Source organism: Rhinolophus hipposideros, assembly GCF_964194185.1.
Source record: "Rhinolophus hipposideros genome assembly, chromosome: 2".
NCBI classification, from domain to species: Eukaryota; Metazoa; Chordata; class Mammalia; order Chiroptera; family Rhinolophidae; genus Rhinolophus; species Rhinolophus hipposideros.
In genome coordinates this window covers 51,541,929-51,597,763 of record NC_138048.1, presented here as the reverse complement: position 1 = coordinate 51,597,763, position 55,835 = coordinate 51,541,929, and the positions used below count along the sequence as shown (strand labels likewise).

Below are 55,835 nucleotides of genomic sequence, written 5' to 3'. Positions count from 1 at the left end.
AAAGCCCAAACCATAAAACTCCTAGAATAAAACATAGGGGAAACCTTCATGACATTGGATTTGGCAAGGATTTCTTATATATGACACCAAAAGCACAGAAAACAAAGTAAAAAGAAAAAAAAGTAAATTGGACCTCATTAAAAATAAAAGCATTATAGTACATTATGAAGAGTGAAAAGACAACCAATAGAAGAAAAAATTGTAAATCATATATTTGATAATATGTAGAATATACAAAGAACAAAAAACAGCCCAATTTAAAAATGGGCAAAAGATTTGAACGGACATTTTTCCAAAGGAGATATACAAATAATCAATAACCACATGAGAAGATGCTCAACATCTTTAGTCGTTAAAGAAATGCATGAAAACCACCACGAGATACCACTTCACACCCTTTATACTTCATAAATTAAGGTTATTATTTTTTTAAAAAGGAAAATAAGAAGTGTTGCCAAGAATGTGGAGAAATTGAAACCCTCATGCATTGTTAATAGGAATGTAAAATGGCACAACTGCTGTGGAAAACAGTTTGGTGGTTCTTCAGAAAGTTAAACATAGAATTACGATATAATCCAATAATTCTACTCCTGGTATACCAATGTTCATTGTAGCATTATTCACAAGCGTCCAAAGGCAGAGACAACCTGAGTGTCCATCAACAGATGAATGGATAAACTACATATGGTATATACATAGAATATTCTTTAGCCATAAAAAAAATTAAATTTTAATACATGGTACCTTGAAAACCCTGTGCTAAGTGAAAGAAGTCATTCACAAAAAAACCCCACATAAGATATGAATCCATTTATATGAGATGTTCAGAACAGACAAATCTATAGAGACAGAAAATAGATTAGTGATTGCCAGAGGCTAGGTGAAGAGGGAATACCAAGTGACTTCTTGGGTATGGGGTTTCTACTTGCAGTGATAAAAGTGTTCTAAAATTATGTCTGGGTGATGGTTGCAGAACTATGTGAATATATTAAAAATCATTGAATTGTACACTTTTAAAGAGTGAATTTTATAGTATGTACAGTATATATCAATAAAGTTGTTATTAAAAAATAATCAGGGAATTCATCATATTAACAGAATGAAGGAGAAAACCCATATAATTACACCACAGATGCAAAAAAAGCTTCTGGAAAGATTCGCACCATTTCATGATTCATAAATTCTCAGAAAATTAGACATAGTAGGGAACTTCCTCATACTAATAAAAAGGCATTTATGAAAAACTTACAGCTAATATTCATATTTTATGGTGAAAGACTGAATTGCTCACCTATAAGATTATGGACAAGGAAATGATGTCCATTTTCACTGCTTCTATTTAACATTGTACTGGAGACCCTAGCCAGTGCAACAAGGCAAAAAAAAAAAAAAAAAAAGAAAAGAAAAAGAAAAGAAAAGGCATATAGAATAGAAAGAAATTGCCCTTATTTGCAGAGTATATGGTTGTTTAGACAGAAAATCCCAGATAGTCTACAAAACAACTTCTAGAACTAATAAGTGAATTTATCAAAGTCACAGGATACAAGGTCAATATACTAAAATCAATTGCATTCTTATGTACTAGCAGCAAACAATTTAAAAAAAAATAAAATCAATTTACAATAGCACCAAAAAACAGAATACTTAGGAAAGAAATCTAACAAAAGATACCCACAATTTCAATGCTTAAAACTACAAAATGTTGCTGAGAGATATTAAAGAAGATTTAAATTAATGCAGAAATATACCATGTTTATGGATTGTAAGACTCAATATTGTCAAGACGTCAATTGTCCCCAAATTGAACTATAGAGTCAACACAACCCTGATAAAAATTCTAAGGGGCGTTGCATTTGTATATACCAATAATTAAATATCAGAAGGAGAAATTAAGAAAACAATCCCATTTACAATTGCTTCAAAGACTATAAAATACCTAGGAATACATTTAATCAAAGAAGTAAAAGATCTGTACTCAGAAAATTATAAAACACTGAAGAGAGAAATTAAAGAAGATATAAATAGATGGAAACACATACCATGCTCATGGTTAGGAAGAATTAATATCGTTAAAATGTCCATACTGCCTAAGGCAATATACAGGTTCAACGCAATTCCTATCAAGCTATCAAGGACATTTTTCATAGAAATAGAATGTATAATCCTAAAATTTTTATGGAACCATAAAAGACCCCAGATAGCCTCGGCATTCTTCAGAAATAAGAACAAAGTGGGAGGTATAACAATACCTGACATCAAATTATATTACAAGGCTACAGTAATCAAAACAGCATGGTACTGGCATAAAAATAGACACATAGCTCAATGGAACAGAATAGTGAGCCCAGAAATAAATCCAGGCCTATATGGTCATTAAATCTACGACAATGGAAGCAACAATTTACAGGGGGTAAAGACAGTCATTCAATAAATGGTGCTGGGAAACCTGGACAGACACTTGCAAAAAAATGAAGCTGGACCACCTCCTTACAACCATGTACAAGAATAAATTCAAAATGGATTAAAGACTTAAATGTAAGATCTGAAAACATAAAACTCCTAGAAGAAAATATAGGAAGAAAGTTTATAGACATTACCTGGAATAAGAGTTTTACTGATATATCCCCTTGGACAAGGGAAGTAAGAGAAAAAATAATCATGTGGGATTACATCAAACTTAAAAAGTTTTTTCACAGCAAAGGAAACCATCAAGAAAACAAAAAGGGATCCTACTGAGTGGGAGAACATATCTGCCAATGATATATCCGATAACGGGTTAATATCCAAAATTTATAAAAAACTCAACTCCAAAAAAAAACAACCCAATTAAAAAATGGGCAGAGGACATGAAGAGACATTTTTCTAGAGGACATACAGATGGCAAACAGACATGAAAAAATGTTCAACCTCATTAATCTTTAGAGAAATGCAAATAACCACAATGAGACACCACTTCACCCCAGTCAGAATGGCTATCATCAATAAATCAACAAACAAGTGCTGGCGAGGATGTGGAGAAAAGGGAACCCTCGTGCACCGTTGGTAGGATTGCAGATCGGTGCAGCCACTATGGAAAACAGTATGGAGGTATCTTAAAAAACTGAAATGGAACTAACTACCTTACGACCTAGCAAGTCCACTCCTCGGTATCTATCCAGAGAAATCCAAAACTCTAATTAGAAAAAATGTATGCATCCCGATGTTTATGGCAGCACTATACACAATAGCCAACATATGGAAACAACTGAAATGCCCATTGGTAGACGACTGGATTAAGAAACTGTGGTACATTTATACACTGGAAAATTACGCAGCCATAAAGAAGAATGAGGGCCGGCCCGGTGGCTCAGGCAGTTGGAGCTCCGTGCTCCTAATGTTGAAGGCTGCTGGTTTGATTCCCACATGGGCCAGTGAGCTCTCAACCACAAGGTTGCAGGTTCGATTCCTCAACTCACGCACGGGATGGTGGGCTCTCCCCTGCAACTAAGATTGGACACAGCACCTTGAGCTGAGCTGCTGCTGAGCTCCCGGATGGCTCAGTTGGTTGGAGCATGTCCTCTCAACCACAAGGTTGCCGGTTTGACTCCCACAAGGGATAGTGGGCTGTGCCCCCTGAAACTAACAACGGCAACTGGACCTGGAGCTGAGTTGCGCCTCCACAACTAAGATTGATAGGACAAAAACTTGACTTCGAAAAAATCCTGGAAGTACACACTGTTCCCCAATAAAGTCCTGTTCCCCTTCCCCCCCAAAAAAATCTAAAGTGAAATCTTACCATTTGCAACAACATGGATGGACCTAGAGAACATTATGCTAAGTGAAATAAGTCAGACAGAGAAAGATAAGTACCATATGATTTCACTTATATGTGGAATCTAAAGAAAAGAATAAATGAATGAACTAATCAGAAACAGCCTCAGAGACATAGAGGAAAAACAGGGTTGCTAGATGGGAAGAGGGGGTGGTGATAAGGGGGAAGGCGAGGGGATTAGAAAGCACAATCGGTAACCACAAGATTGCCATGGAGATATGAAAGTCAATTTGGGGAATGTAATCAATAATGTTGTAAAGACTTTGTGGGGTATCTGATGGACACGTCTCATTAGGGAGACCACCTCAGGGATGATGTAGATGCCTGATCACTGCACTGTACACCTGAAGCTGAAGCTGAACAATAATGAATGTCAACTACAATTATATATATGTTTACAAGAAGTGGAGTACAGCATTAGGAATAGAGACAGTGGAAATGTAATGGCTGTGTGCGATGTCAGAGGGGTAGTAGATGGGGGGAGAGGGGTTGTCACTGTGTGAGGGATATAAATGATAAATGTCTAACTATTGCATTGTTTTGTACACCTGAAACTAATAAAACAAATTCTAAGGGGCTTTTTTTTGGCATACATTGACAAGCTGATAATAAAATTTATATGGAGATGCAGAAGACCCAGTGAAGCAATTTTTAAAAAGAAGAATCACTTCTTGGTCTTTGGCTAAGGTCAAGTATAGTATCTGCTATTATCTAATATGTCCTCTACCGAGGATAATATAGTAAATGGGTTTTTGGAACAGGGAGACAGAATAGGAGCTTGTTCCATCTGCTTCACTCCTTGATTTGGTATTGTAGTATTTCCAGGAACGATGCACAGAGAAAGAGGATAAAGAAGAACAATACAAACAAAGTCAGAGATATTACCCTACCTGAGTTCAAGACTTACTGTACACCTATAGGAATCAAGACAGTTTGGTACAGGGTAAAGGGTAGATATACAGAATACAATAGAGTTCAGATAAAAACCATCCATATATGGTCGATTGATTTTTTTACAAAATGCCAAGGCAATTTAATAAGAGAAACACAAGTCTTTCTAGCAAACAGTGCTTGATCAACTGGATATCCACAGGGAGGAAAAAAATGAACTCTTGACTCTTACCTCATAGCATAAACAAAAATCAACTCAACATACTCATAGATCATAGACTTACGTGTGAAAATCTAAAATAAAATTTCTAGAAAAACACATACAGGAGAAAGTCTTTGGGGTAGGCAATGGAGATAGAATTCAAAAAGACTGACACAGTGAGAGGTTGATCAATTAAACTTCATCTAAATTCAAAAATTTTGCTTTTCAAAAGATACTATTTGAAAAATAAAAAGGCAAACCACATACTGGAAGAAAATATTTGCAAATCATATTATATATTTGATAAAGGGCTTATACCCAGAAGATGCAAAGAACTCTTACAACTCAATAATAAGACAATCCAAATTTTTTGAGTGGGAAAGATTTGAATAGGTCTTCACAAAATAAAGTGTACAAGAAGGAGCACATGAAAAGATGCTCAGCATCACCAGTCATCAGGGGAATGCAAATGAAAACCAACAGCGAGATATCTACACATTCATTAAAATGGCTAAAATTAAAAAGACTGACTATACCATTTGTTGGTGAGGGTGTTGAGCAACTAGAACTTTTATATTCTACTAATGGAATGTAAAATATTACTACTACTTTGGAAAACAGCTTGGCAGTTTCTTTAACAGTTAAAATATACACACTGTGTGACTCAGCCATTCTAGGTCTAACCCAAGAGAAATGAGAACATGTAACTACACAAAGGCTGGTACTCAAAGGTTCATGGAAGTTTTACTTGTAATAGCTCAAAATGGAAACAACCCAAATAGCTATTAAAATGCATTATCGTTATATAATGGATATCTACTTAGCTCTGAAAAGAAACAGGATTCCATTTATATAAAATTCTAGAAAATGCAAACTAACCTATAGTGACAGAAGGAAAATCACTGGTTGCCTGGAGATGGGGGGGAGAGATTAGAGCAAGTGGGGAGGAATGGTAGGGAGGGATTACCAAGGGGCATAAAGAAACTTTTGAGGATGATGGAAATGTGATTGTGGGGATGGTTTCACCATGTATGTATACTTAAGTCAAACTCATCAGGTTATACAAATTTAAATTGTGCAATGAATTGTATATGAGTTATACCTTAATAAAGTGGTAAAATAAAAATGCACATACACATTACAGTATCGTGCTTTGTTCACATTAATTATAAACCTCAAATGAGTCACAGCTATACAAATAAACATACTTTATGCTTTAAAGTACAATTAAAAATGCTGTATATTATACATTATTCAGATATGTCATAACCTTGTTTTAGCAGTCCCATTTTAAGGAACATCTAAGCTAGTTCCATTTTGTTACTGCATGTTATATTTAACTGAACATCTATCTGTATCTATCTATCTATCTATCTATTATTCATCTTTGTGCACAAGCAGAGGCTTATCTGTAGAATAAATACCTAGAAAACTGTGGGCTTTCCTGGGATGGTCATCATCTGAGCAGAAGGAAGAAGACAGTCAGCTAAGGATGTGCTGTGTCTACACTACAAATGGGGAGATTTAAACAAAGGAGAGAGAAACAGCAGGAAGGTATAGACGTGAAAAAATACCTCACCATTTAAGCGGAAGACCTGACTGCTCCTCATTTCTGAACTCAGTACACTAAGTTCCAGGGGAAGCCAGATTTCATGGACATAAAGGAGCCGGTCAAGAATAAAAGAGCCAGTCCTTCATATGTTTAGTCTTGTCTCCCCCATAGCAATTTCTTGATTATGCATATTGGGCCATGTCTTATATGATTGTGCCAAACGCTGACGGCACTTACATAGATAAGTACCTGTAGCCACTGGTCCATTTACTGATTATTAACTTCAACTCTAGGTGTCCGCCAGGGGGCATTAGAACCCAGGACTATGGCTCTCCTTTCCGAATAGCCCCTGTAGATCCAGGGTTTGTATCTCGGCTCATTTGGCCCTTTCTGTAGCTGGGCAGCGGCAGCAGCTGGCGGCGCCTCCTTCCAATGCCCTAGTGAGGTTTTGAAATTGAATTGCTTGAGTACATGTGAGCCCGGCCCCTTGAGCACCTCCGGGGAGCTCTGACTTGCTCCATAGGGAGAGGGCACGGTCTGTTCTTGGTCCTGGGACCACATGGCCTGGGTTAGCAAATAGCCCCATGCCTAAGAATTCTTTCAGATATCCCTCCCTTCGCTTCAAGGCAAATGGTCCCTTCCTAAGAACTCTGCGTCAAATCAGATTGCCTGTTCACATACCAGTCCTGATCCCACACCTCACTTCCCTCCTGCCTCAGCTCAGGCATTTTCTAGGCACTGTGGGGAACTCTAGGGAACTAAGCACCTACCATTTCTGGTTGCATATTGGAATCACCTGCAGAGCTTTTACAAACTATGGATGCTGAGCCACTCCTCAGAGGTTCCAATTTAATCGTTCTGGGCACCAGTGTCTTTAAAAACCTCCCATATGATTCTTACCGTGTTTCCCTGAAAATAAGACCTATCTGGACAATCAGCTTTAACGTGTCTTTTGGAGCAAAAATTAATATAAGACCAGGTATTATATTATATTATATTGTACTGTATTATATTATATTATATTGTACTATATTATATTATATTATATTGTACTGTATTATATTACATTACATTACATTACATTATATTATACCCGGTCTGGGTCTTATTTTAATTTTTGCTACAAAAGACGCATTAGAATTGATGGTCCGGTTAGGTCTTATTTTCGGGGAAACACAGTATATGCAGCATTATTGAGAATCTCTGGGCCCAAGGCCTTGCTCTATCAAAGTGTAGATAGAAATGCAGAATCTCAGTACCCTATTCCCAAGGTGCTGAATCAGAATCTGCATTTCAACAAGATCCCGAGATTATTCTGTCGCACCCTGAATTTTGAGAAGCAGAGATCTATTTAGCATATCACTCTGCTTCACTCATGCTCAGTGCCCTGGCCTGACTCACAGCCTCCACAACTTTCTCAACCTGGAGCAGTGGCTTTCAGAAGTTTTGGTCTGTAACCTACAGAAAGAAATAGATTTCCTATCAAGAGGTAGAGCACATATATGTGTATATATAATGAAACAAAAATGTCACCAAACAAGACCTTTACTACCTGTGATGCACTCTCATTCATTCAATAAATACTGTGGGCACCTCCTGCCTGCTAGGCATTGTTCTAGGTACCTGTGCCAGTCTATTCCCAGACAAAAATACTTGTGATTGTGGAGTTTACATTCTGTGTGTGTGGGGACGTGGAGGGGGGGGATTGTCAGAAAGTTAAAAATAAATTTTGAGTATGAAGGGCATGCTAAGAAAATTCAGAGCCCCTCCTTCCAGTAATAGGGTAGCCTGTGGACCCAGATCCTAGCCCAATTGGAGGCAGCCTTGGGCTGTGAAGTTTAGAACCCAAAGACTTAGAGCTTGAGGGCCGGTTGGCCCTGTAACTGACTGCATCTCATTTATAAAATGGGTGTAATAACAAAACAACTCCAGACAGAATTGTCCTAAAATTCAGACATCAGGGAACTATGTAAGAATGGCTCTTTCTGCACCCCCATTGTCTGGTATTGGACCCAAGGGCCCTGGCCAGAGGACAGTAGAGCAATTTTCTTTTGCACCTCTCCGGATGTACTTCAATAAAAAAATTGAAAAAATTACATTCTGATATTTTCTACTCTATTATTGTCCTCTTTTATTAAAAAAAAAAAAAGCCAGTCAAAACCCACTAAATTCAGTTCACCGCCTCTAATAGGCTGTGACAGTAGTTTAATAAACATTATTTTAGAAAACAAAACAGAACAACAACCAAATATCTTCAGCTCAATCACTCGGCAGCATCCGCCACTCTTGGCTGAGCACGTGCTTGCAGGTATAAGCTAGGCTATCTGTCACCACCCCACAGGTGCCTTCCTTGCCCTCCTGCTTCCCCCACAGTGCAATCATCTCACAGTGGAGATTCTTTACGGGCACCACCACAAGCCACGCTCAGGCAGCTTGGTCCACCTCCACTTAGAAATAGACCTGACAAGCCCTTCTCCCTGCAGAGTCATTCTGCTGTGGGCAACTCTCCTCAAGTTCCAGATCTAGGAAGAGATTGGCACAGGCATGTTAAAGGGTTAGGGTTATCCTTGTAGCTACCTCCTGAATCTTCTGAGCCTTATGCTTCAGACTGTATCTCATTTCCTCTGTAATGCTGTCAGCTCTCTGGGGGCAGGGCAGTCTCCCTAGCTACTAGTACTGGAGTCACAAAACAGTGCAGAGAAGAAGAACGCCTCAAAGACATCTCCCAGCACAGTCCGTGCTCAAAGTGGTTTGTGGAGACAGTCCAGGAGCTGGGACTACCGTGTTTCCCTGAAAATAATACCGGGCCTTATATTAACGTTTGCTCCAGAAGACGCATCAGGGCTTATGTTCAGGGGATGTCATCCTGAAAAATCATGCTAGGGCTTATTTTCTGCTTAGGTCTTATTTTCGGGGAAACACGGTAGGTGGATGGGGGAAAGAAGCAGGAGGTCTCTTTTCTGTGAGACTAAAGCTCCAGATAACCCCGCACTATAAGGATGTAAGAGGCATGGATCTGGCTTTTGAGGGCAACTGGAGGAGAAATAGGAAAATGGGGAGCTGGGCTCCCCTAAGAGAATCACCTATCAGTACTATGGATACAGGTACTTTGACTCCTTGCTGTTTTTGATTTGGAGCTTGATTTACCAGCAGAGAAGCTTGCTCCAAATCAGTTGTTTGCATCTATTGATTCCCTCCCACTATTCCCCCCCAAAATCTACTCAGAACTAATGCCCCCCAAAGAAAGGCTCTTGGGTTTGGCGTTGGTTTGTTGTGCCTTAGTGATTCAGAGCAGACTTTGGAGTCAGAAAACTGAATTTGAAGTCCGGCTTCACCACCAGCTGTATGATCCTGAGCAAGGTACTTTAACCATGTACGTAGAGCCTCAGTTCTGCCGTCTGTAAAATGGGGGTGATAATGTGTACTTCATTGGGTTGTGGTGGGGGTTGGATGAGAATAAATGACATGTGCAGGGCCTTACCCATTGGAAGTCTCCAAAAACCTTAGCAATTGTCATTCCTGAGGTTGGGGAGAGGATGCCCCTCAGATTCCTTTCCCCTGACTTTCTCCCCTGAGAAACAAGAGGAAGACCTTAGCCTAGAGTCCTGCCTGCCCTGGATGCTCTCTTGGACCTGGTAGGGTATATTTACCTCCTGCTCAGCAGCCCTGGCTCCATGGGGAAGGGCAGCTGTTACACACACTGTTATCAAATGATTTAGTAGAAAGTTGCCCTGCCCACCTCACAGGGCAAGATGCCATGATCCAAATCCACGCAGTCCAGCCCCCGCATTGGTGTCTGGAAACACCCTCTTCTCATTGCCCTACTCTGGCCAAGGCCCTTGGGCCCAATCCCAGACAATGGGGGTGCAGAGAGAGCCATCCTTAACACAGTTCCCTGATGTCTGATTTTTGGGACAATTCTGCCTGGAGTTGTTTTATTATTACACCCATTTAATAGACTAGATACAGTCAGTAACAGGGCCAACTGGCCCTAAGCCTTTGGGTTCTAAACTTCACAGCCCAAGACTGCCTCCAACTGGGCTAGGAGCTGGGTCTGCAGGCTGCCCTATCTGTAGGAAGAGGGGCTCTGAATTTTCTCCTTCAGGGTTGGGGGAGATGAGGGCCTAAGAGGGAGCAGTGCAGGGCAAAGCAAGGTTCCCCCACCCCCACCCCCTGGCCTGGGATGCTTTCTGCCTGTGCTCCTGGCAGGAAGTACCACAGGCCTCAGACCAGCTCTCTTTCAAGTATCCTTCCAGTACCCTCTGCCTCCAGCTGGCCTCAGGGAAAAGGTGGATGTGGAGCAGGTTCCTATGCCACTGGACTGCGGTTTAGAGATTAAGACTAGAAGCCCTCTCTGCAAACACTCATGGATTGTAACCTTGTAAACTTTCCAATCCAACCTCCTCATTTTAGAAACGAAGCAACTGAGGTCAGATGGAAATGACCTTTCACACTGTCACATGGTAAATCAACAGCAGCTGAAGTGCTCCTTAGAATTCGAGACTCCTATTTCAGTGCTCCTCCATTGAGTGTGGTTGACTGCACCTTCGCCTTGTGAACTCCCTACCTTCTACTTCACCTCTCCTTCCTTTTTTGGCATCACAGGAAGGCGCAAGCTGGGCCTGGGGTGGAGACAAGGATGAAAGGAAGACAGCCAGAGATAGGGGGACTGAAGAGAGGAGGCGGGGGGAGCAGCGAGCGGTACCTGACCCTTTAAGAGGGCGGGCCGGACCCCGCCCCCTCGAGGCAGCGCAGGCGCACGCGGGCTCCAGGAACTCCGGCGGGAGGGCGGGCGCTCCTGGCTCGCGGGCCGGCGCGCGGGGCCGCAGCACCTGCGGGGGCCGGCGCAGGGCGCGGCGCCCGGTGGGCGGACGTGGACGCCCGGAGGCGAGGGCGGGGAGGCGTGACGGGGACGTCGGGCTGACTGCAGAGCGGAGGGGACGCGACCCCGCAGCCCCCTTCCCCGGGGGACGGGGCGGAAGGAGCGGGCGGGGGGCGGTGTGAGCGGGCGCCGAGGGCAGCACCATCTGGAGAGGCGGGACCGCGCGGCCTCTGGGGGGCAAGCGAGTGCGCTGGGCGGTGCGGGCGGGGGACCCCCGGCGGGGCGCGCAGGAGGAGCGCGGTGGGCTCAGCCCAGCGCTGCCGGAGCAGCAGCCGCAGCGGGTCGGGGTTCTCAGCTGGGGCCCGCAGCACCTCCGCGGGCTGAAGCTCGGCGTGGAGGAGCAGGGGGGCGTGGGTCCGGCCGTGCAGGAGGAAGGCGGGGTGGGTCCGGGGGTGCAGGAGCGGGGCGGCCGCGGCCACGAGCCCAGCCTGGGGGTGGTGTGGGGGCCGCCAGACGGCGCGGACTGGAGGCGCCCGCCGCTGTGGACGGGCTCCGCGAGCTGGCCTGTGGTGCAGGAGGAGGGGCTGGGGCCCCACAAGCAGTACCAGGAGAAGGGAGGCGGCATCCCCGCAGTGCAGGAGCGGGGGGAGGCCCGCGCCGGGGTGCAGGAGCGGGGGGAGGGGAGCTCACGCAGGCCACTGCAGCTGTCCGAGTTCGGGGACCGCTCCTGGGAGCGCGGGGAGGGGCTCGAAAGTTCCGGGGAGCAGGGGGAGCAGTATTGGGAGAGCTGCGGGCACCACAGACGGGAGGCGGTGGTTCTAGGAGAGGTCCCTACTCGCCGGGGGAGACTCGAGGTGGTGGGGAGGGCGCGGCCTGTGGGGCCCCAGGGGCCTGAGGGGGAGGGACGCCTGGGGGTGCAGGAAGCAAATTGGCTGCCCGGGGTGCAGGAGGGACAGGTGGTGCTGGCTGTCCAAGAAACATACCTGGACGGGAAGAGGTCCCAGGAGGGAGAGGCGCCCCCTGAGGGGCACAGGATCCGGAGGCGCAGGCGGAGGAGGAGGTGGTAACCTACAGGCTGGCTGTGGAGCCAGGATCGCTCTAGGGCCAAACCGAGGGCAAAATGTAGGAGTTTGGGGAGTGGGGAGCAGAAGAGCGCTGTGAACCTGAGAGCGTCGGGAGCCACTGCCCGAGTGCAGGCAGCGTCCTGCTGATCGTCTTCTGCCACTTCAGCCTGGACATCATCGAAGCTGTGTCTACAGGGAGGCAACAGAAGGCAGCAGGTAAGGAAGCCCCGTTTCTGTTCTCAGCTGGGATTGGTGTGTTTGGAAGCAGGGGGGCTGCAGTTACCTCAGGAGAGAGTGGTCTCTAAACTGCCTTTGCTGGTTCCCCTGTGTTTAAGTCTGGGGAGGGAGGAAGCAGTGCAGTTTTCACAACAGCCAGGCAGGAACCCTCCCTCCAGTGCTGCATATGCCAGCCAGAGTGATGGGGCATTTCCGTAGAGTCTAGACTAGAGGTGAGACTGCCTGGGTGGCTGCCAGGCCTGGGCAGAAGGAAGAGAGGGGTAGCCCCCGGCTGAGGTTGCAGAGGAAGTAGTCACCCCTCCACCTGTTTATCTGTGGAATTAGGGGTGCCTCCTGCCATAGCTGGGATGGTGCGATCAGCATAGGTTGTTGCCTTAAGTCCTCAAAACCACATTCTGAAAAAGGGAAGAGGGCAGCATTGCGCCAACAGGGCCTTATCTTGTAGCCCTGTTGGCCACGTGAGCTGAGGTGTGAGTATGGCAGCCAGTGCCTTGGGCACGAGCCTGACCTGCTCCCGCCACACCTTCTTGTCACAGTTGATGAATACTGAGGGCCCAGAGCCAAGGATGACTAGTGGGTGGGAGGGTGGAGCGCTACTGGGGAGGGAGTCTGTCTCCTTATGGGCTCGCGGGACCCCGGCCTGAAAGGGATGGGAGAGAAGGAGGTATTTGCACCGCTGGACTCTGGGCATCCTCTGTGTTCCAGACCTCAGCCGCACCCACTCGAGGTGGACAGATGGGCAGCTGTGGCATCATGGGTTCTGTACCAGCTGGGGCCAGCTCCTCGCCCAGCCTAGAGGTGGTATTTACGGGGTGCGGGCTAGATTTGGCTTCCTGTTGACTGCCTCATGGCCTGGGTGCCAGGCCTACACATTCCTGGCCTAGAGGGGCTTGGTTGGCCAGCTTCTGGGCCTCCTCCGACTAGGGCTGTTCCCCTCTTATCTGGTACTATCTGGGCTTTTGCTTCGCTCGCCCTTGGGGGCTGGGGGAAGGTGTGCAGAATTGCTGCCTGCCTCAGGGCCTTACATGGGACCCATCTCTGCCCCAGCCCAAAGTGTGGCTCTGAGTCACATGGTCCCCAAACCCCTGTGTGAAGCAGACTGGGTGGAGATAGTCCTCTCCTGTAGAGACAGAGCGAGTGGTGGTGACGTTCTTGGCAGGCAGCCAGGCAGCTGCTGGGACTGTGCTAGAGCAGCCGGTTAGCCTGCTCCTCCCTCACTCAGACTCAAACCCAAACCCGTTTGTCAGCTTCATCCCACGCTTGCCTGTCTCACTGCCACCCCAAACACTCATGCACCAGAAGTTCAGGTGCTGTGTCCACGGCGCCTGGCTCTTCTGGAATGACCAGACCGGGTCTGGCGCTCTGGCTTCAATGCAGAGAGAATTGCCTGTTTAAACACACACGCAGCACACATCATCACCCTATTTCAGGTGGACTTTTCTGAATTTGAGGTGGATGAAGATGAGCAGGACTCTGACAGGTCTGGATTTAGACTGCTTACCTGCTGTGTAATGTCTAGAGGCAAGAGAACATGTCTGGGCTTGTCTGTGCTGTGCCCCGTGCCTTCCCCTGCAGTGTCCCGAGTGCAAAGGGCTCAGACCCTTCTTTGCCAGCATGGTACCCATTTCCCCAGGAGCCCTAGCTGGCAGATGTAGGGGAGGAGGGACCAGTGCTCCCAGATGTTTCGCTCTGGCCCTTACATCCATGATTATCCCCTACCTTGTCCTTTATTCTGGAAGATGAAGTGCTTTTTTTGTTTTGGTTTTTAATAATAGTTTTATTGAGGTATAATGACGTAAGGTAAATGGAACATATTTAAAATATAACTTAATGTTTTAACATATGTATATATCCATGAAACCACCACCACAATCCAGATAATGAACATATTCATTATGTCAAAACCCTCAAAAGTTTTTTGGGCCCCTTTGTAATCCCTCCATCCCACCCCTCCGTTGCCATCCCCGTTCCCCAGATAATAGATTGGTTTGCTTTCTGTCACTATTCATTAGTTCACATAACCTAGAATTTTATGTATATGGAATTATACAGCATGTGCTCTTTTTTTGGTCTGGGTTTTTTCACTCACCATAATTATTTTGAGATTCATCCATGTTGTGAATATCAATAGCTCATTTCTTTGTATTTCTGAGTAGTAGTCCATTATCTGTAGGTAGCATACTCTGTTTATCCATTTACCTGTTGATGGGTTGTTTTCAGTTTTTGGTTATTACAAATGAAACTACTAATATTTGTGTAAGTCTTGGTATGAACAAAGGCTTTTTATTTCTCTTGGGTAAATCCTTAGGACTAGAGTGGATCTATGGTAGGTGTACGTTTAACTTTTAAGAAACTGCCAGGCTGTTTTCCAAAGTAGTTGTTCCATTTTACATACACCAGCTGTGTATGAAAGTTCTAGTTTGTTCACTTCTTTGTCAGCACTTGGTGTGATTGGTCTCTTTAATTTTAGACATTCTAATAGGTACGTAGTGGCATCGCATTGTGCTTTTAATTTGCATTTCCCTGATGACTAATGTTGTTGAGCATCTTTTCATGTCCTTACACCATCTGTATATCTTTAGTCATGTGTGTATTCAAATTGTTTGCCCATTTTTTAATTGCATGGGTTTGTTTTTCTCACAATTTTGAAAGTTCTTTGTATATTCTGGATATAAGCTTTTTATTGGGTATATGATTTGCAAATATTTTCTTCTAGGCTTTGGCTTGCATTTTAATTCTCTGAACAGTGTTTTTTGAAGAGCAGAAGTTTTAAATTTTAATGAAGTCCAATTTACCAACTTATTTTTTTATAGATTGTGTTTTTGGTGTCATGTCTAAGACATCTTTGCCTAACCCAAAGCACAGTGGTTTTCTCCTATGTTTCTTCTAGAAGTTTTACAGTTATGGGTTCTCCATTTTGGGTTAATTCTTGTGTATGGTGTAAGGTATGAATTGAAGTTCAGTATTTTTGCATGTGGAGATCCAGTTGTTCCAGCACCATTTGTTGAAAAGACTGCTCTCTGGAATTGCCTTTGCACCTTTGTCGAAAATCAGTTGTCTGTATATGTGTAGACCTAATTCTGGACTCTGTTTTGTTCCATTGATCTATTTGTCTTTATCTTTACAAGATAGTACTACACTATCTTGATCATTGTAGATTTATAGTTAAGTCTTGAAATCAGAGTCAGATCTGATTTGTTCTTCCCTTTCAAAATTGCTTTAGTTATTTTAGGTTCTTTGCATTTCTATATGCATTTTAGAAGCAATTTGTTAATTTCTACAAAAAACCTGGGATTTTGATTGAGATTGCATTGAATCTATAGATCAATTTGGGGAGGATTGATATCTTCACAGTATTGAACCTTCTGACCTATGAACAAAATAGATCTCTATTATTTATTTAGATTTTTAAGAATTTTACCAATGTTTTGTAGTTTACAGTGTATAGATGTTTCACATCTTTTGTCAGATAGATCCTTAAGTATTGCATATTTTTAGTATTTGTTGTAAATGGTATTTTTATGATATTTCAGTTATTTATTTTTAATTTTTTTCATCTTGTCATAAAATATACATAACATAAAATTTACCATTTTAACCATTTTTAAGTGTACAGTTCAGTAGTGTTAGGTACATTCATATTGTTGTGCAACAATCATCACTATCCATTTTCAGAACTTTTTTTATCTTGCAAAACTGAAACTCTATACTTATGAAATAATAACTCTCCATTCCTCCCTCCACCCCAGCGCCTGGCAACCACACTGTACTCTCTGTCTCTATGAATTTGATTATTCTAAATACCTCATAGGAGTAGAATCATACAGTATTTGTCCTTTTGTAACTGGCTTTTTTCACTTACCATAACGTATTCAGTGTTCACCCATGTTGTGTAAGAATTTCCTTTTTTAAGGTTGAATAATAATCCATTGTATGAATATTTCACATTTTGGTTATTTTTCAGTAGATGGTTGCTCCTGCCTTTTGGTTATTGTCGGTAATGCTGCTATAAGATGGTATTATTTTTTCAAATTTCAATTTCCGATTGTTTGTTTATATATATAAATACAAAGTATGATTTTTACATATTGACCTTGAATCTTGCCACCTTGCTAAACTGACTTATTCTAGTAGCTTTTTTGTAGCTTCCATTGGATTTTATATATAGACTCATGTCATCTGCTAGTAAAGATAGTTTTACTTCTTTTCTGATCTTTATGCCTGTTATTTCTTTTTCATGCCTGATTGCACTGTCTGTATCCTCTAGATGTTGAACAGAACATTAGGTTCCTTGTTCCTCATCTTCAGGAGAAAGCATTTAATCTTTCACCCTTACATGTGATATTACTGGCTGGAGGTTTTTCATATATGATCTTGATCAGGTTGAAGAAGCTCCTTTCTATTCTTACTTCACTGAGATTTTTGATAGGAATGGGTGTTGGATTTTGTCAAATGCTTTTTCTGTATTTATCAAAATGATCGTAGGATTTCCTTTTTTGAAAGGTTTTTAATATGTTGAATTACATTGATTGATTTTCAAATGTTAAAGCTACCTTACATTCCTAAGACAAACAGTACTTGGTCATGATATACTATTCTTTATATATATTGTTGGATTCTGTTTGTTAAAGAATTTGTTAAGAATTTTTGTATCTATGTTTATGAGGATAGTTTTCTTTTTTGTATTGTCTACAGGATTCATAATATACATCTTTAACTTATCATAGTCTATATTCAAGTGATATTAGTATAAGAGCCTTAAAATAGGATATTTTCATTTCTCTCCTCCTTTTATGCTGTTAGTATAAAAAATTACCGTGTTTCCCAGAAAATAAGACTTAGCCAGACAGTCAGCTCTAATGCGTCTTTTGGAGCAAAAATTAATATAAAACCCGGTCTTATTTTACTATAATGTAAGACCGGGTCTTATATTAATTTTTGCTTCAAAAGACGCATTAGAGCTGACTGTCTGGCTAGGTCTTATTTTCTGGGAAACACGGTATACATGTTATAAACCCCACACTACGGTGGTATTATTTTTGTTTAAACAGTCAATTTACCTTTTAAAGTAATTTAAATAAAAAGAAAACTATCTTAACTATTTAGCCATGTAGTTGCCATTTCCAGTGCTGCTCATTTCTTTGCATAGACCAAAATTTCTATATGATCTTGTTTTTCCTTCTGTCTGAAGAACTTCTTTAACATTTATTGTAGTGTAGGTCTACCTGCTGATGGTGAATTATTTCAGCTTTTGTATGTTTAAAAAGTTTATTTAGCCTTTATTTTAAAAAGATGTTTCCACTTTTCCACTGTCTTCAAGTTCACCAAGTTTTTCTTTAGCAGTGTCTAATCTGCCTTTAATTCCATTCAATTTATTTTTTCCATCTCCTACAGTATGTTTTTTATACTAGAAGTTCAATTATAGTCTTTAAAAATATAGTTATAATTGTTTGTTTTTGTCTACTAAGTCTAATGTGTGTTGCTTCTAGGTTGGTTTTGATTGATTGCTTTATCTCCTCACTGTGGAGCTAAAGCTTCATTGCATGCCTAGTAATTTCTCATTGGATACCAGACAGTGTAAATTTTACCTTGTTGGTTGCTGTGCATTTTTCTATTCCTATAAATATTCTTGAGCTTTGTTCTGGGATGTAGTTACTTGGAAACAGTATGAACCTCTTGGGTCTTCATTAGGTGGGACCAGAGCTGTGCTCAGTCTAGGGTTAATGATTCCCCACTGCTGAGGCAAGACCCATTTGTGTGTTCTGCCCATTGCCTAGTTTTTCCAGTCTGGCTGTTAGAAATAGGCACTTTTCCCAGCCTTGTGAGCACCAGGCACTGTTACTTATAATCCTGTTGGGGTTATTTTTTTCCCCCAAACCTTAGGTAGTTTCATTCATGTGATGATCAGTACTCAGCTGAATATTCAAGGGGACCCTTTACAGATCTCTGTGGTGCTCTCTTTTCTCTGATTCTCTGTTCTGTGGATCTGGCCACCTGAGTCTCCCCAGACTCTCAGTTTCTTCTCCTCAGTTCAGGGAGTCTTTTGGGATCTGACTGGTTTCCTTCTCTGTGGTGTAGCTTGGAAACCCAACTGTAGAGCTGAGCTCCTTGGTTCTCTGTCTCACAGGTATCACTGTCCTTTGTTTCATGATATGATGTCTGGTGTCTTGAAAACCATTTTGTATGTTTTGTCCTTTTTGTTGTTATTTCAGTCAGGAGGTTCAATCTGATCTGTTATTCCATCTTGGTCACAGATGAGGATTTGACTTTAATTCCCTCATTCCCACCCTTCCACCCTTTAACCCTTCCCATCTTTCAGTCCATCCACTCTAGATTTATCTCATTTTTTTCCGTCAATCTACTGTCCATGTTTATGTTGTTATGGTCTAGTAAACTGTGATGACTTTTCCTTTCCTACACAACTTTTTGTTCTCTCTGGAGTTGCTTTTTTTTGTTTGCCAAACTCTCCAGTAGCTGTTGAAATTTCTCAAGATGTCATTTCAATCAGGTATTCTATCAAATTCACCTTTCAGAAAAAGTCTCAGAGCCATGTGTCCTGCAGCAGCGTGCGTGGACTGATTGCTTTCTTTCCCTGATGCTGAGCTGTTCTCCTGGGATCTCCCGTCAGCAGCCTGGGCATTTCCTTCACAGCCCTTCTGGGTTGTAGTTCCTGCTTTCCTGTATCCTGTGTCTTCTCCTTTGTTGGTTTACGCTCTAGTTTTCAGAGACCACATCCTCTCGGTTGTCACTGGCCCATCTGCTTTCCAGCTTCCAAAGTTTTGCAGGGATGGTCTCTACTGTTCTTTCCATCCTTAGGGACTTCTGCCATTCAAAACATTTTTCTTTTTAAGTTATAGTATTGGTGGGGTTTTGGGAAGGAGTAAAATTATGTGCATGTTTGCACGTTACTGTCTTTCCATGGAACCTCTGCCCCGTCTTTTAAACTTCCTCACCAAATCCACGAATTCATTCAGTATCGGTATATTTAACAAATAAGACTCCAGCTTTGCCCTCCATCGTCCTGCTTCCTTGAGCCAAGCAATGCCGTGCACAGTTGTATATGGACTGAATCCTGGCTTCATATCTTCCTTTCTGGGTGCCCCTGCTCACTTCTCCAGAGCCACAATTTCCTTATCTGTAAAATGGGGCTAGTGTAGGGTAGTAAGGGGTGGGGGTTAATTGGTCAATGAAGACAAAACTTTTAGTAAAGAACTTGCACCTAGCGTCTTTTTGAGGACCCGGACCATGACTTCTCCTGCTTTATATGGCCCCCAAAGCCTAGCACATCATAGGAGCATGGTGAGCGACTAAGGAGGGGTATGGGTGAAATGTTTGGTCTGGTCTCTCCCTGCAGCAGCTGTACATCCTGGGAGCACTGGAGCCAAGGGCCAGCCGGGTGTGGAGAACACTGGCTTCTTGTCTCTGCCTGTCCTCTGTCTGCTGGGTCTCCTGCTGGGGCAGCTGACCTTTACTAGGCGCTGACTTTGGCAGGGCTCCCCTCCGTGGCCAGAAGAGAATTGCCACCACTCTGGACTGTTGACAGCCCCTAGCTCCTGGAGATCCATTCCTCATGACAGGTTCTTAATGCTGTGGACCAGGCAAGTCTCTTCCTCTTTTAGGGTCTCAGTTTCTCTGTCGCTAAAATGGGTGGGCAGGATATTGTAGAATGTAAGGTGTCTGAAATACAGTAAAGTGCCTGCCATTTCTCTTACTCCCAGGTTTAGACTCCTCTCTGGGCCCTGCAACCTGCCCTACCCTGGACATTCCTAGGTCCTGGGGTGGTTGTGGTCCCCAAGGGATGAGCAGTCCTTCTTGCAGAGTAAATGCTGTACAATTCTCAGCTCTGGCTTCTTTCCCCCACCCCACCTTCAGGGCCCAACAATAGGCCCCTTCAGCTCTAGGCTGTGGATGTGGGGGTGGGGGTGGGGTGAGGCCCGAGCCAGCAGGCTGGGTAACCAGCTGGGCAGCTCTGGGAGTGGCTGGCTGCGGGGACTACATCCTTTTCCCTTCCTGAGCTTTGGTGCGTGATGCTGCCTGGGCCAGAGGAGTGGCGAGTGGAAGTGTCCTGCAGCAGCCTGCATCCCAGCCCTGGCACCGCAGCATGCGTGGTGCGCCTGTGCAAAGGCCCAGCCAGCTGTAGGAATTTATTCTCTGTCACACTCGCGTGGGGTGTGTGTGCGGGGGAGAGGGGTGCTCCAGGAATGTGTGAGGGCGTCCGTGTCCTGTCTCTGGGTGTCAGCGTGGGCGTGCCAGTCGCTAGCTGGTAGAGCATGAGATAGCTACAGAATCCTCTCACCACCAAGCTGGTACAGTGGGATTCAGTGTGGGACTCTGTGTCATGGTGTTTAATCAGATCCTTTCCTCTCAGGTCTGAAAGTTACACCTGTTTCCTTTGGAATCAAAGGAGATGAGGCATAGGAGGGTCCCGATATCTGTGTGTCTTTCCTGCTTCCGTGTCCCGCCTTCCCACTCTGTCACTCCCTTGTGCCCCCCTCTTTCTCTCCTTAGGGCTGGTATGCCTGACGAACCAGACTTCCTTCAGACTTCCTTCCCGTCAATCATGTGGTATCCTGTACCTCAGCCCTCCCTCCAGAGCTGGAGAGGGCAGCCTTCGTGGAGACGGCTGGTTCATGGCTCCTGCTGCCTGAGTGACCGGGCGTGCTGTCCTAGGGCTGAAATGGCTTTGTGGGAGCAAGGTAGCTTAGTGGGTCTGGGACAGGAGTGGCTATGATGAGATTGGCAGCCTCTCCTCTCATGAAGGTGTTTGCTTTACTGGCTTTGAAGTAATGGTGGAGGGCGGGGGAAGTGCAGGGAGTAAAGCCAGGGCCGGGCAAGGCAACAGGCCAATTCCTGGTGTCCACTGGAGGTGAGCTGGTACCAGCTCACTGGAGAAGTCAGTGTCCTTTCCTCAATGTCCATCACGAAGGCTGGAAATCCTTTTCAGCAAACTCTTGATCAGATGCCACGACAGATTCTGCCTTCAAGGTGACAGATCTAAACAGATGGTTATTTTACAATGTCCAGACCACAATAGAGTTGTGTGCGGAGGGCTCCCTCAGTAGAATTGTGTATTAACACAGTGTTACAGGAACAGTGAGCCTCCAAGGATCAGAGCATGACGAATAATTTACAATTTTTAATTATTTTGGCTGTTTTCCACATGTACTATTATGTGTTTATACCACTATTGTTTTCAGACATTATATTAACAAAGTAACCTGAGAAGCATGGCAGAAATAACCATTTGGGGGTAGGATAGGGGAATTTACAGAGGAAATGACATTTGATTTGGGTCTTGGGTGTGTAGGAGTTCATGTAGACAAAGAGAAGAAGTATTACAAAGAGAATAGCACAGAGATGTTAAAATGAAAGAAGAGAGGGTCAAGGGAAGGGCAAGTATTGGACGATTTGAACACGGAGGCATTTGAAGGGAATGGTGAGAGACGGAATTGGACAAATAGGCGAGGAGTGGATCCTGAATGGCCTTGGGTTTGGCTCAGTGAGCAGTCACAGAAGGCTGGACGCAGGGGAGGGACTCCAGATCTGTATTCAGATGACAGTAATAGCAATAGGCAACTGTGTGCGAGGTGCTGTGCTGAGTGTGCTATTATCTTATTCAGTCTGCACTCTCTAAAGGAGGTAAGATCCCCTTTTACAGATGAGGAAATTGAGGCTTAGAGATTAAGTCATTTGCCCCAAAATTGCCCAACTAGAAAGTGACAGAGCCAGGATTTCAGCTCAGGCCTGTCTTGAGTCTTTGATCCCAGTGGTATTGATGGGAGGAATAATGAGGCAGAAACAAGATTTTGTGGCCTGCCCAGTGGGGAAGGTAGGATGATGGACGCAGGAGGGGGCAGAGGTGAGGTTTTTAGCCGGGGTGGCTGGTATTTCTTTGGGATGTTTTCAATCGGGGTCCAGGAGCACCCACTGGCTAGCTTTAAGTGCGTGATGATGAGCTCAGTTTGGATATGCAGAATTTGTGGTCCTATGCAGCCTCCTGGTGAGGCTGTCCTGTAAATGTCTGCAAAAGTGGGTCTAGAGCTTCAGGGGCTCAGAAATGGAGACAGCGAATGGAGGTAATGGGAGTCGGGGCCTGAGAGGAGATGACCTCCAGGAGCACCCACTGAGAAAGGAAGGGCAAGTTCAGAAGTCTCAAGAAGTACTGTTACAGTAGTTAAGGAGATGGCTGAAGAGGCTTTAGGGCTGGACTCGTGGCCAGTAGGCCCAGCACTGCTGGCAAATATGCCTCAGCCTTGCCTGGCCTCAGGACCTCAGCTGCCGAGCTCCCCTGGGAGGGAGTGGGGCCCCCGTGTCCTGGTGATGGAGAGGGTGTGGACAGTTATGGTATGTGTCTGAATCATCTCCTTCTCTCCCTGGGCCCCTGGCCAGCCTGCTCCCGAGACCAGTGCGCTGTCAGACCTGGATGACCCCAAGGTGTGGGGTTGCCTGGTGCAGCTCCCTCTGGGATGAGGTACTGAGGGGAGCCAGTCTGGACCTGGTCCACAAGCTTTGGCCTTGCTCACAGAGGTGAGTTGAGGCTGAGTGGGCTCGGTGGGGCTGACATGTAGAGGCAAGATAATCTTCTGGCCAGGAGAGGAGCTGTAGCACCCTCCCTTTCCCCAATTGTTGTGTTCCTTCTAGGGCTGCGAGAAAAGGGAGGGCAGAGGTGGGAGAGGGCTGGCTTGGAAGGGGGATTGGCATGTATTCCCGAGAATACGGTAGATTGTTTTGGAAAAATCCTCTTGGCCGGAAATTACATGTCACGTCTGCTCCTCAGGGTGGATTTGTCACTTCACTAGTGCTGTTTGAGAGGCTGTGGGAGGGGAGCGGACAGCAGAGGCAGGCTGGTACCTGGCTGCTCCCGGCTTCCTTTAGAGATGAGGGGCCACATTACAGAGCAGGGAGGTGTGCGTGCGTGCTGGATTCCCCAAATCCTAGCGGCAGTTTGGATCGTGTGGCTCTTACACTAGGGTGGCATTAGGAGGCAGGGGACTCACGAGGGAGGCGGAAGGGAGAACTCAGGAAGGAGGAACTGTTTGGATCAGACCCTTCACGTGACGAGGGGAAGGAGTGGACCTGGCGTTTCCAGTCTTTCTCCACAGCCTCCTGACTTTGGGTTCTTACAGCTGCTTCCAAAACTAGTTCTGCCGTAGCTGCAGTAAGATGCAGGGGAGCTTCTGCCTAGAATAGACCTGCTGCCTGGCAGGGTCACCCCCATCCCAGCATGCTTCAGGGTGGAAAAAAAGCTTGTGAGGCGAGTGAGCCTATGGGAACTCACGTAATACCCTCCTGGGGTCTCTTTCTTCGGTCTAGAGGTAGAGCGAGAGAGACAGACAGACACACAGCATTTCCCTCCTCCTTGCCCCAACTCCGGAAGGGGTAAAGGTGCACGGAGCTCAGCGCTGAATACCTGGTACTGTGGAGTCAGTGGGTGCTTCAGACGCCAGTGCGCAGGGGGCCTCTAGGCCTCCCGAGCTGGGGAGAGAGGAGGGACCCTGCAGCCGGACTTCCTCCGCCAGCAGTGGTCTCACCTGAGTGGTGGTGACAGTTCTGCATGGGCTGGTGTTGGAGCAGCTCCTTCAGCAGGGAGTGTGGGCACCCTTCTGAGGCCAGAAATGTCAGCCCCAGTCCTCGGCCCTGCCCGAGCTCCCAGTGCTGTGTTGGGGTGGGGGGAGGCAGATAGCAAGGCCTGGCTGAGTAGAGGCCTGGGGCTGGGGTGGGTGCCGGAGGCGTGGCTCGCTGGGCGGGGCAGGTTCGCGGTGCGGGGAGTGCGGAGCGGAGCAGCAGGGAGCCTGGCGGGGCTCATTCTTGGAACCCAGTGGGAGCTGGGCAGGAGCTGGGATAGGCTTCCGCCCCGATGTCTAGAGGGAGGGGTCTCAGGTCTAATTAAGACGGGGAGGGCTTCTCTTCTGTGACCTTTTTGGATGGACCCCCTCCCCCCTTATCATGGGATATGGGGACCCTTGAATCCCCAGGACCAAACTGGTGGCTGTGGAGCTCTGGGGTCCTGGAGGCGGCCAAGGGGCTGAGGGGAGCTCTGGTCTGTGATCAGTGAAGGCGGGGCTCAGCACTTGGCTTTCTGGGGTCTGCCTGTGGCTCAGTGGAGAGGTGACGCCTCGTTAATGGAGACGGGGGGCAGGGTTGGGGGAGGGGCCAGCCACCGCTGGGGCTCTGGGCAGCCGGTGGTGGTAGGGAGGCTGTGGGGTATGGCGAGGACGGGCGGGGGGAGGGGGCAAGGAGTGGAGCCTCCCCTGGCTGAGACGTTTACAGCCCTGCCCTCCTCTAGAGGATGCCCGAGGCCCAGCCTCCCTGGACGCAGGGCAGTGACGCTGCTGGTGCCGCTGCGGGGGCGGGGGCTGCGGGAGGGCTCTGCCCCCCTCCCGGGCCCTAAGGCGCGGAGTTTGGGTTCCATGGGGGAGAGAGCTGCATATCAGCGCCTGACTGGGGGCGAGGAGGGACAGAAGGTAATGGGAGGCGCCAGGGGAGCAGTGAGGTACCTGAGCCGTAGCCCCCATCATCTGCTGGTGAGCTAAGTGCCCAGCCCTGCTTTCTGCAGCCTCCTCTCGAGAGTGAGGGGTGTCTACGCTCCTGGGCCCCAGGACGGATCCTGGGGGCTGCTGGGTAAAGAAGAATGGGTGTGGTGGGGGGGTTGAGAGGGTGGGGGAGTCAGTGGTGGTGAATTACTGATGCTGACATTTGCCTTGGTGTTTCTGGGTCCCAACTAAACTGCCCTTTGGGCTTTCTTTAGTGCCCCATGAGAGCCCCGGAAGCACTGCTAGGATTTGGGTTTAGTCTTTTATGGGCACTGAGTCCCTGTGCCTTGGACATTCCCACTTTACTGGCTTTTCAAATATGCATATCAAGCCAAATGTTTGCTTTAGAAAATATGATCACCGGATTTATGACGGGGCCGTTTCCCTTCCCCTTGGAGATCAAGCACTTTCTCTCTTGGCCGGCAGAGGGCAGTACCTGACAGGACATAGCCGGGCAGAACCGTGGCGGCTGTTTTCCAGGGCCGGGAGAAGGGGTCCAAGAGCTGGCCGGAGCGCCCACCCCTGACCGTGCTTTCCTTTTCTCACCGCCTCCCACAGCTGGATTCCTGAGCAAGCTGCGGAGCCTTGTTCTTAGCCGGCATCCGAGGGACAGTCAGGCATGGGGGTTCTGGTGGATTTGGGGCACATCTTTCAGGAGGTGGCTAGAATTTTTAATTGGGCCATTCTGATCCAGCAGCCCCCATCTTGCAGAAGAGGGATTACTCCTGCTTAAACTGTCCCATGAGGCCAGGTCCCTGGGTCTTCAGGGTGGTGTCTGATGGGAGATAGATAGTAGTCTTTCCTGTCTGAGATGTGGGCATTGTCTGCCAGAGTTTAGGGGGAAAGTTAGCGCCAGCATGACCTCGGCCTGACCTTATCATGTGACCCCAGCTTCAGACTGGTGACTCCCTGGGACCGAGGGGAGGCTGCACCTGGCTGGCTCTACAAACTGGGTGGTGGATGACTGACAGGGAAGAGGGATGGATTGCTGGAGTGTGTCCTCCCTCCCCTCACCGGGGTCCGAGGAGGAATAGCTGACTCTTTGGGTACCTCCTTGCAAGGGAGGTCAGGCAGGTCAGGCACTGAGAGAGGGTCTGGAAAGAGAGCCCGAGGAGCTGACTCCCCAAAACTCTCTTACCCCATCTGCCTGCCCCACCAGCCAGCTGGGGCTCCCAGAGCTGGTGGCCAGCTGGATAGGGACAAGAGAGCAGTGTGCAAGAAACAGGGGCTCCCTGGGCATGGCTGGGGTGTGGGGGGGGGGTGCTGAGGGAGCCTGAGAGAACTTCCTGCAGCTGTCAGGTGTGTCTGGGGGCTGTAGTGAGGGGGGTGTAAGTGCAGCTGGTGCCCTTGAGGAGGGGCAGAGGGATCATTTGTCAGCTCCAGGAACGTGGGGGGCCCACGGGGGCTTGATGGAGTGTCTCCAGTTTTTCGCTGGGGCTGTTGTCTGTGTGTGCGGGTGCTGGACAAGGGACATCCTACAGCCTGGAATCCTGCAGATTTGGGGTGAGGGCATTCCCAGCAGGGTCTAGGGGCATATTTGTTTTGAGGGGGCCTTGGGATTTTGGCTGGCTGGTCTGGGGAGGAGACACCCTGGGCATTGTGGGCAGAAGACAAGGCAACCCCAGGGGAGGGGGTGGAGATTCCTTATCCGCCCCCCCTCACTCTCTTGGCTGGACTGCCCCACTCTGGCAGGCTGCCGGCCTCCTATTTCCGTCGGGCACCAGGGTAACAGGGCCACATTAGGGCCTGAGCCAGGAGTCGCCTAGCCAAGGCTGGCCTGGGAGCTGGGGGTGGGTCTCTGAAGGGTCTGCCTGCAATGTCCTGAATGACGCTGGGGTCCTAGACCCCACCTCACTCTGTGTACTAACCTCCAAGTCCCAGATAAGCCATCTGGGTGTCTGTAACCTCTCTTTGTATATTGCAGTTTGATTCACATAGCCCCCACCCTAAAATCCCGAGAGTTGTCTGCAACTATGGGGGCTGGGGTGGAAGCCAGAGACAGGGGGCCTTGTGTATGGGGAGGCAGGGGGGCCAGCACGGGTGGCTGGGAGGAAGAGTCCCCCCATTCCCGCCGCCCTCTTGGCAGTGATTCAGAAAGGTCCTTTTTCAGCCAGTGTCAGAGCTGCTCAGCTGGAGAGGGAGGGAGGAGGGAAAGAGGGAGGGCAGTCGGGTGGGGGAGCCAGGGAGTAGGGCTGGAGCTGTGACCACTGCACTGGAGAGAAGACAGAGAACCGGGACAGAGGACCCCGCTGCAGCTCCCCGAGAGAGGAGCGAACCTGCTCCCTGCAGACTGGCCAGCTGTAGAAATAGCTGTGCAGCAGAGAAAAGGGTCCACCCTATTCTTCTGCCCCACTTCCCACCCCTGGTGTGAGATTTTGGGGACGCCTGGGGCAGACAGACCTCTGGCCAACTTCCCTTCTGGGCAGAACCTGAAATTCAGGAGGTGAGGTCCCTGCTCCCCCACTTCTCAGGCCAGAGTCCCAGTGAGCCAGTCAGGGGGTCCAGCTCTGTGGAGATGCCACCAGCTCGTCGGTTCCCTGGCCTCGAGCTCTCCTTCCCTCTCCTGGCCAGACTACGGCGAAGACTCTACACAGTGAGTTGGGGGGGGTTGAGGGCTGGGGCAGCCTGGCTGGGGACTGGATCAGCCTCTCAGAGCCAGTATTTATTTCACTGAGGGGCAGAGAGCAGGAATGGGAATGGCTGAGGGACACCTCCTGTGAGGGTGTGACAGTGGGGGAGAGGTCTGGGCCTAGGGACCTCTTCCCTTGGGCTGGTGCTGCTCTTGCATTCTTGTTGGCTCCTGGTAGGGAAGCGTCTGCAGGAAGTGTGCATACAGCCACGAGCTGCATGTGTCAGACACAGGAGTGCAGCCACGAGCGCTGCATGTGTCGGACAGGTGTGCAGGCCCAGGCACACGCAGGATTCGTGACTGAGCAGGGGACGCTGCAGCCATGCTCTGTGCTCCCAGAGAAACGGGCTGGAGGGGGAGGGCGGGGGGTGGGGGGGCAGGGACTTACCCAGGGTCATCCTGGACTTGGGGGACTCGGCCTGCTTCTCCCCAGTCTTCTCCTCAGTCTTCCCACACACGCCCCACGCAGAGCGGCCCTGTTGCCTGGGGTTGGGGAGCAGCGGGGAGAGATTGGTTAGCTGGTGTTTCAGGGAACCGGAACAGGCTGGACTGGGCTTTTCAGGCGAGGGGCCTCAGGGTCTTCCTCAGCCCTGACAACCAGGGCATGGTTTTGAGCTGTTCTCAGGAGTGGCTGAGAAGGGGAGCCTGGAGCCCTGAACTTGGGGCCTGGGAAAGAAGCGGGGGGAACCTTCACACTGCTTACCCTGGTGGCAAGCCCCATCTTGGGGCTGAGCCAGTCTGGTGGGATCACTGCTCCGGGGACAGGGTAGGGTAGTCACGGTGGCCCTGCCCTACCCAGCTGGGCCATAGAAAGTCGCAGTGCACCTTTGAGGCTTTCCTCTGGAAAGCAGTGGTGCCCTGCTGTCTTAAGCCCACACACCCCTTGTTTGTAACTGATGGTTTTGTGGCGGATAAGTGAGTTAAAACAGCTCAGTGCTTAGAACTGTGCCCAGCATGTCGTAAAGGTAGTTGAAGAGTTATTTTTATTATTCTTAAGTAAAATTAATAGAAGTACAACCTGTTTACTGTGTATGTGTGTCTTGTCAGTCAACATAATGCCACCTGTAATGTAATGGAGAAATAAAAGGGAAGTACTTCTACCATGCCCTGGATTCTAACATGTCAGTACTCTGTGACATCATGAGCTAGGCCCATAGAAGACCTCAGGGCCACCGTGGAGAAAACACCAAGTGCCTGAGAGGAGAGCTTTGGAGTAATAAGGAAGGGTTGCATTCATCGACATATTTTAGAATAGTGAACAACTTTTGCTAAGTTCTAAGCAAAGAAAAGACCAGTTTCTCCTCAGTTTACACAGTAGTTCCATTCAAAGAAAATACAGTGTGTATTAATACTGCAAAAATGCTTTCTTGTTCATGTAAAATGGATTTCAATTCTAAGTTCCTATGATTACAAACACATTTTTCACCTGCATGAATTAAGCTGTATGGGATTTGGGACAGTACGTAAGACTGTAGAGTATAATTTGTGTTTTTATCCCCCAACCACTAGTGGCCCCCCAACGTTGAGACAACCAAAACATCCCCCTAGGGGGCTGTATAGTCTATGTGAGAACCATCTGGAAAAAGGGTTATGGCTTAAAGTTTGGAAACCCTCTCTGGCCCAGCCGCCTTGGTGGAAGAGCCAGGGTTTGAACTGAGGGCCTCTTATTCCTGTTTGTCACTCTTTATACTACCCTGTGCTGCCTGGGAAAGGCTGAACTCCTGGCACTGGGTTGGCAGCACCTCTGGGAACTGTGGGGGCAGGAGGCTCACGCTGGGCCTGGGCTACGAGTGCCTGCTCTTTTGGGTGACCTGTGATGACAGCTGGTGTACAAGGCCACCTCTGTACCCCAGAGGTGGGGAGGAGGGGTTATGGGCAGCTGGCGTTTGCCCTCTTGCCTGGTTCCTCAGTGGGTATTGAACATGGGTCTGGGGCTGAACTGGGCACGTCCTCGGCTCTGAGGTATCTTACTTGGACAGGGATGGGCTGGGTGTCCAGTGGGTCAGCCTGTTTCGCTGTGAGGGTGCCGTTGGCCTCTCTGTGGGCGGAGGAGAGTGTAGGTCACAGGTCATTCACCGATGGCATTTAGGCTGATTGTGACCTGTATATGTGTTTTGTTTGGCCAGTACAGTGTGTCTGTGTGTTTTAAACTTGAATTAGGTGACATAGTTAAAAAGTCAGGAGAAGGATACAATCTTAAGTGAAATCAAGGAACAGAATGGTGTGGGTAATGAGTGAATATTTGTGTGTGGGAAAAACAAAGTCTGAAGGATACGTAAAAACCATTAATGGCATCTAGCTTTAGGGATGGGGGGCGAGGTGCTGTGTAATACGGGAGGGAATGAGACTATGGCTCTTGTGTGCCTTTTGAATATTTTACCATGTGTGTATATTACCTTTTCAAAAAAGTTTTAATGGCAGGATTTCACGTATAAATTCAGGTTTCCGGTGTTTTTTGAAAAAAATTGAAAGCTTTGACAACACGAGGCCACAGCCTGTTATGACAACCATCGACAGGCGCTGAGCAGTGCTGCCTCTCCGAGCTGGCATCGGGAAGCCCCGCCCTCTCAGCTGCTACTCACTGTGCTCCTGGGGGCACTGGAGTGGGCGCCTGTGGAGTGGTCTTTGGTTTGGAGGGAGAGGCTCTGGCAGTGTGAGGCGTTGGGAGGAACTTAGCTGGAGCTCATCTAGTCCCAGCTCTTCCTGTGGGGTCCCTCGGGTCTGGGGAGCCTATGGATGCGTCTCAAGGGACACACTACTCCCCCGCCTCATATTTTTTATTAAAACTTTATGATTAAAAACATGTAGTGCTCCTAGAGATACCAGGTGATAGTTTTCATCAGATTCTCAAACGGCTTGTGACCCCAAGAGAGTTTGAGCCAATGGGGAACCTGAGAACAGAGAGGTTGATCTGAGGTCACTTGGCCACAGATCACAGATTTTGGGAGTAAGACCCTGACTCAAGAGCCTGGGCTGTTAACCAACTGCCCTAATTCTACCCTTGTTGCCGGCAGGAAGGGGGGCAGGTAGTTACAGGCTATTCTGTGCAACTGTTTTGGGGGGGCAAGAAGGTGGTTTGAATCCTTCCCTGCAGCAGCGTAGTAGGATGTGAGTGAGCTCGGGGCAGGGTTCCCTGTTACCTCCCTGCACCCCTTGGTCCCTGATTCATTCTTCCCTCCCCGCAGAGGCTGGGGAGCAGCAGCATGCAGCCAGAGGAGGGAACAGGCTGGCTGCTGGAGCTGCTGTCAGAGGTGCAGCTGCAACAGTACTTCCTGCGGCTCCGCGACGACCTCAATGTTACCCGCCTGTCCCACTTTGAGTATGTCAAGAATGAGGACCTGGAGAAGATTGGCATGGGCCGGCCTGGTAGGTGGGGACGCTGGCCTCGCACGTCGTTTCCCCACTGATCCTTTACCTCCTCTGTCCTTAGGATCGCCAACCACATGGAAGAGCCCTCCCCCCTTTATTCCATGGGGTGGCATAGCTGAGAAGCTCCCTGCCTGTCCAAGAGCCCCCGAGGTGGGGTGGAGGGACCCCAGTAGGTGCCCGCACAGTGAGCGCAAGAGCACAGTTCGCACTTGCGAAGGTGAATTGGAGTCGGAGGAGTCTCTCTTAAAGCTCTGACTACATCCCTTTGTGTTTGTTCAGTCATTTGTAGGATGCATTTCCTCCATCTTCTCCTTTCTACACATAGAATTGAGTCTGTTCTGGTCACCATTTGAAGATCTCGAGGGGTCTGTGTTCAGAGATCCGTATGAAGGAGGGAAGATTACAAACTCTCACATGGTTGCTGATTCTCTCTGAATCAATTTTTTTCTCTTTCTTTCTGTCTCACAACGATCTGCTCTAAGGTGAACTCACCTCTGTCTCTTTCCTGGGCACAATGATTTGCTCTGTCAGTTCAACTCATTTCTCTTCTATGTATTGATCCTAAAAGTAGAGGTTGCAGCATCTAGAAGTCAGTGTCCCTCGTAGAACATTCAGTACTTCCCCATGCGTTCAACTTAAAATTGCTAAATAAGTATTGATGAGCTAAATTAGACTTCATGTTGGCCTGGATAGTTGGTGTCTGATGCCAGTAACATAATAAAATTTTATAGGAGAAAAACTCAAAATTGGGAAAATTCTATCCATTACCTCGATTTCCTTTGTTCCTGAGAGTTGGGAAAACAGGACTACTGTTCAATTTTGGTGGTTAAACACCTCCATCCAGTTCAAGAACCACCATCCGGAAGTGGGATGCAGTGACCGGCTGGTTAATTGCAACCCCTAGTTGGTTGGGATGGTTGGTTTCCTCGCTGTCATTTTGCTGGGCTCACCCCAGGGGACCGAGGGAGCTTGCCGGTGGGAGCAGCCTTAACCGCGTGGGCTTCCCATTCCCTCCGGCAGGCCAGAGGCGGCTGTGGGAGGCTGTGAAGAGGAGAAAGGCCGTGTGCAAACGCAAGTCCTGGATGAGCAAGGTGGGTGTCCAGGACGTGAGGTGGGCGGGTCTGTTCCCATGCCCGTCCCAGGGAGCGCCCCCATACCCAGGCAGTGTAATCTTGCACTTTGTACAGACTTTCCTCCTCCAGGCTCTTATCGGGCCGGGTACTTGTAGAGCTGCCTGGCTAAGTGTCTGTCTCCGCCAGAGACAGCACATGAGTAGCCTGCGTGCAGCCGTGGCTTCACATCCGCTTCCGCTGTGCGTGGTGCTGGGCCTGAGACAGGCGCTGGTTGACAAGTGCACTAGAACGTGAGCTCTTGCTGTGAGTGGAAGGGCTGGTGTCCAGCATGGGGTGGTGGGGACGGCTGGACCCAGGACATCTTTGTTTTTCTTCCCTCCTCCCCCACCCTCCTCAGTCTCTGGCCAACTGGCTTCCCTGACAGCTTCTTTCCCCACAGCCTCCCCTCCCCCCTTTGCCCTAATTTGGGTCTGTGGCCTGGTGAGTCCCTGGTCTGACTCAGTGGAACTTTGCCCATTGTCTGGAAGACAATGGGAGAGGAAGTGAAGCAGCCAGGGCCTTCCCTCCCCACTGCTGGCCTCTGGGCTGGGGTGGGGGGCAGGCAGGGCAGAACAGCTGGACTGGGATTGGGCAGCAGAGATTTCCTGGCTGCGATCTGCCAAAGGGGCTGTCTCTTGGGATCCTGTGGCCTTTTCTGGGGACACTGTCCTGGTCCCTTGCCCAGGTTTTAGGGAAGGTTGAGTGTGTTAGGGCGGGTGAAGGCAGGAGGGAAGAGCTGTGACAGGAGTCAGGGCCTTGGATCCACCACCGACTCACAGGAGGTTCCTGGGCTGTTCAGTGGACCTCTCCAGACTGGAGACATGTCTTATACGCCAATGCTGGCTACACTGGCCCAGCTTGCCTCACTCGGGCTGTGGGGGTGGGGGGTCCTTGTCAGCTGTACACAGTTTCCAAATGTAAGGGATTCCAGGTACTGGGAGGAGCAACAGGCCAGAAGAGGCCCTCACATTGGAGACCCCTGTGCATATAAGGCTCGGCCAGCTTTGGGGGCAGAGGCCCAGCTGGGCAGACTCTGCAGCCGGAAACCAAGGCTTTGGGTGCCCAAGTAGGTGTGGCCACTTCAGACTGAGGGGCCAGCTCTCACGCTCAGGGCCTCCTTCCTTCTGTCCGTTCACCTTTGGCCCCTTCCCTCTCCAGCCCAGGCTGCAGAGTTCTCTTCCATCTGCCTTTTTTCTCAGCCCTCAGCTCTAGGCACCCCTCCAGAAACCCAGCTGTCTTCCCAGGTCCTTCCCCAGCAAGGCCTTGCTTCATCTGCACCCCACACACACTCACGATCCAACCTCAGGCTCAAATTATCCTCCCCTGGCAGGAGGAAGGGCAGCCGACTCCCTGGGGAGGGTGGAGACAGACAGCGCCAAATGGGCAGCCCAGAGAAGGGGCCAGGGCTAAAAATGGACAGAGAGGTGTTTGTGGCGGGCCCCTCAGGCTCCTGCCCATCTGCTGGCTTTAGGGCTGGAGTCTGTGCTGGGCAGGGGTACAGGGAGGGACAGGCGGGGCAGAAGGTGGCACCTAGAGTGGCTTTGGGCTGTCCCAGGACCACCCCTCCACCCCAGCTGGGTGTGGGGCCACAGCGGCCACAAGCTACATGCTCTTCAGTCCATTCCTGGCACTTACCCTGCAGCCACACGAGGCTTTGGGTTCCTTTTTGGGGGTATGGTCAGGAAGGGGTGTGGGCCACCAGCTAGGCTGGCCCCCGACAGTTTGGCAAAGCCAGGACCTATCTGGAGGCCTGGCTGAGGACCCAGTGGGGCAGGACTGAGTGACTGGCTCTGGGGCCTCAGGGTTCCATCTGCCCCTGGCTACCTTCAAACAGGTATTCAGTGGAAAGCGGCTGGAGGCTGAGTTCCCTCCTCATCACTCTCAGAGCACCTTCCGGAAGACCTCGCCCACCCCCGGGGGCCCAGGGGAGGGGCCCCTGCAGAGCCTCACCTGCCTCATTGGGGAGAAGGACCTGCATCTCTTTGAGAAGCTCGGAGATGGCTCCTTTGGCGTAGTGCGCAGGGGCGAGTGGGATGCCCCCTCAGGGAAGACGGTAAGCTTTCTGGGTCCTGTGGGGCGTGGCTAAGGGACAGGCCCCTCTGCCCTCTAAGGTGGACTGTCCCCTCTGCTGGGACGCGACGGGGACTGGGGACAGGGTGCAGAGTGGCTCGCCTTGGAGTTTACACTCAAGTTTAACGACACACGTCTGTTTCTTTCTTAAATTACAAAAATAATGTACTTATTGTAAAAGTCTGGAAACTATTTAAAAATTAAGAAAAAAAAGTGCCCGTAATCCCACCACTCAGAGGAAACACAGTTAGTATTTCTGCCTCTTTTCCCCTCTCAGGTAGTTTGTTGAATTTAGTTTCAAGATACACATTTTCGATGCTTTTTAAATCTTGTCCTTTCTCTTGGTATTGTGCTTAAAATGTTTCCTCAGAGGGATAGAGAGCGTATATGCGGTAGAGCGTACAGGTCTTCAGTGTGCAGCTCAGTGAGGTTTCACACACGCACAGTCCGGTAACTACGCCCAGATCACAATATACAACGTGCACAGCACTGCAGAGTGTCCCTCTGCCTCTTCACTGAGTGTCCCCTTCCTCCGGGGAGGCCACTATTCTTAGTGGCTTAGCCTTTTGGCATTATATTTAAAGCATTTTTCTTTTACACCAGGACTATTTTATAATATAACATTTTAATATCCTGTCCTCATACTGGTGGTTTCTTGCCTGATGCTTGCTATTTAACCTGGGCATCCCCCCAGCAAGGCGAGGTGCAGGGGATGGCTGCTGGGGTCAGCCAGCTGCCCTCCCCCATCCAAGCCAAGGCACCCGTGGCCCTCAGATGAGCAGATCTGAGCTGGGATATTCGAGCTGAGTTGGAGGGAGGAGCAGGTTGGCTCCGACGGTTGGGGGCTGGGGCCTGTCCTGACTGCCTGCGATCCCTGCCCTGGGCAGGTGAGTGTGGCTGTGAAGTGCCTGAAGCCTGACGTGCTGAGCCAGCCGGAGGCCATGGACGACTTCATCCGGGAGGTGAACGCCATGCACTCGCTCGACCACCGGAACCTCATCCGCCTGTACGGTGTGGTACTCACGCCACCCATGAAGATGGTGAGTGGCGTCTGTGGGTGGGAGCGTCCGGTGGCCTCTGGGCCTCAGGTCCTCCCCTCCTCCGCCTGTGCTGTGGTTACTCCCTCCATCCTGATGAAGGAAGGCCTGCGGTCCCCCAGACCCTGCTCTGGTCCCCCATCTGATGTGGCAGAGGGGCTCACGGCGGCCTCGCCTGCTACTGTGTCCCCGGGAGCCCATGTCCATCTCTGCATTTTGTTTGTGCTCCCTGGGATGGAGTTGTGCTCCCTGAGAGAAGCCAGCCCTGGAGCTCAGCGCCTGGAATTTCTAACCTGAGCCTCTTCGGGTTGTTTCTCCGGGCCTCAGTTTCCCACACTGCTTAGAGGAAAGCTGTAGGACTCTTAGGGATCCCCAAAGGATGGCCCAGGAAGGCTCACTGAGCATGGCCCCGGCAGGCCTGAGGACTGGGACCCAGCGCGGTGCTGAGGGAGGGCACGGCTCCGCCACGCTTACTCCTGCCTCCTCTGTGGCCTCAGGTGACAGAGCTGGCGCCTCTGGGATCATTGTTGGACAGGCTTCGCAAACACCAGGGCCACTTCCTTCTGGGTACTCTGAGCCGCTATGCTGTGCAGGTGGCCGAGGGCATGGGCTACCTGGAGTCCAAGCGCTTTATCCACCGTGACCTGGCTGCCCGCAATTTGCTGTTGGCCACCCGAGACCTGGTCAAGATCGGGGACTTTGGGCTGATGCGAGCGCTACCCCAGAACGACGACCACTACGTCATGCAGGAGCATCGCAAGGTGCCCTTTGCCTGGTGAGGGGCAGGCGATTCGGGCTCCTGGGGCCTGGCTCCCACCCTGTCCCACCCTGGTTCCCACATACCCAGGCCTCAGCGCTTCCAGGGCCTCCAGACCCACAGCAGCCCTTGTGGTGTGCCCATCCACCTGCTCATCCATCCAGGAGTTCTTGTGTGTCGGGTCCTAGCATACACTGGCACGAGTGCTGTGGGGACTCAGAGGCTTCCTGGACAGCCAGTATTAGCTCCTGAAATAACAGGAAGAGTTAGCTGGGCAAAGACTGGTTGGTAAGCATATTCTAGGTGGAGCTAGCGGCAGGCAGGGCCGGGGCAGGCAGGGCCTTGTGACTGCACAGGGGTGTCGACCTGCTACGGGGTGGGCCCCGCCGTTGCCCTGCCTCCTGTGGGAGCTGGTCCTGTGCTGAGACCAGTGTGGTCCTCTGGTGTCAGAGGCACCCAGACGAGTGTAGTCTCCCTGCTTCGGTGTGGGAGGATCCGGTTCCGTTCAGCTTGCCAGAGTACTCTTCTCATTCAGGACGTCTGGTCATCCTACTTAGTAACCGACTTTATACCTGGGGGGTCATACATCCTGGATTATGCCTGTTGTCCTGCCGTAAATTAATAGCACGTCCTTTCATGCTCAAACATCCTTGTGTAGATGGTTGTTTAATAAAGGGGGCCGCATAAAAATAGGTGCAGCCCTATTTTTATATAGCCCCCTTCAAACAACCCTATGAAGCGAGCAGGTTATGGTTGTTCCCATTTCACAGATGAGGAACATGAGGCTTAGAGGTCTTGAGTGACTTTCCCTGGGTCCTGTCCCCTTTGAGTGGCAAGGCCAGCTCTCCAGTCTCGTGAGCGATCCTTTGCCTCTCCATCCAGAGCGGCTTCCTCCTCACTCTGTGCCTCAGCTCCCCTGGAATATCCCTTTGTCATCTTCACTGCAGTGGCATTTCTCCTCCTCACCCAAAAGGGCATCCCAGAGGAAGTGTGTGCATATTTGGGTGAAGCCATTGTGACTATTTTCACCCATTTTGGTTCTTCCTCAGGCCCTATCCAGATTTCCCACCCACACCTTCCTGCTGAAATGACCCTGATGCTAGGATCCTGCCCCAAATCTGGAAATTGTCATCCTCCCACCACAGTTAGAAAACAGTCTGAGTGCTTATCCCCTCCCCCGCAGCCCCAGAACCTCTGACCTTTCTCCCAGCTTCCCTGACCTGGGAGCTTCACCCATTCCCGTCCCAGGCCACATGTGGGCAAGAGACCTGAGCCCAGGTGGTCTTCTCCAAGTCTGTACTCCATGGCCAAGCCGTCCTGCCCTGTCCCTTCCATACCGGGAGCCCAGTCCCTGCTGTTGAACTTGGCACATGGGGCATCAACATGTGTGTTGAATGAGCATTTTATGTCGCTTGGGGCTGGTGTGGGTGTATGTGCTCCGAGAGGCCTTCTGTTTGACCCCTGCCTCTGCCAGGTGTGCCCCCGAGAGCCTGAAGACACGCACCTTCTCCCATGCCAGCGACACGTGGATGTTTGGGGTGACGCTGTGGGAGATGTTCACTTATGGCCAGGAGCCCTGGATTGGCCTCAATGGCAGCCAGGTGAGGAAGCTGGGGAGGCGCCCCACAGGGCAGGTAGGGTGGGTTTGATCCTGGCCCCCAGCACGGCCCTGCTAGAACTAATGCTGGCCTGCTGGAGCCCTGTCCCCACACTCTGTCTGTGTGACCTCCCAGCGGAGCATAGAGAAGGGCCCCCATGGTCAGGAGGCACAGGCTCCCGTTCTCAGCCCTCGCCACGGCCACCCGGGGAGAGGCCCTGCCCCGAGGCAGACTCTCCTTCAGGGTGCAGGCAGTGCGGCCCGCAGCTCCACTTGTCCCAGGCGTGGAGGGAGGTGGGGAGGGAAGAGCTGGGTGCTCTGCTTGTCCTCAACTCTACCACCCTCTCCAGATCCTGCATAAGATTGACAAGGAGGGGGAGCGTCTGCCGCGGCCGGAGGACTGTCCTCAGGACATCTACAATGTCATGGTCCAGTGCTGGGCTCACAAGCCAGAGGACAGACCCAGCTTTGTGGCCCTGCGGGACTTCCTGCTGGAGGTGAGGGCAGACCTGCCCCCGGGGCCCCGGGGATGCGAGCAGGGGTCGGCCCCAGGGTGGGCAGTGACCTTCCTCTGCCCTCAGGCCCAGCCCACTGACATGCGGGCCCTTCAGGACTTTGAGGAGCCAGACAAGCTGCACATCCAGATGAATGACGTCATCACCGTCATCGAGGGGAGGTAGGGAGTGTGGGGGCAGCATCGGCACTGCTTCTAGGGTGCGGGGTGCAGGGGTCTGCTGGGCAAGAGCTCTTCTGCGTCCACGGTCCCCATGTCATCACACAGGGTGTGGTGAGCGTGATGGGAGGGCATGCCTGGGTCTGCCCCGAGTGCTTGGGGTTACATCTGCAGGTGCAGCTGCTCCTGAGGGGACTCCCCCTGCGTAGTGCTGCCTGTCACCCTTTTCCCAGTCGGCTCCAGCCCTGGCTGTGGGTCAGGGCCAAACTGGCATTACGGCGAGGCAGCCGGGCCTCAGGGCCACAACTGCAGACTCTGGAACTCCTAAACATTGTCTCCTCCTCTAATCCTTTTCCTCCCCTTCCTTTCCCGCCTCCTCCTAGGATAAGGACTCTTGACTACCCACCTGGGTGCGTTTCAGTACCTCAGAGCAACCCCCCTCTTCCTGGCAACTTCCGTCCTCCCACTGAGCCCCACTGCTCCTGGCCAGGGCTACCCTCCGTCCTCTGCTCAGCCTTGTCCCCTGGCCTCTGTCCCCAGGCTCCCTGCAGGGCCTCTCTTCCTGACCCCTCCCTCCCCTTTACACCTGGCAATACAAGTCTGTGCCTATAGGTGCCATCTCCTGAATCATGTCTCCTCGCCTACTGCACCCGCCTGCCCGCCTGCAGTGGAGCCCCACCCCGCTCACCCCACCCCTGTTATCTGGGCCTCAGGTGTCTGCGGAACTGGTTGGGGTAGGGCAGGCTTGAGGTGCCTTTGGGTGAGCAGGGAAGGCTCCTGTACCCCCAGTGCATCTGACTGAGAGCCAGGTGTGGGTGAGGGCAGGGGCTGCTGCCCGCAGAGCCCTTTCTCCCTGGACTTCAGGTTTCGGATCGGGGCCTTTGGTTAAACCTTGTGCTGCCGGGGGCTTGGTGACAGGAGAGCCTCTGCGTCTGTCATGATGGAGTTGGTCCTGGAACCCAGGTGTTTGTGGAGGAACATGACCCGCACCTGCTGCGGCCCCAGCACCGCCGTCTCAGGCCAGGTCTCCCCTCGCCTCTGGGCACAGTGCCTGGGAATCAGAATAACATTAGTGACAGTGGATGAGAGCAGAAAGCTAGGAGAGAGGCCTGGGGACAGGAAGGAATATAGTCTCTGGTTTGGAGCGGAGGGGCCAGAGAAGGCACGCATGCCTGGCACTCTGGAGAGCATTCTGGACACAGGAGGATTAGGGTGAGGGCCCCTCTGGAGGTGCCTGGCAGGACCTAAGGCAGAAGTCTAGGTGTCCAATCATTCCCATTTCCTGGAGCCTTGGACCTGGCTCCTCTGTAGTCCTCTGTCCTTACTTTCCCCTTCCCTTGCTCTCAGTGGGGCGCCCATATGCCAGGGCCCAGTGTTCCCCAGGGGGGTGAGTCAGGAGCTTCCTGTGTTTCTGGGGTGTGTGTCTCTTGAGCGGGTGCCCTGGGTTACCTCTGGATAGAGGCAGGCGAGGGGAGGGGTCAGGGAGCCCTCCTCCTGGGAGGCTGCTGTGGGCACGCTCCGCCCTGCCCTCCGTCACAGGCTCCCTGCTGCCTGCCAGTGTGGGCTCGCCGGGCTCCTCCTCCAGGGCCACCAGCCGTCTTGGACCACTGTGCCTGCCCATGGTCCCTGGAGCCGCTCAGGAGGTGGGAGGTGAGGGGCAGGAGGCCACAGCAGCCGGCGGGAGTGGGCCTGTGTGTCCGTGGGGCTAGAGCGTTGACTCTGTTCCCTGGTTTTCTCAGTGCTCAAAGCTCTGTTTGACTGGCTCTGTCTCCATGTCTCCAGGTGGATGGGCTCTCTGTGTGTTCCTTTGGGTCTGGGTTTATATGTGTAGGTTCCTGGCTCTTTCCCGTGTCTCCTCTTGGCCTGGCTCTCGGCTGTCTCCATATCTGTGTTCTTCTGTTGGTTTTGGATTCCTTGTGGCGGAAGCTGTCTCCAGTATTTGTTTCCTACTCCAGAGTCTGGGAACCCCCTTGCCCCTGGCTCTGATTGGTTCTGCTGGCTCAGTGCTTCTTGGGGTAACAGGCAGTGGGCAGAGAGACACCTTGACGTTCTGTGAGCTACGCTTGTGAGGCTTAGCCCAGGCTGAGGGCCGCACACTGACCGCTTTCCCGGGGGTCTCATTTGGAGGCTGGGAAGGGGCAGCACGCTCATGTCTGTGTTTACGGCACTGGAGAAGGGGGACAGAGGTTTTGAAACCCACTAGCAGGTCCTTGGCCTGACCTGGTCTTTGGAGCCTCTGCTTCCTGGGGTCGGTGGGGGAGGGGAAAGCAAGCGTCTGTGTTGTTCTTCAAGGCCAGGGGCTGCCTGGGACACTCAGGGAGAAGTGGGTGGGGTGCGGTTTTAAGCAGAATGTGGAAGCAACATGTGTCAGCCATTCTGGACTCCCTTAGGCCAGGACTGGAACAAGGGGCTACATTTCAGGGGCTGGTGCCCCGTAGAGCTGGGGCCACCTGAGGCAGTTCTCAGCCCAGGCCTCGGTTTCTTAGCTGCTGCTTCGCATTTCACTTGTCCCAGGATGCTGACAGGCAGCAGGAAGTAGAGATCTCTTGCTGGAGGTGCTGGGCCCTTTTCTCACACGCCTAGGGACTCCCCTTGGGTGTCTGTGTCCATCTTTGCTGCAGTGGGGGGCCTGGCCTTCCTGTTGTTGCCGTGGAGACTGGCCTATTGGTGGAGGGGAGGAGAAGGTGTGGCCGGGGCAGACTGGGCGGCAGGACGGCTGCTGGTGCCTCAGCCCCGTGGAGCCTCAGAGGGAGACAGTGGGCAGTTGAGCACAGCAGCGGCCATCTCATTGGCTATCTCAGGGCGCACTTTAGAGCTTTGTTTGGCTGATGTGCTTGGGGTGCGATTGCCAAGGGGCTTCTTTCTCATACACACTTAATACTCCTCCCTCTCCCAGAAGCAAAGGCGTTTTTGGGGAGTGGTGTCAGGACCCCCAATAATCCTGGGGGCTCTCGCCTTGGCCATAACCTGTAATGAAGGGAGGTGGGCTTGGTGTCTCCTCTCACTCTCAGAAGTGTGTCCAAAGGAGGCTTCTGTGCGAGGAGCTTGGCTGTGTTGGCAAAGGAGAGGAGCACAGGGAGTGATCGCCTGCCGGTCTGCTTTGCTCCGGGCCCACACGGGAGGCCATGGCTGTGCCGTGGACGGGAGTCTGTATCTGCACTGCATCTCCGCCGCCGCTGCGTTTCTCACCCAAGTGAACGAGCACTTCTGAAGTGGTGTGGAGAGCAGAGTCCAGCCGTGGGCTTGGTGTCTGACACGGTTCTGTGGACGGGCCTGCAGAGCCCAGGGAGCCAGCAGTGCGGGGGGACCGCAGCAGGGTGCCCCAGTGCCAGGCCTGCCTCCCTACTCTTCACAGGCGGCCCTCAACCTCAGCTGGCCTGGGAGGACGGGAAGCATTCTTCTCCTTTCCTCCTTGGAATGGCTCTGCTATTTTCAGAGGAGCTTTGTCTCTTCCCGGGTGTTGTCCTGTCCTTCCTTCCTTCCCTGCCCTTCCCACCCAGAGGGCAGGGTGGTAGTCACAGGGTTGCTGTGTCTGTGGTGGGCCCTCAGCGGCCTTGTTTACAAGGAGGCTGGGCTCCTGGCCCTGCCATCCTCACCTCTCAGCTTCCCAAGGACTGCTGTGCTGGTGGGGTTCGACTTCCCTCTCTGAAACAGGCTGTTTGGGGGTCACGATGCCCCAGTGGGCCTCATCACCTCCCAGAGAAGGGCCCATGTACTCAGGCCTCGCTACCTTCTTCCAGCCTCCAGCCTCCCCCTATCCCTCTGGGCTAGCTGCAGTCGGGAAGAGACCTTTCTTTACGTTCATGGCTGTGGGCAGTGACGTCTGGGTAGGGGGTTGACAGTGAGGGCATGCAGCTTGGTGCCACACGTGTCTACCACAGCAGCATGAGGCTGTCACCACCTCTGCCTCAGCCCAGGTCTTGCCCATGTCAGCAGGGGGCAGAGCCCACAGCAGACGCAGGAGCCTGACAGCCTGTTGGCCTTTGCTGTTCCAGGTGTCCAGGAGGCTCTCTGTTCTTTCTTGCTCACCTGCCCGCCCTGACCCCCCCGCCACCCCAGGGGGCTTAGGCTGCATAACAGGTTTTGTGTGTGGGGTCAAAACAAGGAGCTGGTGGCCCAGCCACACTGGGAGGCTGGGTTCCCTTCTGAACCCCTTGTTTAAGACGGGAGTAACGCTCCTCTCAAGGAGGTGGATGGGGCAAGGGTGAGGGTCCCCCCAGCCCTGTGAGGGGCTAGTAGAAGGTATTAGAGAAACATAAACTGATGACATGAAGGCGTGGGTTGCCCCGAGTGGTTCCAAGTGCATGAGAGCTGCACTCAGGAGATAGGTTGTAGTGGGAGGGCTTGGCCTTAAGCCCAGCGCGAGGGCTGGATGAGTCTTCCTTGGGCCCCTGAACCTCACAACTCCTGGAACTGTGCTGAAGAGTGAAACCCGGTGGCCAGAAGGGGCCCGGGACCAGGCCTTGCCCTGGGAGGAGGGAGGCCAGGTGGCACTGTGAGAAGGGCAGTGGCTTTCCAGCCTAACAACTAGATTTGAAACCTGGGTCTGCTGCGATCTTTCTGGTAACTGTAGTAGGCAAGTCGTGTCACTTGTTGGAACCTGTTTCCTTATTTGTAAGCTGTAGGAAAAGCTGTCTCACCCAGCTGGGTAGCTTACAGGCTGTGTGCAAACCGCGGGGCCCTGTACTGGGGCAGTGGCAGGTCATGGGGGCTGCTGGGAGGAGGCAGGCATGATCGCCCACCCTGGTCCTGGGGCCTTTGCCCCCGTGGTCCCTTCTGCCAAGGTGCTTAGACATCATAGTTACAGAGCTCAGTGTGGAAAGGGCCCCACTCCTTGGGGCTGTCACACCACGCCCTGGTGTTCACCGTGTCATCTTTGTTGGGCAGGGCTGAGAATTACTGGTGGCGTGGGCAGAACACTCGGACGCTGTGTGTGGGGCCCTTCCCTCGCAATGTGGTGACCTCCGTGGCTGGCCTGTCGGCCCAGGACATCAGCCAGCCTCTGCAGAATAGCTTCATCCACACGGGGCATGGCGACAGTGACCCCCGCCACTGCTGGGGCTTTCCCGACAAAATCGATGAGTGAGTACTGGGCAGCGCCGACAGCCCCTCCCCGGGCATGCAGGTCTTTTACGCTTCCAAGGTCCCATCATAACTGGGGGACAGAGGGTCTCTCATTGCCCAGCAACTTTTCCCTATAGGCAGAACCAGGGTTAGGAGCTTCAAGGGATGGACCTGGGGGAAAGGCCCCCAAGGGCTGCAGCCTGAAGCTCCCCTGGCACACTGGCCTTAGGAAATGGACTTGGGAACAGCCTTCCGAAACAGTTCAGTGGGAGAGCTTTTCTCATGATCCCCAGCATTTGAGTAGCAGTTTCCCTTCTGCTGGAAGTAGCAGAATCTGGGAGATGGGAACCTGCCGGGTCAGGCCCAGGGGTGCAAGGCCCAGAAAGAGCTCCCTGTATGGAAACTTCAGAGCGAATGTTAGGCAGCAGCTTAGCACCCCGCCTGCCTGCTCCCTCTGTATCCTGGAGGCGTGTTCAATCTCCTTTAAGTGAAAGGATGAGGTCACTGAGGGGCATCTGGGGAGGACACAGAGGAGAGGAATTAGTCACTTCCTGGGTGCCCTGCCCCTGGGTTCCACCTGGCAGCTCTTCACACCAGGCCTCAAGGCCCCTGTGCTGGCCCCAGGGGGCCGGCTCCCGGCAGCGCTATTCCTCTGACTTCTGACACATGCCTGGCTGGTGTGGTGCCGCTGGCCCTTCACCTGCGCGCCCCCACACACCAGAACACTTACATGTGGGAGGGAGGCCCACGTGTCTCTTGCTCAGAAGAGCCAGGTGAGGGCTGGCGAGAGTTGGGGCAGGAGAGCACAGACACCCTCCAGAAGGAGGCCTGGTGCCCTCTGCCCTGCTCCTGGCGTGTCGTGGCCAGCCCAGCCCCATTCCTCTGGGCGTTAATCAGCCTGTGACTAAGGCCCCAATCCTGACAGTCAGCACAGAGGTTGAGGGTGAATTGAGAGCAGGGCGGGTGGCTAAACCCCTGGCAGTGTGGCAGAAGGATGTCTCCTGCCCACCCTGCCTGGGGAGTGTAGCCGGATGCCTCTGGGCCTGGCAGGAGAGAAGAGAGTGTGCCAGCAGGTGGCTGCTGCCGGGAGTGGCAGAGGGCTAGCTGTGTCTTGTAGGGTGTTCTTGGAGCCCCTACAGTCCTAGGCTTTTCAACCTGCAGTCAGCAGTCCTTTCCCTGCCCTCTCCACAACGCCCTCCCCTGGTTACAGCTTAGCTCCACAGAAAGGAGCTGCCGGGAATTGGCAGTCCTGTGCTCCAGACCATATCTGCAAGGGGCTTGGGCAAGGTGGTCCCTGGATGCCTGACCCCAGGGGACAGGCCCAGCATCTCCTCCATAGGTTTCCTCACTGCCACCACTCCCCACTGGTCCTCTACCCTCTGACGTGGTTCTCCCCCCGCAGACTGTACCTGGGAAATCCTATGGACCCTCCCGACCTGCTGAGCGTGGAACTGAGCACCTCCCGCCCCACCCAGCATCTGGGAAGGGTGAAAAGTAAGAGCCCCCAACTCCAGGGCTTTCCCAAGTTCATTGGCTGCCCAGGGGCACTGTCTTCTCAGGCCAACCTTGAGCCGGCTGACCTGGCTCTGAGACAGTTGGGTCAGTGCAGCAGGGGGACAGCTGTGTCCCTGGCTCCAGCCGGGAGTGGGGTGGAAGAAGAGAGCCAGCTGTATCCGCCGAGGTGGGCATCCTCCGTGGGCCCTGCGTTGGCCTGCCCTCCTCAGCTCTCTCTACCCTCCTCCTTCCCGCCGTGCTCAGAGCCTGGCCTTCCTCACCCATTCTAATCCTGCTCTCCTCTCCCAAGCCAAAACCACCCCACAGGCTTCATCTTGGCTGGGAGCCTCATCCACCCCCTGGGTCCTGGGCCTTCGTTCCGGAACAGTTTTCCCCATCCTGCCGCCCCATTGCTTCCCATTGCTCTTGGGTTTGTACGTTCACTCGCTCCTATTTACGGCGCGCGCGCTCTCTCTCTCTCTCTCTCTCCATGCTCTGCCCTCTTGTCTGGCCTTGTCTTCTTCCTCCCTTGTCCTCTTGTCTGTTCTGCTCTGCCCCCCTCCACTCTCTGCATGGCCTTCCTGCAGGGGAGCCTCCACCTCGCCCACCTCAGCCTGCCATCTTCACTCAGAGTAAGTGGGGCTGCGCTCGGTGCCTTGGCCCCTGCCCCCGGCCCCTCTCTCCTCTCATTCCTTCTCTCCTCCTGGAAGGTACAGTCCTCATAGCCCGCGGGGTGGGAGGGGAAGCCAGTGTGTGCTGTGAGCTTTTGCTGCTGACCTGGCCCAGCATGCCTGCCTCTTCCCCCACCCCCCAAGAGGCTGGGCTTCTGGAGCAATTGTGTGGTCCTGGAGCCCACCTCTGCCTCTCTCCACCATTGCCTGGCCTGCCTCACTCCTTTTGGGACCTGAAGAGGCTGGGCTTCCATGACGGTGGGTTAGGAGCTTCTTTGCTCTAGATGGTGGGGGATTGCCCATAGCCCCCGCCTGCACTAATGGTGTGCAGGGCTACTAACCGGGCCCAGGGGCAGGGGCATTTGGGGTCTTCTGTGGATGGAAGGGGGGTGTCAGAGGCAGGTGGTGTGGAGAGTTGCTTGCTCTAGCTGAGGTGGAGACGGGCTTACCCCCCCACGCAGGGAGCTAGCTGTGCCCTGCTGTGTGAATGGGGTCAGTGTGCACTGAGAACCTGGCAGTAAAGGCTGATCTCCGGGGGAGTTGGTGGGGACACTTGGCTTTTTCCCCACCCCCCACCTTTCTGGGCCTCCTACCTGACACCGCCTCCCTGTCGGGGTCTCCCTTCCATTGCAGAACCAACCTACGACCCTGTGAGCGAGGACCAAGACCCCCTGTGCAGTGAGTTCAAGAGGCTGGTGCTGCGGAAGCCAGGCCTGCCCCGTGGGCTGTGGCTGGCAAAGCCATCGGCCCGGGTGCCGGGCACCAAGGCAGGCCGCGTTGGCAACGGCGAGGTCACACTCATCGACTTCGGCGAGGAGCCCGTGGTCCCGGCCCCACGGCCCTGTGCGCCCTCACTGGCGCAGCTCGCCATGGATGCCTGCTCCTTGCTGGACAAGACCCCGCCGCAGAGCCCCACTCGGGCCCTGCCCCGGCCCCTGCACCCCACTCCTGTGGTGGACTGGGATGCCCGCCCGCTGCCCCCGCCGCCCGCCTACGACGAAGTGGCCCAAGACGAGGACGACTTTGAGGTCTGCTCCATCAACAGCACCCTGGGGGGCGCAGGAGTCTCGCCCGGCCCCACCCAGGGAGAGACCGACTACACCTTTGGGCCTGAGCAGCCGCGGCTCCTCCCTCCCCTCCCTCCGGTGGAGGATAACCTGTTCCTCCCGCCCCAGGGAGGGGGCAAGCTGCCCACCTCAGCCCAGACCGAGGAGATCTTCCAGGCGCTGCAGCAGGAATGCATGCGGCACCTGCGGGTCCCGGCCCGCTCGCTGGGCTCCTCACCCGGCCCGGGGAGTGACGACAGGCCGCAGGTGCCCCCACGGGTGCCCATCCCGCCGAGGCCTGTGCGCCCACGTGGCGAGCTGTCCCCAGCCCTGTCAGGCGAGGAGGAGACAGGGCGGTGGCCTGGACCTGCCTCCCCTCCCTTGGTGCCTCCCCGGGAGCCTGTGTCCCCTCAAAGCTCAAGGACCCCCAGCCCCCTGGTGCCACGTGGCAGCTCCCCGCTGCCACCCTGGCTCTCAAGTTCACCTGGGAAGACCATGCCCACCACCCAGAGCTTCGCTTCAGACCCCAAGTACGCCACACCCCAGGTGATCCAGGCACCTGGCCCCCGGGCCGGGCCCTGTATCCTGCCCATCGTCCGAGACGGCAAGAAGGTCAGCAGCACCCACTACTACCTGCTGCCTGAGCGCCCACCCTACTTGGAGCGCTACCAGCGCTTCCTGCGTGAGGCCCAGAGCCCCGAAGAGCCAGCCCCCCTGCCTGTGCCCCTGCTGCCCCCACCCAGCACCCCAGCCCCTGCTGCCCCCACTGCCACTGTTCGTCCCATGCCCCAGGCTGTCCCAGACCCCAAGGCCAACTTCTCCACCAACAACAGCAACCCAGGGGCGCGGCCACCAGCCCTGAGGGCCACTGCCCGACTGCCACAGAGGGCCTGCCCTGGGGATGGGCCGGAGGCTGCGCGGCCAGCAGATAAGGTCCAGATGGTGAGTACCAGGCCTGGCTGCCGGGGGCAGAGGGGCAGGGGCCCGGGGGCCACAGAGGAGTGGGCCCAGGTGGTGCTGACGGGTGGGTGGGTGTGCCCAGCTGCAGGCCATGGTGCATGGGGTGACCACAGAGGAGTGCCAGGCTGCCCTGCAGAGCCACGGCTGGAGCGTGCAGAGGGCTGCCCAGTATCTGAAGGTACCACCACCTCCTGCTCACTCTGGTTTTCAGGGACCCTGAAGACTGGTTCTGCTGTTCTCTTCCCCTCCTTATCCCCTCGGGCTCTCCTCTGCCCCAGCCCTGGCCTGGTGCCCCTTGGGCCCAGTGTGTCCCATGGCACCACCCTCTGCTCCTCAGGTGGAGCAGCTTTTTGGGTTGGGTCTGCGGCCGCGAGGCGAGTGCCACAAAGTGCTGGAGATGTTCGATTGGGACCTGGAGCAGGCTGGCTGCCACCTGCTGGGCCCCTGTGGCTCGGCCCAGCACAAGTGAGTAAGCCCTCCCCTGCCACCTTCCTGTCCTGGGGGCAGGGAAACAGTCCCACACCGCGGAAGCCCCGCACAGCAGGAGGCCCCGAGCTCCCCAGCCAAGAGCTGGGCTCAGGCCCAGCACGCAGACAGTTCTGGGTGAAAACAGTCTCTCCAAAGTGCATTTATTGAGACTTTCAGCCACTTGGTTCAAATGCACTAACGAGTAAAAGAGGCAGTTGGAGTCCCTCCGGTTCTAGGGGGCTTGTTTCCCAAGCCTCTCCCACAGTACCTACCCTGAGCAGCCTCCAGGGAGCCACGGTCCAGGACCCTGTGATACTTCTCACCTCTGCATGGCAGTTCAGTTTAAAATAGCAGTTTTAATGCCTTTTTAAAGGAATGGCTAACCCAAAAAAAATCCAGTATTTTTCTATAAAAAATTTAAATGTAACCTATATATAACAAAATAAGTTATATAAATAACATAGTGATATGTGGCATAAATACAGGTATGTGAAGGCTTTATCAAGCCAAAAAGTGGTGAAATGGGTAGATCCCAGCATCGTCCCTGGAGAGGCCCTGGTGGGCTGTGGGGTTTCAGAGCAGTTGGGCTGTGGCAGCAGGCAGCCCGACACGGAGCCCAGCCTCCTGCTCGTGCGCCGCGTCTGCCTGTGTCCCTACCTCTCCGGGTCCTCATCTGTAAAATGGGTATGAATGACGGTGCCAGCTGCATAGACGCGAAATAACTAGGGATGCCTCTGTCACACCTCACAGGACACCATTAGTAAATTCTCGCTAATTTGCATCCAAATAAACTTAGGCTTTACTGTGCCTGTCACCCTTGGAGACTAATACACACTCCTGCTGGTCTCTTGTTTTTCATTGTTTAAAGTAATGACAAAAAGGCATCCCAGGATGGTTAGGTTCCAAAATTATTGCCTAGAACTACCAGTTTTCAACCGATTTGCCGGCACTGAGAGGCCCTCCCACGCTGGACATTCCATACTCTAGTGCATTGGCCACTGTTGATGGAGGGACTTTCTGGTTCTTTCTCCTTTAGGCGCTGAGATGTTTGGAGAGCCAGAGGGTCTGCCCTGAAGGAATAACTTGAGCCTGTTCATCTGACAAGGGCGGGGATGCCCATTTCAGGCCTGGATGACCTGCTGCCACCCTCTGCTTCCAGTGGCAGAGGGGGGGCCAAAGCAGCAGGAGGCTGGGAGCCCCGCCTTGCCTCCCTCCCTCACCCAGCGCCATCCCTGCAACTTCGGTTCAGCCCTCGGTGCACCCAGTCAAGGTGCAGGAAGGAGCCCCATGAAGGCAGGCCTGGGGGTGGCCTCATGGCCCCTACAGCTGACCTGCCTCTGGCTCCACCCTGGCGGGGCCTGTGGCTGGAATATGTCCCCAAGTCCTGCTGACGGGGAAGCTAGGCTTGACCCCAGGCCTGGAGTTGTGTTGGCCACAAGGAGAGGTGGACCAGCACAGGGCTGGGCCCTTCTCCAGGAAGCCCCTGGTGGGCAGTTGGGGTGTTGGACAGAGTGTGACTTGTGGCCTCTCCGTGGACATGTTATGGGACTTGGCTGGTCTTAGGATCTTGTGCCTGGAAATAGCCTGAGGTGGCTCAGGAAGCAGAGCAAGTGTGCCAGATAATTCTCTGGCAGGGACCAGGGCCCAAGGCCCCAGGGTTGGAAGGAGACCAAGGGGGCAGCTGCCCTCGAGGGACACCAGTGCTTCCTCTTTGACCCAACTCTTTCCCTGTGCTGTTCTGTTTTCCCACCAGCCTCTGTTGCCAAAGTTGCTGCCCCAATTATGGATTCCTGCTTCTTCCAGAGAAATAAAATTAGTTTCTATTTTATGTTACTTACTTGTGCGTGCCTGTGTCTCTCTGCCTCTGGGTCAGCTGACTGAGGCCCCAGGGTGCCTGCCCCCAAGCCACTACCACCCTGTGCCCAGGGCAGCAGGCCCCATAGCACCACCTGTGGACAGAAGGAGGAAGTGCAGGCCTGGTTGGTTCTAAGGGGTCTCTCCTCTTCTGGGGCTGAGATGTAGTCACTGACTCACAGCAGCCATGTTTTTGTTCTAGAATTCCATAAGGCAGGATATACTGCAGGAGAGAATACAGCAAGTCAGCTGGAGCTAAGCCAGAAACTTGAGTAACACGGAAGGCTTCAATATATACAAGTGTTTTAATGTTTTTCTGAATAACTAACATTTCACATGGTTCAAAATTCAAAAGGTACTCTATAAAGGATATAGAGTGAAGTCTCCCACCCCAGCTGCCTACCTCCCCAGAGGCTGACAGCCATCAGTTTCTCGTGTGTTTCTTTTTTTTTTCTCTTACAGTATTTTGAAAAGTTCATAGCCACTGAAAGAGCGTCCCCATTCTTGTTTAGGGTTGCATGGAAGTATGGATGTACCATAATCTATTTAACGAGGCTCTTTTTGATGAAGCAATAATTTGGTTGTTTCCAATACTTTATAATGACAACTACTGTTGCAATAAATGGTGTGTGGGGGTTATTTTTTATATGCAATTGAAGGATGAGTTCCCAGAAGTGGGTCTCCTGAGTTGTAAAGAGTGTGTGAAATAATGACATTGCTGAATTGCTTTCCTTAGAAGATGTTATGCCAGTTGTCAGCCACTGGTGAGGGCTTTCCATGAGTTACAGAGCTTTTTGGTTTTAGTCAGTCTGACAGGTGGAAAATGGTGTCTCTGCGGGTTTAATTTGCATTTCTTGAATGAATGAACATTTAAAAAGATTAGTTGGGCCATTTATATTTCCTTTTCTATGAGCTACCTATTAATACCTTGGCCCATTTTAAAAAGTTAGATTATTTGTTTCTCACTAGTTTTTAGGAAATTACTGGATCAAGGAAATTACCTCTTTGAGCTTTATGTCATATGATCATCTGAATTTTTGGAAAAGAGGTAAATCATAAGTAAGCTGATGGCTTGGGTTTAATAAAAACAGGCCATTCAGGATGGGTCTGGGCCTCTCCTTTGTGTGTCTGTGGCTCCGGGCTCATCTGTGTGGTGAGCCCTGAGGCCTGGGAGGTCTGGAACCTTCAGTTCCAACATGTCCTGACTACCCTGTTCACTAAGACAGGAATTAAATTTAACTGCGATTTTAAAAGTAGTCAAATACGATATAAAAGGGAAAAAGTTAATATTAAGTCAACTTTGGATATTGCTGCTAGACTTGGAATTCCATTCTCAACTGTTTGATTTGGGGAAAGTTACTTAACCTTTCTGAGCCTATAAACTGGGGGAGAGTAATTCCTGTTTAAATTACAGAAGAACAAGCGTGAGGATTAAATGAGGGCACATGGGTAAAACATTGTGCTTAGTGCATGAGCCATATAAGTACTCGAACTAATCATATATTTTTTCATGTTCCTGCCTGTTTCTACCAATCAATAGCTTACATTATACACTGACCACAACTCAGTGTATACAAGAGTCTTCTCACATTTTTCCCTTAATTTTTTGGGGGGAAACTTCTTTTGCTATAAAGTCATTCCTATTTACAGACCACGGACGTCTTCAACTCCATTTTCAAAAATGTCATTTTTGGGTAAATAATGGCAGAGCTAATACACTCCAGAAAGATTTTTTATTTTGTAAGGAGAGCACCAAAGCATGTGGGTGTCCCTTAAGGAATCAGGAAACCAAATGTACCTTTCTTACCGGACACACGGTTTCCTAAACCCCAGGGTTTCCGGTTGCTTTTCTCACTTCTAATCAGCCTGCCAGCTTTTGCCAGCATCTCCTGGGTGTATTGAAAAGCTATTCAGGGAGGATGTGGAAAAAGCTGACAGAGGTTGGACTGCCCTCGTCTGTGTCAAGCCCTGAAGTGCGGGACACAAGTTGAACAGACAGTCTGTGTCCCCCGGGGCTGTGACGTTACAGGAAGAGGATGGTCATTATATGGCAGGTGCCTGGAGAGCAGAGGAGGTGGGTCCCAGAGGAGATGACATTGTGCTGGCTTGGAGGGGGAGCATCGTCACCTGCTAGGAAGCCCAGGGGGCAGGAAAGCATGGCAGGCGGAGGGAGCTGCGCGTGCAGAGCTATGGCAGGCCCGCGCTGGCTTGTCCGCGCTGCTCTGAGGCTCTCGCCCGTTCTGCGGCCGTTTGGGGGTGAGTGAGGCAGGCCTGGCTCATGAAGCCGCTGGTGTGAAATGCTGAGTTCTCTGACTTCGTAGACAAAGGGAGACAACAGGAGAACATGAAATGATGTGATAGGATCTGTGTTTTTAAGAGACGGCTCTGCCTAGAAGTGGCTCACGGCTGCACTGCAGCCAGAGTGGAGGAAACATCCAGCACGCGCGTCTCACCGCGCCCTGGGAACGCAGGTGTTCGCAATTTGAAGCAGATTTTTTACAGAAATTTGAACCTGGGGAATAGAGGGACCACCAATTCCTGGAATCCTTGGCTAGAACAGGGGTTCCTGACGGCCAGTCCTGGGCCCGTGCTGGTCTAAGGGTCAAGTTTTCAGTGGCCTAAGGTGACAAAATGAACCACACAATTGAGTTTTTCTTGAAATGTATTGCATTTCAAGGACTGTTGGGATTTTTGTCTTCCTACCTTTTTGGTATTGAAACAACTCTTGTGTGGTGATGATAGCGATAACGGTAGCTGGTAAATGTGTCCCCAGGCCCTTATGTAGAAATGCCGCGTCAGCCTGTCCTCTCTGGCAATTACTCTAATGATCCCGGGTCTTCAGAACCCCTAGGCAAGTGCTTTTGTGTTAGGCAGCACCACCTATTGGCAGCGTGTGGCATTGCAGTCTCAGGCTAACATCGGGAGGGATAAGATTGTGTAAAATCATTGCCCAATAAAGCAGTTAAATCCAAAAGCTGCTGGCCCAGGCCCATAGGTGCTTAAAGGGCCTCATCCCAGGGAAGCTGGGAGGAGAGGAAACAGCTTCGCCCACCATCTGGAGTCAAACGGAGGTCAGCTAGGATCTAATGCCAGGAAAAGGAACTAGGTGGGGGGCTTTGAAGGAGGCCACTCACTCCCAAACCTAGGAAAGAAACCGTGGGCTACCTGGGAGAATGTTGTGGGCTAAGGGAGAGCACGCAATCACTTGCCGGTGAAAAGTCGAGATGATACAAGTGGCCCTTGGGAAGCCCCACTTTTTCTTTTAATGTTGTTATGATTGTCATACATGCTCATTGTTGAATTGGAACAGTCAGAAAACACAATGAGAAAAATTACCCAGAAAGCTACTTGAAATTTTGAAAAATTTTCTTCCAGTTCTGTTCCTGTTCACATATACGAGGTCTGGCAATTAAGTTTACAAACTTGTTGCACGGATGTCGCTAACCTTTTTTGATATCAGAGGGATTATTCATTATGAATTTGTACCAACTGGACAGTTAACGAAGTTTACCGTTTGGAAGTGCTGAAAAGGCTGCGTGAAAAAGTTAGACGAAAATAACCTGAACTTTTTGCCAACAATTCATGGCTCTTGCATCACGACAATGCACCAGCTCACACGGCACTGTCTGTGAGGGAGTTTTTAGCCAGAAACAAATAACTGTATTGGAACACCCTTCCTTCTCACCTGATCTGGCCCCCAATGACTTCTTTCTTTACCCAAAGATAAAGGAAATATTGAAAGGAAAACATTTAGATGACATTCAGGACATCAAGGGTAATACGACGACAGCTCTGAAGGCCATTCCAGAAAAAGAGTTCCAAAATTGCTTTGAAGGGTGGTCTAGGCTCTGGCATCAGTGCATAGCTTCCCCAGGGGAGCACTTCGAAGGTGACCGTAGTGATATTCAGCAATGAGGTATGCAGCACTTTTTCTAGGATGAGTTCATGAACTTAATTGTCCAACTTCATATGTTATATGTATCATGGTTTTGTAAAAATAAGGTCATCCAGCTTGTACTGTTTTGTAACCTCCCTTTTTTAACTTAATATTTTATAACACAAGCAGTTTTCTATATCTTTAAATTTATCTTCTCAAAGGATATTTAGACACTGAACATTTTTCATTCTGTAGAAATGAAGTATAGAAATTCTGTTATTTAACATGTTATATTTTGTTAACATTTTTACTTTGTGACAAATTAGTTTAACAAACATTGCTAAATAGCTTTCCAGAAATATTTGTCTCCTTTACTGAAACAAAACATACATGTTTTTAAAGAGAGGACTTATATTTTGGAGTCATGTTTTGAAATATTTCTGAATGAAGTGATCTATTGAAAGTAGTCCAGATAGTTAGAGGAAATGGGCCATGAGTTGATAATTGTTGAAGCTGGTGATGGGATATGAGGGCTCATTGTACTACTGGACTTAAGAGGGTGAATGAACCTTTTCCACAATAAAAAGTTAAACAAAAATACATGCACTCTCCAGGTGGGGAAATGCTCACCAGTCCAGCTGTCTTCTCTGAAGCTGCCCCTTTGGAGGTTTCTCACTTTGTTCCTGCTGCCACCACCAGGATGGCCCCCAGGGATGTATGGCTTCTCCTTTGCATCTCCCTTCTCACCTCTGGGACAAGGTGGACAGAATCTCCTTCTGTTGCTGATCTTTGTGAGTTAAGACAAGGTGGAGCTTTACAAACCACTGAACCAAATTCTGAGGGAAACATCTGTGGTTCTGTCATCACGGCCTCACCACAAGCCCCATCCCATGTGCTCACCCTTTATCCTGGGGCTGTGCTTCTTAAAGGGTGGCATGAGATCCAGTAGCATCAGCATTACCTGCGAACCTGTTAGAAATGCAGATCCCAGGCCCCATCCTGGACCTACTGACTAGAACTTCATTCTACCAAGATTCCTCTGGGATTTGAAGATGCAATAAAGTGCGTAAAACCTTGAACTAAGGTAGTTCCCCTCTAATCCCAAAGAGCTGGTGGGTGCTGGGTGCCCTCCTGGCTCCTGGGAGCCTCTGGTCCTCTCCAAGCAGGGGCTGTGCTCCCCAATGATCCATCACTCATCCTATCTACCTCCTTTTTTGAATAGTTCATTTAAAAAATATATACATGGAATTTAATCACAACAGTGTTTATGATAGTAAACTATTGGAAACCATCAATAAGGGATAATAGGGGATTGGTTAAATATACTTTATTTCAAACACAGAATGGGAAATAATACAGCAATCCAATCGTCCTTTGAAAAGTTCAATTAATATTCAATTAATATTAAAATCGATTATTTCTGAGTGATGAGATTGTGGCTATTTTTTTAGAAAGTTCTGTATTCTGTTCTATTGCAAAATGGCTTCCTGTTATACATTTTCTTTTCTTTTTTTTTCATCCCGTCTTCTCCCACCCCGGACTCTGGTTGTTTCTCAGTCTAGTTGTGTAGGACACAGCTCCCAGGCCCATGCTGGTATTATGAGCCTTATGCGGGCTGTCTGCCAATGGCTGTCAGCCCCGCCGCTCCTGGTGGCACATTGTAGCCTGCAGCGGCACTCAGGGAACTGTTGTTCACAATCTTAGCTGTAGAGGGCGCAGCTCACTGGCCCATGTGGGAATCGAACCCGTTATCTCTGCATTAGGAGCACGTTCCAACCACCTGAACCACCCAGCCGGCCGAATTTTTTTTTTTTATCTCCCTCTCCCTCTCCCTCCCCTCCCCCTCCCTCTCCCCTCCCCTCCCCCTCCTTCTCCCTCTCTTTTTTAAAGGAGAGCACAGCTCACAGTTGCCCATGCGGGATCCATCGAACCAGCAATCTTGGTGTTATTAGCACCACGGGTGCTCTAACCAACTGAGCTAACCGGCTCAATTTTCAATTTTTTTATTGTGGTAAAATACCTATAACAGTTTTGTTGTTGTTGTT

General features: G+C 51.1%; 1 protein-coding gene across 13 annotated transcripts; it reads left to right on the top strand.

Moving 5' to 3' along the window:
• The first annotated feature begins 12,173 nt into the window (after positions 1-12,173).
• On the top strand, positions 12,174-49,892 carry TNK2 (tyrosine kinase non receptor 2). Of its 13 annotated transcripts, none has more exons than XM_081076707.1 (16): positions 12,174-12,558; positions 30,929-31,107; positions 32,131-32,201; positions 34,057-34,275; positions 35,180-35,332; positions 35,827-36,104; positions 37,561-37,687; positions 38,034-38,180; positions 38,265-38,359; positions 43,244-43,438; positions 44,823-44,914; positions 45,502-45,546; positions 46,219-47,573; positions 47,674-47,769; positions 47,929-48,056; positions 49,096-49,892. In XM_081076707.1, the coding sequence occupies exons 2-16, from the start codon at positions 30,945-30,947 to the stop codon at positions 49,100-49,102; spliced, it is 3,171 nt and encodes a 1,056-aa protein (XP_080932833.1). In that variant the 5' UTR covers positions 12,174-12,558; positions 30,929-30,944; the 3' UTR covers positions 49,103-49,892. The 13 variants fall into 13 exon arrangements, 11 of the variants coding, with proteins under 11 accessions (XP_080932833.1, XP_080932832.1, XP_080932835.1 ...); XM_081076706.1 differs by lacking the exon at positions 12,174-12,558 and adding an exon at positions 22,907-23,106 and having other exon boundaries at positions 30,927-31,107; XM_081076702.1 differs by lacking the exon at positions 12,174-12,558 and adding an exon at positions 24,953-25,043 and having other exon boundaries at positions 30,927-31,107.
• Positions 49,893-55,835: the final 5,943 nt, after the last annotated feature.

What these genes read in the sequence shown, in the direction of transcription:
- TNK2 (XM_081076699.1), top strand. Translation starts at nt 27,628, where the DNA reads ATGCCACCAGCTCGTCGGTTCCCTGGCCTCGAGCTCTCCTTCCCTCTC. An exon ending in GATTGGCATGGGCCGGCCTG is followed by an intron (nt 31,108 to 32,130) that starts GTAGGTGGGGAC and finishes TCCCTCCGGCAG; the next exon opens with GCCAGAGGCGGCTGTGGGAG. An exon ending in TCACGCCACCCATGAAGATG is followed by an intron (nt 35,333 to 35,826) that starts GTGAGTGGCGTC and finishes CTGTGGCCTCAG; the next exon opens with GTGACAGAGCTGGCGCCTCT.